The following is a 72,089-nucleotide window of genomic DNA, read 5'->3' on the forward strand; positions in this document are numbered from 1 at the left end:
ACAGAGAATGAGGTGGCTGGATGGAGTCACTGAAGCAGTAGGCGTGAGCTTCAATGGACTCCAGAAGATGGTAGAGGACAGAAAGGCCTGGAGGAACATTGTCCATGGGGTTACGATGGGTTGGACACGACTTCGCAATTAACAACAACAACAACAACAACAAGAAGACCTTAGTCAAATGCTTTTGATATTTTTGTGAATGAAAATAAAGTTTATTGGGAAGTGATTAACTAGCTCCCAAGCATGCAATTGTTGGTGTGTGGCAGTGAAGAAATAATGAATGAAAACAACCAATAGGAATAATTTATATTATTGTATATCAATCCTTCATTTAATGTAATTAAATCAGTTTAAATGCAACATATATTTCATATAATCCCATGCTGTTATTAACTCATGCACATCAAATCAGTTTATTACTGTGGAGAATTTTCTCTCATTCTTCCAGCAAAATATAATTGGTTTTTCTATGAGGTGGAAACCCTTTGATAAGCCAGCAATTATTCTAAATTCCAAATGTTCAGCAAGTTCCCAATTCTTTCTTATTGAAAGTATCTGTTTCCAGAAAAAAAGATGTAAAATGGTTTACAAAGAAGAATGAAATAACCTTTATTCCTGATCTTATTTGCTTACAACTAAATTGATTTGGAAAATTATTTTTCATGCCTTACATTAATACAGTTGAATTGGAATATTAAAGAGTTGTAAAATATATTTGCTGACATAAATTAATGCTGTAGTTAGGATTAAAATTATCTTGTTAATCAAACACTATATATGTATTGTTGGGTTTTTTTGGAATAGTAAAACCTTACCTAAGTAATGATTTTTAGTCAGTAACTTATTTTTAATTAGAGTAGCTATCATTATAAGAACAGAAACAATTAACAGGATGAATGCAGAAGGCACAATTCAAGTCCCATCAGTGATTCAGGTAATACCGAAGCAAACACCATTAATATCAGAAAGGGAAATTTAATAAAACTATAATGCATAATGTATTTCTGCCACCTCAGTGCAGAAACAATAGATTGCTTTTAACACTAAACTGTATTTACATTATGCTGTTACCTTATTGTGTAGAATTAGTAAAATAAATCTTTGTTATTTAATTAAAGTTCCACATGATGGATTCTAAATACTCAGGTTACAACTTCATAAGCTTTGCAGTTTATTGTTCAACAAAATATTTTCTTGTTTGCCTTTTTGACTAACTTTGGTAGTGATTTATTGCACATTGGCTACAATCCAAAAATAGGTCCAGGTGTCATAAATGACTACTGGTTAGATCTACAAACTCTACTTTATCCAATGTGGTAGAACTAAGAAATTAAGAACTAAGAAACACATTTTAATTACTTTTTGTGCTTCTTCCATAACATATGAGTTGACATAGGAGAGCCTATAAAGCTATCTTCATTGGTTCCAGAGCTGTCTCATGAAAGCTATAGCAAAAGTGGTATTAGAGCAGGGCTTTTCACCTGTGGTACATTGGCACCTGGAAGGTGGTACGCAACCATCCTAGAAAAGTGGTAGCGGGGGGAGGGGAATGGCAACACTGCACAAGCCTGAGTGAGAGATGGCTGGAGGTGCAGGGCTTTTCAGGGCTTAGTGGAAGCGCCAGGATCAGCACCAGGCTCCAGCTGGAGCTTGGTGCTGATCCTGGCGCTTCTGCTGAGCCCAGAAGAAGCACCCATCAGCTGGAATGTTGCAGCATCTCCAGGATCTTGTGATTTACATTCAGATACTTGGCAACTGATTCATATTTATGATGGTCACAGTGTCCCAGGGTCATGTGAAGTGACCAAAACCTGCTGTAACCACCCAGCAGATGGGGGAAATAAAAACCAATCCCCCCACCACACCCCTGCTCCTAATCCTCAACAGAAATGCTCACAACAATGAAAACCTCGGACAGGAGGAAGAGCGCTGCTGGGTGGGCAGGCAGGTGTCTTGCTCGGCTGTGGCTTGAGGGGCACCTTTTTCAGTCCCATTGTAACTTCAAACAGTCACTAAGCGAACTGTTGTAAGCCGAGGACTACCTGTGCTTCATCTGAGCCTTGGTGGAGCAGTGGGCTAATGCCTCCTTAAGTAACACCAGCTGCCTTCAATTAGTGCAGGTTCGCATCCCACCAGGCTCAAGGTTGACTCAGCCTTCCATCCTTCCGAGGTAGGTAAAATGAGGACCCAGATTGTTGGGGGCAATAAGCTGACTTTGTAATAATGCCACTTGGGGGTGTGTGTGAAAGCCCTAACAAGCAGGCATATACATAGAATGAAGGCTACTACTAAGCTTGTAAGCCGCCCTGAGTCTTCGGAGAAGGGCGGGATATAAATGTAATAAAAATAAAAAATAAATAAAATAAATAAATAAATCTCATTTTTTCTTTCTTTCTTTTTTTTGGTCATCAAGTTTTTGACACCTTGCTAGGCGACTGGTGGTACTCGGATGTTTCTGTATCCTAAAAGTGGTACATTGGGTGAAAAGGTTGAAAAGCCCTATATTAGAGTGTACCATTTGTATATTTTTAAGGCTCTAATAGGAAAAATGCTCATCTGACCATCTCCCCATCTTTCCTCTCCTACAGCAATTTTTCTACTTTTTGTCAAGTAACTGAAGTCAGTAGTGACACGTACATGGGAAACTCTGAAATATTGAAATCATTGATTTATAGTGCTTCCTAACAGATGAGCTCAGTTTATGGGGTCTTTATAGTTACTTTATTTTAATAAATTAGGTTTCTTGTCTTGACTCAGTAATAACGCCCATTGTCCATAGAATTTCCTTTGGGGAATGGTTGGAAAAATTACCTTATTGGCTGTAAAATACTTCAAAATACTGCCTCTTTTGAGTATAAGTAAAACATATTCAAAGTATAAGTTTTTATTAAATTTTTTACAAGGAACATAAAAAACTAACAAAAGTATTAAAGAATAAAAACAGGAAATAAAGGAGAGAGTGAGAGATTTTAAAAAGATACAAAAAGAACAAAAAATAAAAAGAAGCTTCTAATTTTCTTTGCAGCAAATATAAATATAATTACAAAATTTGTTTTACTCTGTGACCATAAAAGAAAGTTCATTATTCCCTATTATCCAGTATCTTTTTCATAGTCCTCAAAGCCATAATTTATAAGTGTATTTTTCCTGTTTTATGCAAAAAGTGTATAAGGGATTTCCAGTTAGGAATAAATGTAGATATTATTTTTTCTTTAATCAAGGAGCTTAATAGAGCCATATCCACAGGATCCATGGTCAGTTCATTTGATCTAGCATTCTTTTACTTATTATTATTATCTTTTTTTCCTGATATGAGTCTCTTATAAGCAAAGAAATTGTATTTATTTATCAAATTTCTACACTACCCATCTCTCCAAAGTGACAATAAAATCATTTAAAAACATAGTTAAAACAATATTAAAACACAGTTAAAAGTGTTTAGTAAAGTAAAGAACTGTAAAAGGTAATATATTTTAATTTTTGAAACTATATTTTTCATCCCTTCTGGCTATTTGCATTATAACCAACCTAAAAGATCCTGCAATATTTCAATTAAATACAAGCCTTGAAGGTTAGCTGAGACCATGAAGAGTATTTTATGAAAAGACTTTAATTAGAATTTTAAGTGTAGACTGTTCTTTAAGGCAAAAAAGCAATAAATGGCTTTAGTATATTTGAGAAAGTCCTCCTTAGTAGTTAATATTTGTAAAGCTCTTAGATTTCCCTTTTTCATTAATAAATGATATGGTTAAATTTCTGATATTTTGCTCAGTGTTAAGTCAGACTTTGGACAATGAAAACATTGGATAATATGTTTGTGTTTTAGCTTTACCATTGGAAATATCCCTTATTTAGTTGGCTACAATAAATTGGGCCTCTTAAATGCAGATGAAGAATGCACCACTGCATAATGACAAATTGGTTGTGTGTCATTATTGCGTTTGACACAAAGTTCCAATGTTATTCCACCTTACCTAAACCTTTCACTATCTGGACTTCTAAAAATATTATAAGGTCTTCGGTGTATAGTTATTCTTTGCTTATGCTTATTTCTGATACATTTTCAACTGAGATAATTAGATTCCAGACTATACAAACAAATCCTGCAGGTCAAGATAGTAAAATATTTCCACAGAATCTTTCCCTATCTGTATTGTGTTTCTTACTCTTGTTTCTTACACATGGTAGCAACAGTCCTATTACAAACTGAGACTTCTAGGTCTTGCAGAAAAATCAACAGCTTATCCTTATTTAGGAACCTGATACACATTCTGATCAATTGAAATATCTCTACAGTTAAGTATGGGATGGGAAAAAATTGGTTTGTAAACATAGGTCAAATTTATCACTGTACTGCAACCACATTGTAACATTCCAAAAATATGTTACATAGATATCAATATGGGTTTGAACAGCGGTGGGATTCAAATATGTGAACAACCAGTTCTCTGTGTGGAAGCCGCTTCTGGAAGTCCATTCTGGGTCTGGGCAACAAAAAATTAGCTACCAGTTCTGCCAAAGTGGTGCGAACTGGCGGAATCTCACCACTGGGTTATAAACATAATTTAGGAGAGGAGGGGGTCCCTCTGTTTCATTCTCATTTTTCTTTTTCTTCTCAAAAACTTGATTTGTCTTGACAGTATTCTTGATTATTTATTTATGTCATTGCCACCAGATATTGTCCTGAAACAAACATACAACAAAATATGCTATTAACTATTAACATATTAGAATAAATTTATTGAAATCCTCTACTTGTAATATTGAATTGAGAAGAAAATCATATCTGATGTATATACTGTCAGGTTTTGATACAGCATTTTGACTTTGGAAGAAAATTAACAGATTTGTAAAATTAATTCTTTTACTTTGACAATGACAACTCTTTTTTGCTGTCAGGTCTGAGTACTGACACCATAAACAAATCACAAAGTTAAGGTTGCTGTCTCTAATCAATTAATTCACAGTCAAGTCACTAGTCCAACTTTACTAAAATTATGTAAGATAATATAGTGCTGATGATGCCAATAAGGGCCATATATTATTATTTCATTTACTTATTTTCTAGATTGCTGATTTTCAAGGAGGAAATGGTGATAAATTATTGCCTACAGAAAGGGCAAGTCTGCCTACAGCAGTAACAACATTTTTCCATTAAAATTTTCCAGTCAAAATTTATTTATTTACTGTTGTGAAACTTACATAATACACTATAATTATTCCAACATAGTGGAATTTATTCAATATTCTTTAAAAATTATTAACACTGTAATATTTAAAAAGTTTAAGCCATTGAAGATATAATAAAAGTAAGAAATACTATCAATTAATTATGATTTAAAGCAAACTGCCGGCTTGCGGGCCAGACACATCACAAGGAAACCACACCCACTCCATTGCCAGTAATGGGGAAAAAGTTTTGATATGTTGTGTGATGTCACATGACATTGCTAGTTTGACATGTCTGGTTTAAAGTGTCAGTGTTAATGGCCCATCCTCTCAAGATGGCTGCTGTATGGTAAGAGTTTCTTTATTCTCTTACCAAAGATCTGACACCCTGGTCGGCACTTCTTTACTTTCCTACCATCGGATAGGAGACATAGAAGTATAGCCAGCTGCACTAACAGGCTGAAGAACACTTTCTATCCATGGGCTGTCAGACTCCTGAATGGGAAATAATTCCATGTATGATAGACTTGCAGGGCTGGCACGTTGTGCAATAAGTTCACATGGTGTAATAAGATGGTGGGTTTGTTGTCACTGTGAGTTGTGGTGGGTGGGTGTGCACAAAGGGAAGCTCAGCCAATCTCATTGTACATATGTTGTACTTTGACAATAAAGGTTGAAATGATCTGCTGATGTCATGGCTAAAACTGGTTCTTTCGTAGTGCTGCTTCCCACGAAATGAATGGGAGCAAGACAACTTTTGGATGATTGTGGACCCACAATCAAGAAGGGGGGACTTGAAGATTCCAATTCCTTTTGGAAGTGATCAAAAAGTCACTCGGCATATACAACTTCCTGTATTAATTTTTATTTTTCAAATGTATTGTTTTATTTTGCTTTAAGAGTTGATTAGTAGTTGAAAGTTGATTTATTTCAACCCCTTGCTGGACCTTACTTGCTTCTTCTTTTCCTTTTGATAACTTCTGTCCCTTCCATATGGAAAGCATGGCAGCATTCAGAGGTGGTGAAGAGTTATCAGACTCTCACCACTGGATTCTGTATTTTTTGAATTTGCAAAGTTCCCTGACTAAGTTTCACAGATTAAAATGGCTGAAGAGTGTCTGAAACCTAAGAAAGGAAGGTGGGGAAATATGCAGCTTCTAGGTAGATTTCTCCTTCAAAAACTTGATCAAACCCTGATGAATGTTCAAAAAATGTTAGGATCTGAAACTTTATCTTTGGATAAAGATACACAAAAGGAGTTTGATCCAGTTCCAGAGTAAAGAGATAGTCTCATGGATGGAAAACTAGTAAAGTGGATTTCATCTATTGTACAGTTTAAGTCTGTAAATTTCTTTAACACCACAGCTTTGACTGGAAGATACTGGATGGATTTATTACAGTTAATTAACAACTGTTTCCACTTGCACTTTAATTGGAAGATAGACTTATTCTGAATTTACTACATTTAATCAAACAACAATTGACAAGAGATGACATTAAAAAAAAACCATGGATATTTTACCTAGGATGATCTACTTATAACTTTTGGGATGATTTGGGATAGATAAGATGCTGTGGTAAATTTTCTATGAGTGGATTATAATAACAGCTTGTTAACTGAAAGTTTTGAAACTTTAATTTTGTTCTATTTCACTATTATTGTTCTTCATGTTACCTACTTTGTCATTAATATAACATACAGAAGACAGGTTAACAAGTTGCAAATAGATTTAGTAATTTAAAATTTTTGTGTGGGCTTGTTTCGTAAAGGGTGGGAATTAATGTTGTAGTAATATATTAATCAGTAGTCAATTAGAGGGGATAATATGTGTACAGTGGTTTTTTTTGTTTTGATGCACCTTTTTAATATTTTGATTTGTGTTTTGTATTTTTTTTCTTTTTGTCTTCTTGGAATTTTTTGAGTTTTGTATTTTGTGTTTTAACATTGTTTTGAATAAAATAAAAGCATGATAAAAGTGTCAGTGTTAATAAGTGTAAAAATATTTCATTTTTAAATCTGAAATTGAATAGAGCAATAAAGAACCACTGTGGATTGCATCAAGATATTTATTGTACATAAATGATTGCTCTTAAGCTGATTACTTAGCATTATGGTCTCTTTTGTATTGTTACTTAATGTTGTTGGTATGTATTAAAGAAGCAAAGAGAAAATAAAGAAAACAAATCTGGCAATGATTAAAATATAAGAAAGGAGAGGAAGGGAGAGGATAGGATGTTGATGTTTCTTACTGATTCCCCCCCCTCTGAGATTATACCTTTAAGAAGAAATTGGGGTTCCATTGAAATTCCAATATTTTCTGCATTATATGCATATGCATATTTATATGTTCATTTTTCCATTACTTTTGAATATTTTTGCATTTTCCCTTATATGTAAAATGTTCATTCTGTTTCTGGCTTCTCCAGCAATTATTATGTGATTTATCTTGACAATTACTGATGGAGTTATATGTCATCTATAACACCAGTTTTTACACCAGTTTTCTCTTAAGTCAGACATGTCAAACACAAGGCCCGGGGGCCGGATCTGGCCCGCGAAGTGGTTTCATGCGGCCCGTGAAGCCATCCTGGAAACAGTGAGGGAACGGCCCCCACTGCCTTGGCCCTGGCCCAGAGACCCTCCTCCTGCCAGAGACCCTCAGATCTGTCCCACTCCTGCCCAGGACCCCATAGGCACCCTTGATGCGGACGATGTAGAGCTGGCCACGCCCACCCAGTAGGCCATACGCACTCTAGCCACGCCCACCCAGTAGGCCACGCCCACCCAGTAGGCCATGCCCACCCAGTAGGCCATGCCCACCCGGCCCCCTGAGGGCAACTGCAATGCTGATGCGGCCCTCAATGAAATTGAGTTTGACACCCCTGTCTTAAGTTATAGCTTGGTATGAATTTTAATGATTTAGTCCATAATTCTTCCTATTGTAATGCTGTGATTGTTTTTCATCCATTTTGTCATAAAGTGTTGTATATGAGTAAGTATATATACCCTAACAAATTGTTTTGGTTTTATGAGTGCTTCAAATGCTGTCTTTTTTCTTAATATCCTTTCTTTACTTTTAAGTTGAGATGTGATCCTTCCAGCAGTTTGTAAGTACATCAACAATGGTATATTTCAGCCTTGACTGAGTAATTCTTGCTGTGTCTTTAATTTATTTGTGGAGACTGAATGAATCTTGTATGTATATGCAATTATATTTTTGTATTGTAAGTGTCTCCAACATGGAAAGCATTTTAAAAGAGGAACTAGGGGTGAAATTGTTGGGTTTATTATTCTCTTTGCAAAATTCCATAGCTTTATCAAACTTTATCAAATAAAATGTTCTTTTACATTTTTAAAAATTCCTTTGTGTTCCTGTAGCATAAATACATTTGAATTTCGTTGGCTAAGCTGACTTCTTCAAGTATTGACATTTTGCTCTTCAGGATTTTCATCCACTTTGCTATCCATGACAAACAATTTGCTTTGTTATACATTTTTAACTTTAGGAGAGCTATACCATGACTAGATTTATTTATTCCATTTTTGTGATATGACTTTCCTTTTCATTTATTTCATTGTATTTTTTTATTTGTTCTGTTTCCACTTATATAGGTGCCCTAGTAGATGGTCTTGATTTAGTATCAGCATTTCAAATGGTCATGTGTCCCTCATTTTTGAGTTACTGTGTTTTTATTCTTTAGCAATTTGTAACTATACCAATCATGATATGTTCCAGTTTTTAGCAAATTGTTCTTAATGTGACTTTGGTTTACTCATGGTACAATTACATCATATGTGATATGTAATTGTAATTTTGTAATTGTAATATGTAATTGTAATTTACAAAGTCACTGCATATGTAGTTATAGTTATCTTACTATAATTATCTCCTGCATGGCAGCATTTGAATAATAGGCTAGCAATGAGATTCTTGAAATTGTTTTTCTCAGAATAGTCTATAATTTTGTCAAGCTTTGTCTTATAATATCTTCTTTTAATTTTCCCCCACTTTTGTTTCGCTGTACCATAAGTATCTACAAAGTCCACTAGTTACACTGCCTCCTTCTAATGTTGATGTTCTACTGTTTGAATAGAATATCAACATTATTTTATCCATTCTTCTAATCATGATGAACAGCTTACTCTGGAATGTAGTTTGATATTTAGAAAGTGAGATAACCTCTGTAAGAACACTATAATTTTTATGTCAGGTGTTTCATTATATTTTGATCTGCTTTATCTTCCTAAATGCTATTTTATTCACATTTAAAGCACAGAATTAATTTAATTTCTCCCCTTTTCCATTTAACAAGACATTTTCATTGGAGAAAATTCATTCATTCATTCTTGATGCTGTCTACACTGTTAGTATCATAATGCAAATTCTGGAAACATAATGATTTTTACTAATATATTGGTAACTGGTTCTGAGAATCTGTAAAGCTCTATCATCTATCTATCTATCTATCTATCTATCTGTCTATCTATCTATCTATCTATCTATCTAATCATCTATGCAAAGAAAGAAAGAAAGAAAGAAAGAAAGAAAGAAAGAAAGAAAGAAAGAAAGAAAGGAAGGAAGGAAGGAAGGAAGGAAGGAAGGAAGGAAGGAAGGAAGGAAGGAAGGAAGGAAGGAAGGAAGGTTATAGCCTAATCATAAGAAATGAATCTTCATAGCACAGGCAAATATTATCATTTAGACTTTAGAATATTTTTTTAAAGTTAACTGAAGACTAACATTTTAGTTATTGCCAGGAAGAAGCATATTTCTAGTTAGAATTAGAAATGAAGGGGGAAAAGTGAAGAACATTAAACTAGAAAGCAACTTGATTCTTAATAAAATGTAGAACCTGCAGAGATAGAACTGTTTTGGCTTCATAAAGGCAGTTCTTTATCTGTGTTATTGCCATCATAAATCAACAAGAGTAATATTCTGGGAACTAAAAATGCAAAAGAAGCCCCTGTGAAGAACTGAAGAGTGAACTGAGATATAAAGAAATGAGCAGAATTAAAAAAGGATTCAGTTGAACCAGAATTCAAGGTTGATCTCCACTTAACAGCCTTTGACATGCCTTAGCTCAGGGGTCCCCAACCCCCAGTCTGTGGACCAGTACCAGGCCGCGGCATGCCAGCAACCGGTCTGCACAAACAAGGAAAACCCTATCTGCAAGTTGCAGGTAGTACACCAAACCATACACCCACCGGTCCATGGAAAAACCTCTCTCCACAGAACCAGTCCCTGGTGCCCAAAAGGTTGGGGACCTCTGCCTTAGATGATTCCTAAATACTAGAAGCATAGATTAAGTACAACTGGCTTGATTAGGCTTGTGTTTTCCCCCCTGTAGGTTATTTCCAAGTATTAGGCAAGATAATAAACTATTCTGCAAGTGTTAACTAGATGTTCAAGCCTGGCCTACATATCATTACATTCATACTTACATAATCTTAACCATGCAACCATAAAATAGCACTGGATATATTAACTTCTGATCTCTCTAGATAAGTCCCTGCAGTTTTCTTGACAAGGTTTTTGGAAGTAATTTGCCACTGCCTTCTTTCTAGGGCTGAGAAAAAGTGACTGGCCCTAATCATGCAGGACTAAAAATGATCTTCTGATTTTTACTCTTGTGCCTTAACTACTGCACCAAACTCTCTCAGTCTGTATCTGTCTGTCTCTTGTCTCTTGTCACATTATACCCAGCATTATCCATTGGATGAAAACTGAAGCTAATAATGGTTAATTCTGAAATTTTGAAAATATAAAAAACTGCTGTTAAGCCTACAAAACAACCATTTTTCCTAGTCAATGAAAATCAATGAAATATAAACTAGATTTTGTATTATAATAACAAAGATGGTTTAAAATTTGAATCACTATCTACAAAGTATTATTCTTTTGCAAAGGGAGAAAACTATTCCTCTCTAATAATAGTTTTATTCTCTTAATTAATTGTATTAATTAATTAATTGTATTAATTCTCTTAATACAATGCATTAATTTTTATAAAATTACACCCAAAAAGAAAAAAAAAGAAAAAAAAATATTTTTACAATGTAGAATCTCATAATTGAAAACTTTGGTTATCACTTTGGTCTTCACTAAAAGTGATGAGGCAAAATTAGTAATATAGGCTTTAAGAGAAACAAATAAAATCCATATTAAAATAATATATTTAGTCAAGTTGAGAAAACCTTTGAAGAACCATTATCCAGGAAAACATACACAGTTACAACATTTCCAGAAGGACTGGTTTCTTTTGACCACTGCATACTATTTCTTTCTAATAAAAGCTTAGTTAAAATAATGAAGTAAACATCACTCAAAGATTAAAGGAATATGAAGAGGAGAAGGAGGAAAAGGAGACCACGTGGCTTTGCATCTCACACTTTCACTGCCTTATTACTAAATATTACCTAAGGTGTGATCACCTACAGTTTCTATAGTATATACCATAATCTTCAGTAGTCTACTTGGGTTTTTAACATTTTGAATGATTTGATGTAATACATAACCTTAAGCAAGCACTGTATTTTTCATAATTGCATATATTTATGGATGACTTGAATAACATACTTCCTTGGAGAATTACATTACTTTCTCATTCTATTTTAAAACGTTATCTATTCTAATCACTTAAAAAGTTTTCTTAATCTGTTTACATGCATCATTAATTAGACTGAACAAGATTTCCATATTCTCTGCTGATATCTTTAAAAAGTTTTGGATAGAAAAAAAATAATCAGCAAAGCATGGATAACTTTAGAGAACAACTGTCTTCACTTGGCATTTAAAACAGTCTAATTATAAGTCACTACTCCAACAAAACAAGAAAAGCAAAGAGAAATGTATCATAAAGGAGTATAGGAAGTATAGTTCATGATGTGAAAAATGATTTATTGGCACATAATAATAGCTTCTTGGTTTTGTATAACTAAAATTGCCTCCAGCAAAAACAGAGCAGAGATTGCAGAGAAAAGAGAATCTCTTAACAGCAGCCTACAATGTCCAGTAATCCAGCCATACCTATTTTTTTGTTGAGTTTTACTCTTTGATCACAAAATATGGAATGAATAGAAATGTTTCCCAGCCAAGAACATTGGTTCATTGTTCAATTAATCCTGAAACATGAGTTCATATAAAAGCATTTTAATAAAGAACAAAATATATTTAATTAACAGAAAGAGAACAGATTTACTGTGGCATACTTCTTTATCTGTATTCGAATTGGCAGATTCAGATTCAGTCTCTGTCTTTTGCACACTGATACGCAAATACACAGATATCTTTCTCCACCATTTCAAGTTCTTTCATTATGTCTTTCCAAGGCATCTGGCTTTAGTAGCCATTGGTAAAGTACCTTAAGAGCAGCCACCTATACACTGTCTCCTTTGGCAACAGGTTAAGCTAGCACCAAAGACTGGATAGTTATTGGCTATTTTATTTTTTTATGTATTATTTTGAAATTGATCTACACCGGACATTTCAGGACACTCTAGAAACATAAATGTTGATGAATGGTTTCTGAGCTGCTGACAATTAATCCATAGCTAAAGGATAAATAAGTGGCAGGACTAAATTGCAATCTACAATATTGCTTGTCTAATAAACATACAGGCTAATATATTTAAAAATTATATGTAAGATTAAGAATGAATTGATGCAATGTAGCTACTGAGATACACAAGATACCTGATAAAACAAAAAATGCTAGTAAATTGAAAATTCAAATAATCTCGTTTTGCTCCTTGAATTCTACAATCTCTATACAGTATACTGAAACAAGCATTAAGTTAAATTTAAATAGTTTAACCAAATGTTTAATACTTTACAAATTCTGTGCAAAAGCTGAAATGGAAAAGAAGTCTCTATGTCTATGCTAAGGAATCAAGTAACATAATGGGATGTGCTGAATCCAGATGCTGCGGTTTATAATTTTTACTCTTATGGCATTTAACATTTAACACCACAGATTTGCATTTTAATGGTGATAAAGGAGTATAGATATAGTCTATAAATAAATCAGTGATAGAATGAATTTAGGATTTTAATCTGACAAAAGCATGGTTCATTTATTCCTTTCGTGAGAAAAGAGGGCATTTGAAGTAACATCTTTCACTCAGCTCTCAGGCAAAGGAGAATTGCTGTACCATTTTGGTCAGGTTATACCCTTATGGTAGTTGATAGTCACTGATCTGGATATATAACACTTAATTTGAAGGAGGATTGATTAATATTAACTCCAAAATATACTTCCTTCAGGTGGTCATTTTATTGATATGCTTCATTACCTCCATCTGGCAATAAAAATAGGTGTTCTAAGAAATAGCTGGCATATGAGCACTTAGAGTGACAGATTCTTAACTGAGGGAAGTAGCAAGGAGGAAATTACAAAACCAAATGGGAAACATCTCAGTCAGTAATTCTGACATGAAATGACCATAGAGTTTTGCTCTATAAATTCAAGAAATATAAATAGTAATGGTGTCATTAAACTTTCTAACCCAATAACAAAGTCAGGAGATTGGAGGGTGAGCCAAATGTAGCAAATGTCATGGCAAGACCAATGGTCCACAAAAGATAATTTGGGTTGATGAATATTAGAATTTTTAGAGGGTTCTAAGAGATTCTACTAAGGATTCATTCATGCCCCAGAACCTGAAACTGATTTTCTTTCAGCAATAAGTCTTTTCATGTATATGGGTAGATTCCTTCTAATGCTTTTTGTTACTATCTTACAGTATTATTCATTTGTCGGTATCTGGATTGTGTGTGATTAAACTGCAGAGTTTTGATAGCAGCATAGACAAAGTTATCAGAAAGTTATTAGTATTGTGGGAGAAACCAATGATTGATAGAACAACAAAAATTGCATTTGAATACAATAAAACCTAAAATACCAAGAACTTAATCTTGTTTTTACAGCATTTATTTTGTAAAATATTGCAATAGAAACCAATTAGTGGAGGCTGAGTAGAGTGGGTACAGTGTTGAGATTATGCGATTAGTACCAACTTTCAGCCTTAATTAGCACTTTCTATAACTTTCTACTGGGGGTGTTAGAATTTTCTACAAGCCCTAGAAAAATTATTCATGCTTTCAGAGTCCTTTTACCTTTCAATAACTACTAGATAATCACCTAGAAGTGGCCTTGTACAATAGGCAAAGCAAAATAATATGGCCACTTTACTTTGTCCCCTTTCCCCTTTTAATTCACAACATTGCATCTTTCAGTAAATGGGTAGCTGAATTCTATTCTAAAATATATCCTGAAAACTATGACAATGGTTGAGTATTTAGTGTTATCAAATGGACTGAGTCCAATCCCTCCTGAATTCCATTAATCCTTATCTTGCATCAGAATATGCTACCCATTAGTTGAGTAAGTCCTGGTTTTTGCATTTGTCATTGGAGACTTGCTATAATTCTGCTGAATATCAATGAAAAATGTTATTGCCTCTAATACAACTCCAAATATTGGACTGATAAAGGCATACAAAATGTTTCATCTCTTCAAATTATTTCATATATGGGTTGTTCCTTACTTTCTCAAAGCATGAATGGCAATCATCCATATTTCAAAAATGCCCATAGCAGTCCTTTAGACTTTGGACATTTGGAGGAAGAACTGTGTTCTTACAATACAACAGAAACATCATTATTGTCACATTTCTGCAATAAATAAAGAGCTGTGTTTGCCCAGTGGTTAGAATGCAGTATTGCAATCTAACTCTGCCTACAGCCAGGAGTTCCAACCTGACCAGCTCAAGGCTGACTCAGCCTTCCATCCTTCCAAGATCAGTAAAATGATAACCCAGATTGTTGGAGGCAATAGGCTGACTCTGTAAATCACTGAGAGACTCCTGTAATGGAGTCATTATATAAACAGATATAATTCTATTGCTAGTGCTATTTCATTTTTTCATTTCCTTATAGCATATACTGTACTATCCATATCCATATCCATATCCATATCCATATCCATATCCATATCCATATCCATATCCATATCCATATCCATATCCATATCCATATCCATATCCAGTATATTCTTACTTCAGAATAAGCATAACTTAAATCAATGGATATTTCTTTCTAAATAGAGGCAGATAAAATTATATGGTTTAGGCATAAAATTAGTAACTTTATATGTTCCATGTACAAATATGGAGATATGCTCAAAGAAAGTTAAAGAATTTTTTGATTTTCTGAAAGGCTCTGAAGACCAGGTTATGTCAGCAGAACTGGACTTCCATGGAACTGTAGACTTCATGGCTCCACTGTTGTAGGGAGCATTGTTTGTTTATTTTTTTTACCTATGGTTTGTATTATTAGTTTTTATGATACTTTTAAATATAGCTTTTATATTTGTACTTCCTGTTTTTGTATTTATTTGTATTTTTGTATTTATTTTGTATTTTTTTTCTATTGTTGTGTACCCCAGCAAGTCCTCAATTGTGAGATGTATAGCTATACAAATTTTATCAGTAAATAAATTAACAACTCAATATTATAAGGACAAATAAAGTTAATCACTTTAAAATGTCAATATTCCCAGTTTCTGGAGATAACTTGACTTGTACTCTGTACTCTAGTCTTATTGTCTTCATTAGTTAAAGCAGTCCAAGTTAACAATTTTAATCCACTGTAAACAGCTCAGTAGTAACAGCAATAACAGTACAGATTTCATATTGGCAGATATAGTCATTTGAAATAATATTTTCAGATGAGCTAATAAAATTAAGGAGAGGCATATTTAATTATTAACAAGTTTATAAAAATGATATGAGGTTTCCTTCTTGTTGCTAGCGACACCAAATATGTATAAGATTTTTGTTACATTAAAATAGTTGCTAGAGGCTATACAGAACTTGCTATTTCATAGGCTGAAAAAAGAATTTTATGCCCTTGGATTATTTTCTACTGGATAGAATTTCAACTTCATAGTAGGGATGAGAGAAGAATTAATTTAGTTCAATATGACTATCAAGTTATCTATTTTTACTTTTAAGCCAATACATATATTGAAATTTTAGTCCTCAGACTATGGAGCCCTAATTCAATATCCCTACTATTGATCTATCCACCTATGTGAAAATCAATATTTTCATAAAAACAAGGTGGAAATATATCAAGACCAGAATACTTTAGCGAATTGCAATCCAGAATTTATATATTTAGTGAAAAATGTTTTGCCAAAATAATGTGTATTTCAACATACTTTTAAAATAATAGATTGTACCAACCTTGCAAAAATGAAAAACTCACTTTAACCCAATTTACCCACTATGAATATATTTTCTCCTTTGACTGTCATTTTGTCTTGCTATTTAAGTTGAATATTTTGGCCTGTCATAAGCTCGTAGCATTGTTGTCTTCTACCTCACAAAGTTGCAAGCAATCACCTAGGCCATCAAATCCATCTTAGAGCAGGAAACCAAATGAAAACAATATTGATAGAGCCTCTCTCTCTTAAAAGGAGTTACTTAGTTCCACTCTCCAAGTGCTTTTATTAATGATTTTTTTTCTTGTTCAGAATCTGCATTTCTGTAATTTTAGGCTTATATTTTACTGGAACTTTAATAAACAGAGATATTGTGGTCCTTCTTTATTGCAAAATCAGTTCAAGTATCTGAAGTTTCATATTATTTTTACTCATGGCTAAAACTTTGCCTGTAGTATCATAAGGCGGGGATATCCAGTACCCGGTTTGCAGACCACTACTTGTTCTCAGTCCTTTGGAAACTGGGTCACGCAAAGTGGCAGGCAAGTGTGCAAAGCTCCATTTGCGCATGCACAGGATTAAGTTGCATACATGAAACCATCCCTCTCCTGCTGTCAATGTCCGCCATGGACCCAGAAAGATTGGGGACCACTGCCAAAAGGGATCCCTTAGTATAGATTATCTACCAACTCAGGGACAGCTGTTATATTTGAATATTGAGCAAGATAGGTAGGAGTTCTGACATTGGGGGGTTTACCCGGACAACCCTCAATTAAATTTGCTGGTGATAAAACTTCCTGGTGACTTTTTAGGAAAAAAAATGCAAAGATTAAGATGGTGTTTTACTTTGTTTTGTTTATATTGATAAACAAAACAAAGTAAAACACCATGTGGTGGTTCAGTGGGTTAGGACACTGAGTTTTGTCGATCAGAAGGTCGGCAGTTTGGCGGGTCAAATCCCGAGTGCCGCGTAACAGAGTGAGCACCTGTTACTCGTCCCAGCTTCTGCCAACCTAGCAGTTCGAAAGCATGTAAAAATGCAAGTAGAAAAATAGGGACCACTACAGTGGGAAGGTAACAGTGTTCCGTGCGCCTTTGGCGTCTAGTCATGCCGGCCACATGACAACGGAGGCATCCTCGGACAAATGCTGGCTCTTCAGCTTTGAAATGGAGATGAGCACCAGCCTCTTGAGTCAGAAACGACTAGCACGCATGTGTGGGGGAACCTTTTTCTTTACCTTTACCTTAATCTTTGCATTACCATTTACCAGGTTTACCATTACAATTTAAACAACTTCACATTAAAATCACATTAACACTAATCTTTGAAAAACCTAAATGAGGGGAAATTCTTTGTTCATCAATGTGAGTATCTCCAGAATAATGTTATTTTTCTGAATGTCTTTCAAAATGACTCTGAATGTCTAGGTTTCCATGACACACAAAATCACAAATTACTCAACTCCATTTTAGACCTGTCTAAGTATTACGGAGACCCAGACATGGAAACATAAACACTAAGAATTTACCTCAAAATATTATTTTCCTAACTTACCTTATTAACACATATGTATTTTATTTTCATGTGATACAGTAATATCAGCATGAGACAGCATACACTTTTCATCAAATTAGAAATGTTTCATGACTTACTGAATAATAATAATAATAATAATAATAATAATAATAATAATAATAATAATAATAATAATAATAATAATAATAATAGCAACTTCAGGAGTATTTTAAAAAAAGAAAAACAAACAAACAAACAGAAATGAATTAAATATTCAAGAGACCAGACACAATAATGTTGTTTTTATAGGTTTTTCAAAAAATTGCATCTACTGAGAATAAACAGAAGAATAAAATAGCCTATTTGATTTCTCAGAACATAATCACAAAAAATTCATTTTGTTTTATAGTATGAAAGCGAAGATGTGTATTAGTTTAAGAAGCCATCAAAGCTACAAATTCAATTTCACAAATTAAATATTTTATACTTCCCTAAGTATCCTGTCTTCGGTTTTAGTGTTATCATTTGCAGTATTTAATAAGCATGAGTTCTGTTTTGGTTTTATGTGATGATCGATGCTCAGATTTTCTCATTCTTTGAGTTTAATAAAGTTTCTATAGTTCTTTAGTTTACTCTGATTTGAATACACTGAATAATTGAGTCTGTTATTTGTTTAGCTAAATCACATTATATAGTTTTGAAGAAATAACTCTGAAACCACCCTCAATGTGAAATTTTATATTCTAGCAAAAATAGCAGCATGTATTTTTGATTTTTACCCTATATATTAAGCTCTGATTGAAATGGTAATGGTAATGGATTTAAATGATACATTTATGACTTTAGGAAAAGTTTTCATTGGCAATCTATGATTTAGTTACAGTATTTATATCCAACTGATGCAATATTTATATTAAAACTACTTTTCAATAATGCTAATTGTATGGTGGAAAATTACTGTGGGTAATTTCGAGTTTAGTTTTCACTCAGTACAACCCAATCAATTTGTATACCTACATGACAGCAAGCAAACAAACAGGCCACTCAATATAGATAGCATATATTTATATTTATGTGTGTCTCTCTAGAGAGAGGGAGAAGGAGAGAGAGACAGTGAAGTTTGTTGGTTAAAAGCACAAGGTAGAAACAGTTTGTGAGTTCCAATGCTTCGTTGGGCATGAAGCCAGCTGGTTGATCTTAAGCTAGTAATTCTCAGTCTTATGAAGGAAGCAATGGCAAACTAGTTCAAAAAATCTTGCCAAGAAAACTGCAAGGACTTATCCAGGCAATCATCAGGAGTAAAAAAAAAAAGATTGACACAATAGTGTGCACATGTGCAGCATGTGAATACACCCACTCACATACATCTATGTAATTTGACTTGTATTTATTAAATATAATCAAAGATTTTTTTAAAAAAAGAACACTTAAGTGACAAAAGAGCAACATTCAGGAAGAAAGACTTGAAACATTGGTAGAAGTCATAATATCTATTTCTAGTTATATAAAGACATATAGTTTATTCCTTTAATTCTTTGATATACATAGCAGCAGCACAGAAATTACTGCATTACAGAAACCTGGTGGGATGAAGCCCATGGCTGGAATGTACAGATGGATAGATATAAATTGTTCATAAGAAATAGATCCATAAAAAGAGGAGGAGGAGTTGCACTATATGTAAGAGAACACAACATATCCACAGAAATTCACGTGATCAAAGATAAAATCCCTCCAGAATGAATATGGCTCAATATAAAAGGAAAAATAGTGACATCAATGTATATTAAAGGTAAAGGTAAAGCTTCCCCCGCACATGCGTGCTAGTCATTTCCGACTCTAGGAGCCGGTGCTCATCTCCGTTTCAAAGCCAAAGAGCCAGCGCTTGTCCGAGGATGTCTCTGTGGTCATGTGGTCGGCATGACTAGATGCCAAAGGCTTACGGAACGCTGTTACCTTCCCACTGTAGTGGTCCCTATTTTTCTATTTGCATTTTTATGTGCTTTCAAACTGCTAGGTTGGCAGAAGCTGGGATGAGTAACAGGCGCTCACTCTGTTATGTGGCACTCTGTATTCGACCCGCCAAACTGCCGACCTTCTGATTGACAAGCTCAGTGTCCTAACCCACTGAGCCACCGCGTCCCTGTATATTACAGGGCACCTAACTAATCTAAAGAAAAGAAGAAACAGGAGTGACATTTATTTATTTATTTATTTATTTATTTATTTATTTATTTATTTATTTATTTATTTATTTATTTTGATCCCATTTATATCCTGGCCTTCTCCGAAGACTCTGGGCAGCTTACAATCTAAAGCACAAATCAATGTGCTTAGCAATAGCCTTCATTCTATGTATATGCCTGCTTATTAGGGCTTTCGCCCCCCTCCAAGTGGCATTATTACAAAGTCAGCTTATTGCCCCCAACAATCTGGGTCCTTATTTTACCTACCTCAGAAGGATGGAAGGCTGAGTCAACCTTGAGCCTGGTGGGACTCGAATCTGCACTAATTGCAGGCAGTTGGTGTTACTTAAGGAGGCATTAGCCCACTGCTGCACCAAGGCTCTTGATAGCAGTATGACATGATAGCAATATTCCAGTATTTAAGGGGCTGCCCCAAAGAAGAGTCAAACTATTCTCCAAAGCACCAGAGGGCAGGACAAGAAACAATGGTTGGAAACTGACAAAAGAGAAAAGCAACCTGGAATTAAGGAGAAACTTCCTAACATGAGGTGAATCAACCAGTGGAACAGCTTGCCTTCAGAAGTCGTGGGTGTTCCATCACTGGGGATTTTTAAGAAGAGAGTCGACAGTCACTTGTCTGAAATGATATAGGTTCTCCTGCTTGAGCAGCAGGCTGGATTAGAAGACTTCCAGCTCTATTCTATTCTGTTCTGTTTTGCTCTGTTCTGTTCTAAATAAATCTAGGAGATAGTTGATTCTCCTCTGCCTTCCACCACTAAAGAAAGAAAAATGGTGGATTGGAATGACACCTTTAACACTGTGCAAGGTAATTCAGAATAGTTTTTATTTATTTTTCAGTTGACATCCACTCCACAGACTTAAATATTGTTTTTGTCACCTTTCTGTTATTTATTTCATATAAATGGATGGTCCATTTATGAGTGTTGTGACAGTGCTATTTTGGCATGCTTTCACTTATTTACTTATTTGTTTGTTTGTTTATTTACCACTTTACCATGGTCTAGTGATTTTTAGTCTTGAAGATACTCATTGTAAACCAAAAAGTCTAGCTATTTGGAATCTAATAATTAAAAATAGAATTTGGAAGATAAAAATAATTTACAAACTTTGAAATCTTTGGATTTTTTGTGTCTTGCCATCTAGATTTATGAGTTCTAATTATCTAAACTTCTGTGCTTCTTTCTGTACAATTTTTTGAAATGTGATAAAATTAATATTATCTAATACAGTGGTGGCGAACCTATGGCATGCGTGCCAGAGGCGGCACTTAGAGCCCTCTCTGTGGGCACACTTGCCATGCCCCGGAGATGGCAACCGTCCCTCTTCAAGCAACCACCTGGTAACTCGCCGAGGCCCCACATGGCCGGATGCATCCCAGCATGGCTGGTTTCCCTCCCCCGCATCCCGTCCCTCCTGGCCTCACATGCTCTCCTTTTCCTGGGCATGAACTGCTGGCAGTGGGCTGCAGAGCCCCAGAGTGCACCAGTCAAGAGGCCAGCAGGCTGTAGCTGCTGAGAGACACCGTTGGTCCCCATGTGCTCACTGTTCTGAACCAGCCCTCTTCTCGCACCCCTAATCAAAAGAAGAGTCTGGAAAGCGTCCAAGGCTAAAAGGCTTCTGCCAAGATTTAATTACGCAGTTAACAAAAACACAAGAGCTTGTCTTCTCAAGCGGGAAAGTTGCTTTCAGCAACCAACCCCTCCCCAAACACTTCTTTTATAGAGAGCTCAGGGCGTGGTCTCCCTGTGCCTCCTCCCGAGGAGTCCCATAGCCTTTCTTTGTTTGTCCCTGCTCGTCTGCCTCCTGCGTCGGGCGTCCTTGAACAGGGCCAGCTGTGGGTCATCATCCTCCGCACTCTCGGGCTCACACAGCTGAGAAGAGGTCCCCGGCTGAGGACTCTGCAAAGCCTCCAAATCATCATCAGCCGGTTCGTTTCCCTCCTCCCCCACATCTGAGTCCTCCGATACATCGGACCCGGCTGTCGGACCCACAGGCTGGCCCTGAGTCACAACACTCACTGGCCTCTGTGTACGGGGACCGATGGTGTCAGGCAGCAGCTGCCCTGGCCCTTGCCTTGCCCCATGGCAATGGCACCCCCATCCTGCCTCGCCTCACCACGCAGGACGAGCCTCCTGCCTACTGCCCCAATTGCCAGAGACCCCCTGGACCTCCTCCATCCCTGCCCACCCTCCACTGGCGTCCATCACCATGAGCAACATTGAGGTGACCATGCCCACCTTGGCCACACCCACCCAAACTGCCATGACCACCACAGCCATGCCCACCCAGTGGGCCATGCCCACCCGGCACCCAGCGATAAATAAGTGGGTTTTGTGTTGCAGTTTGGGCACTCGGTCTCTAAAAGATTCGCCATCACTGATCTAATAGATGCTTAACAATGCATGAATCATACAATCAAGATCTGTTATTACAACCCATCTTTAAATACCAGTGGAACAGGCTATGTGTAATTGTAACTTTTGCAATCTAATTAAAATCAATATTAATATGACAAAATATGCTTAGTAAAATATATGTATTTGCAAAACATCATACTTTGGGAAATAATGATTAAATTGTTGTATTAGAAATCCTTACTTGGTTTCTATTATTGCAAGCCTTCATAAGTACTAATGGATAAACAATTCCACATTATATTACTTTTAGTCACTAATACCATTTCAGGCTAAAAGTAATATAATGTGGAATGGAACTTAGGGCTGCTCAGTATCAGATTACACCACTGATGTTATAAAATATTGACTAAAAGGTTATGAACTTCTGCATCTGCCATATTGACTAGTATATTTTGAATCTTTAAGCAACTACGGATGTATAAGTAGGGTTGTATCTTTGGTTGTCTGCAGCTACACAATACAAATACAAATCTCACTTGAAAAGTGGATACTAAAAAATGGGCTATATTATGATGCACCAAAATTTCAGATCACTCCTCTTTACAGTTAATTCAAATGAAATTTCCTGGGTTTTCAATTGTTCTCACTGTGGAGAAGAACAACGATCTTTAAATCATTGATAATATTTAACAACTGCTTTGCAATGTAGAAAATAACCATGCAAAATGATTAGTATATAGTTTTTTGTAAATATGTGACAAAATCTACAGTAAGATTGAGGTCTTTGATAAATTAAGGATGTGTATAAATACAAACAGTGGGCTTGCAGCAGCCTGTATACACAACAATATGAAATCACAGTTACCAGTTTTTTAGCTTGTATTGGCCTCCATACTCATCAGGTTTTTCCCAAGAACCTTGGATGTCATTATGTATCAGCATATCATATGCCTGGATCCAAGATATGTGGGTTTTTTTGTATTTCACAGATGGAAATTTTATCAATCTGTAGATTTTCTAAGTGCTGTTCAAGATTTGGTATGACATCCAGTGTTCTGACTACTGGTATCATTATGGCCTGTTTATGCCAAAATCATTCACCTTCAGTTTTCAGATCTTGATATTTTTTAATCTTCGCTAAAATGCTATCGCCTGATATTGTCACATCTATTACCCACACTTTCTTCAACCACAGTTATATCTGCTGTCTTATCAGTCAAAACTTTATCAGTCTGTATTCAAAAATCCCACAATTAACTCTTTTTCAATTCTACTGTATGTTCCCACCAGTTTTTCATTGCCAGATGCTCCCGTGAATTATTATAACTAATGTGTTCTGTCACTGTTTACAATCAGTTCTTATGTGATCTTCTTACATGAGCTGACTATATGATACAGTTTCTTCTGCTTCTTTGCACAATTTGCACTTTGAATCATTTGATGATTTTTTAAAAAAATATAGTATTGTATTGATTGTATTAGTTCAGATATCTTCCTCATGTGCAATTAATAATAATAAATGATAATACTTTAATAATAACACAAAATATAAAGACTTGTAAATAGAAGGACTGTGGCAAAAGAGAGCAAAAATAATACCAATAGCAATAGGTGCAATCTTGGGTGCAATCTCAAAACATCTGGAGCACCACTTGAACACCGTTTGCACTGACAAAATCAGTTACAAAGGTTACCTTATTTGGAACAATCTTGAGAAGCCAGCCTTGTTCCTATTCTCCCCGTTTCTAATCTATTGCCTTAATCATTACACCAAACCGGCTATCTATTCCCTATTTAATAAAGTATTTACCTATTTAATGGAAACTTTTGAAAGAAAAAAAGATATTCAGGATGGTACAGTAGATAAAAAAGATAGAAGAAATGATAAAAAAAGCTGACAGACTTTTTCTGTATCCAAAGATAATATCAGCACTCCAAAAAACTTATATTTGTATTTCAATTGCAACATATACAGAGGAAAATGAAAATGATTGGAACTTATGACTAAACAATTTTATTCATGTTTTCTACTGATATGTACTTTTTCAGTTTAAGTTTAGCTTAATGTTAAAAAGCTTACTTTTGAAATCTCTTGCTTACTTAGCAGCTGAACAATTCAGAAGTAATATTAAATAAATAACTTTATTCCAGTAAAATTCCCATAGGTGGATGAAATGCATATCATCAGATGGACTTCTTAGCTAAAATCTGGACAAAGTTTTATTATAATCCTCTTTTTAATCATCTTGTCTCCCTGTGCATAAGGAAACTTTTATATTTATAAGGAAACTTTTCCCATTGGTCAATTTTAATATGTGGAAAAAAATAGCTCTTCACAGGAAATAAAAAGTTGATGCTTAGTAAAATGTACACATGTGAGTGCAACATGCATGCCTCTACACATTCTATAAACACCAACAAGAGAAAACAAAGCACCTCAGGTAACATACATCATGTATGCTCATGAATAAAAATAAAGTAGGTAGTACACATGCAATTTTCTTCACTGTGAAATCATAATACTCAAAATCATACCAAGCAGAAGCAGTCTGCTATTTTTATGAATTTCTCTACTGTGTCCCTGACACCCACTCCCTACAGTACTGCTTGAGCAAGCTTTAAAAGAAAATATTCAGCTTTACTCTTTTCCACTGCTGTCTTCTAAGAATGCCAGTTGAATCCACATGCTTATTATAATACTTTGAAGAAGGAGATTAAAAGTAATGGCAATTCAGATATCCCATATTATGTGAACGGTCATGCTTCTTAGTGATGAAAAGGATCGTACAAGAATCTATTTGCTATTTTTCAGGGTAATATCACAAATAGGCTCATGTTCATTATTTTCAGGATTTAAAATAGTTTTATGCCATTTAACTGCTACTAATTAATAATAATATTTTATTTTGTATCATTAATAAAATGACAGTAATTATAAAAATGTCTCCTAAAATATTTCATAGTTCTTCATTATTTGACCTTACGAGCCTTCAAGTTAATTTTTAATAGAGTACACATATCATTATCTATACTTATATGTGAGATGATAATGTAGAATATATTGTAATTGTTCCTGTAATATATGTTGTTAAGGGATTTAATAGTTATAAACATAAGTTCGCAAGTTTGACATTTCTTTGACAGCTGACAGCTGCACACACAGCTACCACTGACAGCTACCAATAGCAGCTGCGACCTGACAGCTCCACATGCGGTCATCAGGGATTGGTCGAGCGGAAGCAGCGGGAGAATCCCCGAACAGGGATTGGCCAGGAGTCCACTGTAGTGTCTTGAGGGACGACAGCGAGACAGCAGGCAGGTTCAAAACAACAGCGTTTATTTGGGCAGAGGTCCCGGGCGAAACAATGCCGGGAATCTCTCGTATTTATAGTAAACTGGGATAGCAACAATAACACTCAAAACCAATAAACAGGCAAGAATCTCCCGCCAGATTTAGGACACCCAATAAGCAGGAGACCGGCTGCGGCTGAGGCGGCTTGTTGCCGGGCCAGCTGGCAGTTTTGACAGCTCCGGCCGAGCTGCGCATGCGCGGCTCTGTGGAGTTTGACAGCTATCAGTGTACTGCGCATGCGCAGCAGTTTGACAGCTGTCAGAGTCGGCCGGTTTGACAGCTGTCATTGCACTGCGCATGCGCGGCAGTTTGACAGCTGTCAGAATCGGCCGCTCACCACGTGTGTGTGGGGGGGAATGCCGCGGCAGCCATTTGACGGCTGTCAAACGGCTGCCGGGGATCCCTTATGAGTGTGAGGGGTTGTTTTGTGTCTGAATATATAACATCCACCAGCGGGACTATATAAGGGCGTTTGAAATGCGCTAAGTTGTTCCTGAGGAGACAAATAAACAGCTGATCTCACTCAAGCCTGCTGTCCTTTTTCTAACTGGGAACCCGCTGAACAATACAGTTCCAAAGAAGACAGACACTGCAATTTTGTGATTTTTCAGAATTTATTCAAGGTTCAAGAAAAAAAGTTAAGCCACCAGGAATGATTGAATAAATGAATTAATGTATAAAGGAATAAAGGAACCCATCCACTCAAAGCTTTTCAGCTTAATAAAAGTTGAGCTGAATGCATGTTTTGTGAGTCAACTTTTGTACAAAGACTACTGTTTCACTTGTATTTTGTATGTTGTTCAAGTGTAACAAAAGTAGCTAGAATCACTTTCTACAAGCCACTTACCACCTGTGATTTTGATTGCTCATTCCAAAAATGGGTCAGTACAGGTTTACCCTGCAATATCTTTTTTTAGTAAGCATGAAAATTAATGTTACATCTCTCCCATTTGTGTTACATAAAGGGCATGGCCCCAATTCAAGTAGATGAAAATGAACTCAGATGTCTTTAGTAGACATTTCCCCATTTCTGAAATCATTCCCTTTGCTGCTAAGAAGCTGCCCTTTAGGTTTAAAGAAATTAGCAGCTATAATGTAGTGTCTCCCATGCTAGTGAATGTTTGTCTAGGTGTGTCCTTAGTTTAATGTGAGAGTATAATTGAAATATCTGGTTATACTTCAAAAACTAACATAATTCTAAAATAAATTAAAGATTGTATGTGCCATATTACAGAAACTATTAATGCTCAGCTTCAAGTGCTAACAAAACAATGTACCTGCTACCAAAGGTTGTACTTCAGATTTGCCATACATAAGGGAGGAATAAGCCCAGGTAGATATATGTTGCTTCTGCAATCACTTGCTAGCAATGATCTGCTAACATTGTGCCTCAGTAAGACCTAGTGCTTAAAAAATTCTATATGAAAAATTCCATGTCTGTAATATATAATCCTTTTATATAAATAATAAGAATTTATGTAGATATACTTGAAGCAGAAACCCATCCAGGGAAGCTATTAGATAATAACGAAATGAAAGGGATCCTCAATAAGGTGAGGATTACAGAGAAACTAAATGAATGTTTTGCATCTGTATTTTCAAAAGAGATATAGAATCAGTTTGTATTAAATTTATGAGAAAGGAAAAGCAAATTGAGGTAGCAACAGAAAGAATTCTTGAGAGATTAAACCACAGCAGATCTTTATGTCCTGATGTCATTCACCCATGAGTTCCTAAAGAACACAAATGTGAAATTGCTGATTTCTTTACAAAATATGTAAAATTAGACTCAGTCAGACATGACTGGAAAATAGCCAAAGTAACATCTTTTTAAAAAGAGAACTGGGAAATTACAAATTGCATAGCTTAGCATCTGTAGTGAATCCATTGGTAAAAACAATAATAAATAATTTCTTGAAAAATGATTTTACAAAATAAAAAGCTTGCTGAAAGAAAATCATGGGAGTGTTTGCAAATACTGCTCCACCAACCTTTTGAGATATATCTTGAGAGTGTCAAAAAAGTAGTAAAAGGTATCTCCGTTGGCAATGCCTATTTGGATTTGGATTTCAAAAAAGGCTTCAGTTCAAAAAGCTTAAAGTTAGGGGCCTTGAGAAAAAAAACATGTATGCTTTTTGTACCTTTGGTTTACATACACTAATGAGATTGAAAGTGGATTACAGGGACTAAAGAAATAAGCTTGGTGCACTTCTCACATTGTTTTAGAGCAGGGGACTTCAAACTTGGCCCTTTTATGACTTGTGGACTTCAACTCCCAGAATTCCTCAGCCAAGATGCCTGGTTCAGGAATTCTGGTAGTTGAAGTCCACAAGTTATAAGAGGGCCAAGTTTGAAGACCCTGTTTTAGAGGCAGGCCACAAAGGACTGAACTTAATAAGGAATGCTTGTAGAGACTTTACAAGGAGAGTCAACCCATAAGTACACACTACTGTTTTGATTGAGCAAGTATCTACTTAAAAACGATAATAATTCAGCAAGGAAGAAGCATTGTTTATAATTACAACAGAGATATGAAACCTAATGCCTGGTATATATTTTGGACAATAATCCTTATATCTAGTCATGTTGTATGAGTTGATAGAAACTGAGGTCAAAACTTCTACATGGCTCCCAAATACTTTCTCCACATTTGACTACTGCTTAATTGAGTTTGTAAGTTGCTCAATAGCATTAGACTATTTTTAAATGTCTCTTCATAACTGTTTTGTTTAAATCAAAACCCAGAGCTGCTCAGCAAATGAGAATAGCATTTCTCCTATGGGAACTTTGTAAGGATTACAACTCCTGCACTCAGTTATCACTCATCAAAAATGACAGATTCATTTGGAGTAAGTTATAAAGTTGCTTAGTATGACCATGAAGATTCTGCCCTAGCACCCTTTATGATAGCAGGATAATTGAAAATATTTCATCACAACATTTAAAAATATTTGGACAGGGCAGACATTCTATCAAAAATAAAAATATGCTGCCTGTGCATTTTGGACAGACTGGCTAAAGAAGAGAACTTATCTGAACAACTCTGGCAAAAAGTGTTCACTTGAGGAAAATATCTAAACGTTTTCAGAAACAGCAAATAGCTACGTACTGTATGTGAATTTAACAAGAATTGCAAAATAGGGAAGACAGATAGCACTTGCTAAATCTACTTTTACTAGTCTTCTCAGCTATAAGCTCTCATTAATGGACATTTGAGGGATATAAATTAAAATGGACAACTGAGCAGTGCCAACCCCTAAGCAGGCATGTTTTGAATGTGAATTTTGCAGTTTTTAAACTCTGATTAAGACCATAGACTCAGGATAAAGTTCATTGCTAGCTATGTAAGCGATATCTGATGTAGCCTCTGTCCAACTATTCTTTCTACTTTAAAAATGTATGCCCCAAATGAAGATAAAACAGCATTTTATAAAAGACTTTTGGATAAATTTTGGGATTTTCTATATGAAAATTGGTATGTCCTGGAAGACTGGTATAGGGTGGTTTTCCCACAAAAAGATAGACCCTCTGAATTTTTTTTAATGCACAAAGCAAAGCACCAAATATTTTGATTTAATGGAAGATTTGGAGTGTGTTGATGTACAGAGATATAAAAATTATAACTTTGACTACTAATGTTCATGAAGATGAATGAACCTTTATTATCAAAGTACAACATGTATACATTGAGATTGGCTAAGCCTCCCTTCGTGCCTGCCCCCCCCACAACTCACAGTGACAACAAACCCACCATCTTGTTACTCCATGTGAGCTAATTGTATAGCAAACTGGCCTTGCAAGTCAATCAAACATAAAGTTATTTCCTGTTCAAGAGCCTGACAGCCCATGGATAGAAGCTGTTCTTCAGCCTGTTGGTATGGCTTCTATACTTCTGTATCTCCTACCCAATGGTAGGAGAGTAAAGAGGTACTGATCAGGGTGTGAGTCGTCCCTGAGAATTTTCCTCACTCTTCCAAGGCAGCGGACCCTGGCGATGTCATCCAGTGGTGTCAGGGGACAGCCCACGATGTTTTGTGCTGTGTTCACCACCCTCTGTAATATCTTCCTATCCGTGGCTGTCAGGCCAGCATACCAAACCACAATACAGTGCGAGAAGACGCTCTCTATAGTAGACTGGTAAAATAAGGTCATTAGCCATTGTTCTACCCTGTTCTTCTGCAAGACCCTGAAGAAGCAGAGTCTCTGTTGGGCCTTTCTGGCCACCTGGGTTGTATTGACTTTCCAAGTAAGATTTTCACAGAGGTAGACTCCCAGGAATTTAAAAGAGGAAACTCTTTCCACACAGCCCCCCCGCAATGTAAAGTGGGGAAGGTTCATCTCTTTTCCTCTGGAAGTCTAGCACCATCTCCTTTGTTTTGCTGATGTTAAGGTGCAAGTTGTTCTCTAAACACTATAAGGATAGTTTTTGTACCTCCCCCCTTTTTGCTGTTTCATCTCCACCTGTAATAAGACCCACTACGGTGGTATCATCTGCGAATGTAATGATCGCAGCGGATGGGTTGGACGATGCACAATGTTATGTGCACAGTGAGTACAGGTAGGGGCTAAGCACGCAGCCCTGTGGCAAGCCCATGCAAAGTTTCAGGGAGGTGGATGAAACAGACCCAACCCTCACTGTTTGTAGCTGGTCCCTTAGAAAGTCTTTAATCCAATCACAGATGGAGGGGGAAAAATTCAAGTCAGTCAGCTTTTCAATAAGGCTACTCAGCAGAATAGTGTTGAAATCCAAGCTATAGTCAATGAAAAGCATCCTGACATAACTTCCAGGTTTCTCCAGATGGCTTGCTACAGAATGTAAAGCAGTAGCTATGGCATCGTCTGTTGACCTATTCCCCCTGTAGGCAAACTGATGTTTGTCAAAGTCCTAAGATATTGGAGAACCAGACTTTCGAAGCATTTCATCACTACAGATGTTAATGCAACAGGTCTGTAGTCATTTAGGCACTCAACTGCTGTTTTCTTTGGGACTGGGACAATGTTAGCTGCTTTCAAGCATGATGGTACACAGACCGTTTGCAAGGAGATGTTAAAGATCCTTGTCAGGACCCCTGCTAATTGATCAGCACAGTTCTTAACCACTATCCCCAGCACCCCATCTGGGCCTGCAGCTTTGCTGGGATTCACAGCCTTCAATACAGCTTTCACTTGATATTCATAAAGGATGAGTGGCTTAGAATCAGAAGGCCGTCCAGCAGAGGCTACAGGGTCTGGTCTTTTCACCTTGTAGTGAGCGAAAAAGATATTCAGCTCCTCTGTCAACGAGGCATTGGTTTTAACCAGAGATATTACCAAAGACTTTCTCAACCCAGTGAATTTAAATTTTAGAAGCTCTTTCAGATAAAAATTGAATGAAATTGAGATGTAAAATGAAATAGTTATGAAGAACTACAAAAAGTTAAAAGAATTTTTGAATTTAAGCTTTATAAAGGAATAAAAGTAAGAATGGTTTGGGATGTGTACATAAGAACATGCAACATAACAGTGAATTTAGCAATAGCAAGAGCAAGAGCACTTAGACTTATATACCACCCCATAGTGCTTTACAACACTTTCTGAGTAATTTATAATGTCAGCATATTGCCTCCAACAATTTGGATTCTCATTTTTCAGAAAGATGGAAGGCTGAGTCAACCTTGAGCCCCATCAAGATCGAACTTCAGGTTGTGGGCAGAGTTAGCCTGCAATACTGCATTCTAACCACTACATCACCTTTAATCAAACACAAGATAAAATAAAAGTGATTTTAGATGAGATTTAAAAAGGGAAAAGGAGATTTAAAAGTCCCCAGAGAGGGCAACTATTACTCAATAAATACTACAATAAACATTAAAGTATTTGCATAAGTGGAATTTACTGAAGATTAAAAAGAATTATTTTGAATGGACATATAGCAATAGGTTGAGCAATGATTTTATCCGAAAGGATAAAAAAAAATAATTTTACAGGATTTTGCTGAAGATTAATGTGTACAATAATGAGATAATATTAAAAATGTATTAGATATTCTGGAGCATTGGAACAAAATGAGAAACAGGCTACATGTAGAGAAGTTCTTTGATAATATGAATTGGATTTTCTTGCTTAGATCTCTGTAAGATATAAACTTTGGATAGAATTTTATTAAAATGAGTAAGGTTGATTTATATCTCAGAGAAAGCACATATCATTATTAGCAGAAAATTAACAATAGTTGTGAGATGCAAACTGGGACAAAATAATGATGCCTGCTGTCTCCATGCTTGCTCATTTTAGTTCTTAGGGTACTGAACAAAGACATAAGACAAGGTAAGAGAATCATTGGGAATAAAGATTAAAAAGAAACTTTTACAGTTAATGACCTTGCGTAGTTTTGGAAAATCTGTTAGAGGGAGTTAAAACATTAATGGGAAAATTAAAGGGCTGTCAAATCCCCAAATCTTACTATCCTATACATGCTTCTATAATCATTTTTGGGTGCCTGCCATTCTGTTGGGAGGGGGGATGCTTTGCTTTGTCACACTGCCCTTCCCCCAGGGGAAGGAATGCAGCCAAATAACATCACCCTTACCTGGAAGACGGTTTGCACTTGGAGCCAGAGGGAAACGAAACCGAGAGAGACCTTGAGGAGTGCACCAAAGGAGCCAGTTACCAAAACAATATACCACCTGTGTATTGGCCGAGATTCAAATGGACAGTGGGACCCTGGGGGGGGAGGAGTAACAAATGTTGCTTTAGATATACTGTTTGCGCGGGTTATTTCCCAGACCTCACTTTGCTTCCTAGGTGTCACTAACTCCCAATAAAAGTTCCTTTTGAGGCGATGCCTGTTTCAAGAGTTCTGCTTTCTTAGGAGAATTAGTTGAGGCAGGTCCTAATAAGGGCTTTGGTGTGGTAGCAGGTTTTAACATTAATAATCCAAAGATGAAGATGTTAACACAAATATGAAAATAGAAAATAAGAATAGAACCTATGGAGAAAACGTGGATGTTATTATGACAAATATGTTCCTTCCTTTCTTTCTTTGCTTGTTCACATTTAATTTTGCTTTGAATGTATTTCTTATTATATATGTGAAAACTTTTAACAGAAATTATTTTAAAGAAGAGTAACAACAGCTTTATAATATGTACCTAATCCACGGGTGTCAAACTCGCCACATCACGTGACGTGTCGCGACATATCGTGACTCTTTTTGAATTGCCAGGAATGGGGTATGGTACAATGGTGGCTTTGGTATGATGAAACCGGCCTGTGGGCTGGCAGTTTGACACCCCTCATCTTATCAGTCAATTGTATCTTTAAAGAAAAATGCAGGTTAATTTAATGCAACCCTGTTAAACCAATCTGCTCCTACTGGAAAAATGTTGAAGTGTTTGCATGTGGAAATTCATGATTTTTAATTTGGATGAATCATTATAGCATTTATTCTCTTTTAATCCCGATGTAGTTCATCAATCATTGTACAGTTGCTTAAATGTTTTTTTGAAGGTCAAGTATTACAGTGAAACAAAAAGATGTAAAAAAAAAGTAATTTGCCTTGGGGAGTAGAGTTAGAATCATAAGTATGCAAACAATGTAAATCTATTACTTTGTGATAAAATTGTTATTACCAACCATTTCTGGAATGAACCAATTTATAGTTAAGGAACTGTTCTCATTTTCATGTATAAATACCTAGAAACCTGCCTCTTTAAATGCATAGCTATTAGCAAATTTAAGTTGTAATATTCTGAATCACCATATATCAACATTCACTTTGAGAATTATGCTTTGTTGTGCTTGCAAATTCTAATCTTGCAGTGTATTTTCTTATTTGATTTTTACAAAGTCATTAAAGTAAAAGAGCAATGTAGATTTTAGTAGACGTCTGCATTCAAATACTATGTGACCAATCTAACTATCCATGAACCAGATAGGCTAGTGAAAAGTTGATGTAGTCTGAAGAGCAGCCAGTGAAAAATCATTAAATAACTTTGCTTCACTACATAGAAGATGAAAAGAAATGCAGGTGAAAGGAAAGGTTCAACTCCTAAATACTCACACTTGGTAATGAGTTTCATTAAACTCAATGGAGCATATTTCTAAGCAAATGTTCCTGAGGAACCACTTCAAGAATTCCCTCAACCACTCTCCTCCATTTATGTTAATACAGACAAATATGAACTATGCCACCTCCAAGACTGGTAAATCTCTACCCTCTTTCTGAGTATTGGTCATGTCATTGGTTCAGCACTAATTTAAAAGCTCTTGTGGGAAAGAATTCCCGCAAGCCTTGGTAGCTTCCAGTTGCCCTCCGGGTGAGATTCAAGGTGCTGGTGATGACCTATAAAGCCCTAAATGGCATGGGCCCAGATTATCTGAGGGAGCACCTGCTGCCAGCGTCAATTTCCCATCGTCCTCTGCACTCCCACAAGGAGGGCCTCCTCAGGGTACCACCGGTCAAGGATTGCCGACAGGCGATCCCCAGGGGGAGGGCGTTCTCTGTGGGCATGCCTGCCCTATGGAATCAACTGCCAATGGAACTCCGGACTGCCCCTGACCTTCGTTCATTTCTCCGGGACCTAAAAACCTGGCTCTTTGAGCTATCTGGTCTGGACTGAGGGGTTTAATGTTTTTAAATTGTGATTTTAATTTTTTGTGGCTAGACTTAATTTAATTTTATTTTAATTTTATATTGTATTGTTTTTAAATTTTGCCTTGTAAACCACCCTGAGTCCTTCGGGAGTAGGGCGGTATATAAATTAATAATAATAATAACTGCCAGTGGTAAAGCTTGATTATCTACAGACACATCCATGCAATTTTATTTGCAACAATATTGAAGTGTTTGCTGTTGGCATCTTCTAAAATGTTTTTAGATGTTTCAGTCTAGCTGCAGCCATAGTCTTTAACAGTGATTCCCTATTCAGGTACTAGTGAAAGCCATCCTGCTCAGCCTCTGAGCCAGAAAAGTTCAGGCAGATGCTCTCTCATGTATATGTATGTCTCTTTGCCTGTCTTCATGTTCAGTACAAACAAATATTTTCACATATATTTTAATATTCTTAGCAGTTTTTGTCAGCTATTTTATACTGTGATTGGCCATTCAGACACCAGCTTCTGCCTTCAGGTGACCTATCACTACCTAAAACAAGTGCTGTCATAGTGCTCTATGCCAGGGTCTACTCTGATTAATTCTTGTCACAGTATCTAGTATGCTTTCTCTAGAGCAGGGGTGTCAAACTGCTGGCCCACGGGCCGGACACATTGCGATGAAACCATGCCCACCCCATTGCCAGCAATGGGGAAAAAGCTCCGATTACATCGCGCGACGTCACTTGACGTCGCGAGTTTGACATGTCTGCTCGAGAGAATGCACTCTGTAGTGGAATCCAGTTCCTAAAAATACTCTTACTCTTGAAAACATTATTTGAAAGTTTCTACTGCATAACCAGTGGCTTGAACACACATATCCAAAATGTAATTGTTAAGCTAGCTATTTACCAGTAGTTTTATCTGAATAAGAAAAAAAAATGAAGTAGATTTTGCTATGTTAGCACTAGCACAAAATATAGTGACCTGCAAACAGAAATATAACAACTGTGGCAAAAGAAATCAAAGACAGTTCAAATAATAATAGGTGTGGGCAAAACTAACCAGAAGTATTTGTGAATAGTCCAAAACATAAGCTTTATTGCTAGTCACCTATGTTACAAGAATCTCAACTGACTGAGGGAATTCTTTTGGAAATGTTCTGATAAGGCTTCAAGAATTCTGGGGGAGGTCAGTCTTGTGCCACAATCTTTGCAGTGCAAAGATTCTAAACACCTCCCTCCAGTCTAGTTGGAAATTCCACCACACCTTGTGTGCAATTCCAAAACATGTGGAACACAACTTGAACACAATCAGCATTGACAAAATCAACATTCTTCTGAACTGTCTGCCTTACCTTACTGTACTTAATTTTATTTGTGGAACTTCATGGATTTTTACATGTGAAGCAAAACATGTCTTCTAAATAGGCTTTTGAAAATTAAGGATGATTGCTCGTCTCACTTGATGTGTATTTGCATAAATATTTTAAATGGTTTTTTTTTAATCATCTAACATTTTATGTGCTTTTCAACAGTCAGCTCGATCCAATTAGGAATATCCACTCAGGCCCTGTGGTGGGGATCAGAGTGTACAACACTGAGAAACTGCATCCAGAATTAAGTGAATGGTTCCCAAAGCTGAACTAATTACACATCCAGTCCTGGTAAGAAATTGGGGGTTCAAAGAACAATGTAGTCATGGGGAAGAACAGCTTGTTGGTTTTTGTTGCTCAAGAATGAAACAAAACATGAATGATATGAATAAAGTGGTTTTGACGGGGCTGAAAGTAATCTCCATGCAGATGTCTGTACTTGTTAATTCTAACAACTTCTGAATATAAGATGCTATGTGAACAGGCATTAGAATGACCTTCTCAAATAGGAAGAATCGATCTGCATATTTATTTACTGGAGGCTTTTCGCTCTTAGATATACAAAATAGCAGAAGCAAATAATATATAGTAGGTGTTTTCATACCTGGTTGGTGCCACGCATGAATTTAATTCTAGTCCAAGGACTGAACCTGATGGGTGCCATCTGGAAAGCAACAAAGCTATCAGTGCCCTGAGTTAGACCTTGTTGACATTTCTCTGATGAATCCAAATTTTTCTCTTTTATTCCTTGTTTTATCTTGACGTTTACAGGAATAACCTATATTTGCTTACATTGTTATGGGAAATGAGGGAAAAGCATGTTTGAAAGATCCATCAAAATCCATCATTATAGCTACAGTTGCCATAATATTTGTACCAAATTTGCTCTTGTATGAGACATAAGCAGTTCTAATGTACCAACTCATCTGACTTATTACTTGCCACATTTTTTTTAAATACACAGAACATTTCTGTTTTTTTTTTTTGGCCAGCCATTTTATCTCTATCTTCACTTTTCCTATTCTTAGCCTTTGCCAGGAGGTCTTGTTGTCTACTTTGCCTGCTGTACTGGCCATTTAATACTTTGTCTTGCCCTGACTCTTTTCTATACTCTACTTGGTCTTTCTTGTAGGCTAGTTGGGCCTCTCTAGTACTCAGTAAGCCTTCATGGTATATTAGCTTCAGTGCAACTTATATAATCATTAAAATATTAAAACAATTAATATTTCAACACTCATAGATTTTGGGTCTTTTCATTTTATTTTTCAGCTCTTAATTCAGCAATAGGTTGATTCAGCTCTTGTTTCTATTATCAGTTTGAGCTACCTGTCCTTTTTTGTTTCTCACAACTATCTAGTTTTGTCCTTACTGACTTCGTCTGGAAACACAATTATAATCTCATAAGTTGTGTTTCTTTTTCAAGACTGAGAATTTGTTGTGGCAATTATGATCTTGCTTATTATTATATATTACTTTGGATGATTCAGTATTGTGCGTGAATTGAATACAGATTGTTCCTGTAATCCCCAGTGGAATGTTACTCAGATTAAACTTATATTTATCCTTAGTATGAAATCAATCTTCTCCTCCTCTCCTCTCCTCTCCTCTCCTCCCCCCTTCCCCTCCCCTCCCGTCCCCTTCCCTCATTGCCATATGATGAACCATTTCACCCAGTTAAAAGTTTTGTGAACAAGAGTTTTAATACTAATTTGGAAGATACATTGCTGCAATAATTCTCTTCTGTCTCTCTCTTTCCCTTTTGGAATTATATTGTGGTTTATTTCCATGAGCTTAAGGCAGTTTACATGGGATCTCCACATTAACCCTAAAGAATCATGTGATTAAATTAGGCTGGAAACGTCCTAGCCCAAATTCACTAATCTGTGCAGCTTTAGTCTAATACCTTAACCATTGAGATGTACTGAGCTATAATATTTACTATACTGCATTTCTTATGTATTGCTTTGAGGCAATTGCCATGAAACACCTGCATCCATGAAATACTGAAGATGCATTATATATTATGGGACATGTCTCTATGGGGATGGTGGATTTAGAATACTAGTTGAACTATTTTCAAGAATACATAAGTAGTTTGGTAACATTCTAAAGCAGAAAATTCCATGTGGCATAACTTTATTGGAGAGTTCACCAGGCATAAACGTAATAATTACTCTAACCCCCAAATTGGCCTGAGTTTGAGAAACTGCCTCCCTCACCCAGACTCAGGTATAGATTCCTCCCAACCCATTTGCAATTTATTTCGAGCAATTCACGATAATTTTCCATTCAGCAGAGGTTCTCAGTAGTGTTGCCCTACCTCCTTGGGCAAGGTGGTCTAATAAGAAAACAACAACAACATATAATTGTTAGTTTTCAACTGACAAGGATAAATTTACTGCTTGCTACACAAAAGCCACTATACTGATAAGCAGCAGTATTGTACAGTAAAAACATCTGTAAATAATTCTGTGCAGATGAAAAAGACTTCTTAAAGCAGTGTAAACAAACTAATTTTTGTCCCAACACACATAAATAGTTCACATCAATACAGACAAAACATATCATTCAGTTGCTCTTACTTCAAATTCTAAATGTTGTGATAAAGGCAAAAGGACACATAGGAAAAGTCAGCAAACGTATCTGAGAAAGCCATCTCTTTCCAATCGTCGCCTGATTTCAGCTCTGTCTTGTCCACATGACTTTTATTCAATATTTTGGAGGACATATTGTAGTTCCTTCTGTCAGATTTTTCCTTCTCTTCCGGCTTCTCTGTTCCTTCTCCGTTCTTTTTGCCAGCTTCTGAGGCTGGTTCAAAGATGTCCATTATTGTAAACCTCTCAATATAACTGATTCATGTTGGGTTACTTGGTTTACTTTCATGAGTTAGTAAATTTTATAACGAGTTATAAAATTTAGAATAATTATTTATTTAGAATTATCATTATTCTAACTTATCATTTAGAATAATTTGCAGATTTTTGTAGATTTTACGCTAATTATTTTTTTTTCACACTTTATTGTACAGATGCTTTATTGTATTTGTTATCTGGTGTCATAATATATACAAGTCTTTGTCCAAAATAAAACCCCATTTCTATCTCTGGCATCATTGCTTTTCTCTCTCACCCCCCCTTTTTTTTCTTTTGCCCTGTAGAATGGATCTCTCTGCTAAGCTGATCTGTTCCCCTTGTTCTGCTCAGTCTTTCTGCTTTAGCTTTCTGGTAGCAAGGACAGAGAGGTCAGTGTTCTTCACTCTACTTGTCCCAATCCCTTTCTTTTCCTCTACTGCCCTGCTTAGCTAATTCCAAACATTTTTAGAACCTTTTAGGCTACTCTGTTTATCCCAACTTAAAGTTTTTCTCTCCATTCTTCACTTCTCTGTTCTATCCTTCATCCCACTACCCGACCTTTAGAGATTCATTTAGAATGCTAGGATGCTAGTAGAAAGGGCAACCTAATCCTGATTCTTTATTTATTCTGATCTATGTCTTATATCCTGCAATTTACCTGGACAATAGTTTCTGTCTGACATTAGCTTCTTGAACTTGCCTACACAGGGATTACGTATTTATTGTGTCTGTTATTGTATCGATATTATAGATTTAATTATTTATATACCTCCTTTATTATTTTTATAAATAACTCAGGGTGGGGAACATAACCACCTTCTTCCTTCTATTTTCCCCACAACAACCCTATGAGATAAGTTGGGCTGGGAAAAAGTGACTGGCCCAAGGTCACATTGCTGGCTTTCATTGCTAAGCAAGACTAGAACTCACAGTCTCCTTGTTTCTGACCTAGGCCTCAACCACTAGACCAAATTGGCTGTCAGGTATGGTTCTATAGCTGGACTTCAAAAATGCCAAGAGCCTTAAAACACAGTATTATAAATGTATTTTGCCAAAAGTATATTTTAAAAGAATAATAATAATAAAAAATACTGGTAAGCCAACTTACCAGCCTGTCATATACTGCAGTATACTGCAAGACATTTTCTTTGCCATCAGCCTTATGCGAAGGCAATTCTCTCCATGCTATGGCATACAGGTAGTTCTCAACTTACAATCATTCATTTAATGACCATTCGGAGTAACAATATGGTTTAAAACCTATGATGAGTTCCTTCCCTAATAAGCATTGTAGTGTCCCAGTGGTCACATGATCAAAATTCAGCCACTTGGTAAATAAAGGCTCATATTTATAATGGTAATATGGCCACTATTGTGAACTTCCCAGCTGGCTTCTGACAAGAAAAGAAAATTAGGGAAGCTGGGTTCACTTAATGAATATGGCAAAAAAAGGTTGTAAAATCAGGCATGACTCACTTAAAGACTAGCTTGCTTAGCAATGGAAGTTCCTGTCCCAACTGTAGTCATAGATCGAGGACTAACTATATATAAAGATTATTCTTTAATTTTCTCTGCTTTTAGCACAGGCAGCATGTTTATGTGAACATCCTGAAAGTTAAATGGATAGCTATAGAAGCAAAGTTCATAGAAATTTTCTCTGAAGCAAAGAGAACATTTGTTATTCAACTATTTGAATATCAAGCTAAACTTCTTTTGATATGTTTTGTCCATTCAGTTTTACATGTATGCCTTCAATATTCAAACCATGGCCTCTATTAAAGGGAAATAAAGGAAAACATGCTGGAGTGGAATGACTAAATATTTTTTAAAAAAAATCTGTATAATTAATTTTAATATAAACAGCATTTTTCCTCCTGAAGGCCAGCCATATGAAATGGTTTTTTTTATTGAATAAATACTACATCTAAAGGTGGGTTTCACTGATAACAGAATTTTACATAAACCAATCTAGTGAAGTTGGTGTGAAAATGAAAGTTAATCACTCAACTGGACTCAGCAATTGTTTTGTACTTGTTTTTCTTGGTCAGACAAACATTTCACATTATAAAATAAAAATGTGATCGTGGTAAATTTGTGGCTTGCATTAATTAAAATAATATGAATTATAGGGTGAGTTAACCATATACAAAAAGTTTGTGTACATAATTAATCAATGTATTCCAATTAAGATACTGTCATATGGCAACTGATCCTGGGCAGTTCACAAATAATAGCATACAAAGTAATACAAAGCAAAATCAAGATAAGTTCAAGAATGGATCATAATTAACTTTTTTGAGTCCATCATAACTTTGAATGATTGTCAAGTGATCAGTCATAAATTGAGGAGTACTGTGTGGATAGAAAGTCTTCAGATCCAGGGAGCCCTAATATCTACAGTAACTCATTTAGGATTAACTTAGAGGTGGTTTCCTCCCATCCAGATTCGCAGAGAAGAAAATGGATTCTATTATTCTATGTGGTCTCCCCTTAAGCATCAATGCCGGGATTCATCTTGCTTCACTGAAGAACTTTGGGGAAAACTGGGGAAAATCAAATATCAGAAGGGACACCTGGAATGTCATTGAATGTCATATCTGGAATTAATTCATGGCAAAAAGGGCAGTGAAGCATCAATAGTGCATCTGCTGTTAGTCATCCAGTTGCCTTTTAGAGGGTGAGCCATTCTTGCTGGCAATTCACATAATAATAATCCCCTCAATCCCCAACAAAAACTGTAACTGGCCATGAAAGTAGGAAAAGCACTACCGTAGAATGGTACCCTCCATTCCCAACTGCTACAGCCATTTCAAAAAAGTAGCATGATTGACAGTATCAAAAGCTAAAGTGAGACCAAGGAACTCTAGGATCTCCAACAGACCTGGGCATTTTAGACCTGCAGGCCACATCTGGCCTGTGGGCAGTCCCAATCCATCCCATGGCATCAGCAGTGGGGATGGGACATCAGCAGTGCTGGTGGCAGAGGGTTGATAGTGGGCAGGGCAGAGTGTCAGGGCAGCAGTGGTGACAGGGTTGGGGTGGTGGCATCAGGGGAAGGACAGCAGTTGTGGGGGGCTATGATGGCAGCCCTCCATGTGGCTCCTTGGGAAAATAATTGCTTACCCCAACCTACATGCTACCTCTGTCCCAGATCTTATCAATTAGTGCAATCAAGGCTGACTCAATAATGAATCCCAATACGAAACTGGAAAGAAACACATTTAGATATTCTGATAACTTCAGAGTTCTCAGTAACTACAGGCCAAAGATTTTCTCAATAAGCTTCCCCCCAAAAGGAGGTTGAAGACTGGGTGGTATTTGTTTAAAATCATTCAGTCTAAGACCAATCTTTTGAGAGGGAACACACCATCACTTCTCCAAGATCGAATGCACCACCCCCTCTCTCAACAAGGCTGACCAACCAGGAGGAATCTAAGTCAATAAATAGGTGTCTGAATTAATGCAGTAGTGAACCCTTTTCACTTTCTCTGGCATCACTGACTCAAACTTATCCCAAAACACACAAGACTGAGCTCCAGGTACCTCAGCTGCACCAGCATACTTGAGTTCTCTTAGGAGAGAATCTGAGCCACTTTATCTGGCAAATAGATGAATATTCTTCACAGTGCCTCAGCAAGAATGGGTCACCGTCTAAAGGGCCACTGGATGACTAACAGCAGATGCAATATTGATGCTTCACTGCCCTTTTTGCTATGAATTAATTCCAGATATGATCACATATCCATGTTTGGACACAGTGGCGTAGCGTGGGGGGTGCAGGGGGGGTCGGCCGCACCGGGCGCAACATCTGGGGGGGCGCATTAGATGCATTTTACTTTAATTACATCAGTATTTTCATAACAAACAATACATGTGCTTAGGGGGTAAGGGTTTCTTTAACTAATTTAGTGGAAGAGACTCGAGTGCTAAAATCCACGGGTTAGGGGGTGCAAATTACTTGCCTTGCCCCAGGTGCTGACAACCCACGCTATGCCACTGTTTGGACAGACTCACTCAAGATCTTCTTTCAGTGACATTCCAGGTGTCTCTTCCAAAATTTGATTTCCCCCACTTTTTCCCAAAGCTCTTCAGTGAAGCAAGGCAAATCACAGCATTGTGATTAGGGGAACACCACAGAGAATAATAGAATCCATTTTCTTCTACCATCAGCCCATTCCAAGCAATGTCTAAGGCAGACATGTCAAACACAAGGCCCGGAGGCCGGATCCGGCCCATGAAGTGGTTTCATGAGGCCCATGAAGCGATCCTGGAAACAGTGAGGGAACGGCTCCCACTGCCTTGGCCCTGGCCCAGAGACCCTCTTTCTGCCAGAGACCCTCAGATCTGTCCCACTCCTGCCCAGGCCCCCATTGGCACCCTTGATGCGAACGATGTAGAGCTGGCCACACCCACCCAGTAGGCCATACACACTCTAGCCATGCCCACCCAGTAGGCCATGCCCACCCAGGCCACACCCACCTGGCCCCCTGAGGGCAACCGCAATGCTGATGTGGCCCTCAATGAAATTGAGTTTGACACCCCTGGTCTAAAGCCTTAGCCAAGTTGCCCATCAGATCTTCAAGGAAAAACCCATGTTTCCTCTGGAATACCACTAGGTTCATCAATTGCCTCAGACAGGAGATCAAATGGTTTTATTTTCCTCCCAGAATATGAACCTATATACAAACAAAGTTATCTATGCATGACAATAGACTGAACACAATGTCTTCCACTGCCAGATCACATCTCAACAATTCTAAGACAAAAACAAAACAAAACAAAACAAACAAACAAACAAACAAGATCTAATTTGCAACCACCAGTATGTATCAAGCTATCAATGATTTGGGACAGATGCATGGTTCCCATTTAGGCCGCAAACTCTTGAACCATATTGAATGCCACTATGCCCATCAGATTGAAATCCCTAGCATTAATAGCCTTGAGAACTCTAATGTCAGCCCAGCAACAAAATGCATCAGTTCAGGCTGGAATGTTATTGGACAACAGGGAAGGAGATATACCAGTATCAGTTCCAACTGTTTCTCAACTCCAAGCCCCATTGCTTAATTAACTCAACCGTGGTGAGTTAATTGTGGGCCTCCCATTTGCAAGAAAACCACAAAACCAAATCAAGACAAAAACAAAAATGAAAAACTTATCAATCAATCAACAAACAAAACAGAACAGTCCTTTTAAATTCCCATTAAGAAAAGGTTATTTTTCTGGTCACCCTCTTGATTTAGAAGAATTTGTATCTGCAAGCAAAATTATGCTAATTGATTATCAGTAGTCTAGATTTTACAGGAGTACATACACACAAACATTCACATGCACATGTGCACGCACACACGCGCGCACACACACACACACACAAACACCCCAAGGCAGTTATAGAATGGATCCTTCTTGATAAAAATGCCTCCACAAAAATGACCTAAAGCAACATGGATCGACAACATCAGCAAGTATTGTGGGTCCAATTGGCAAAAGAAAGCTCAGGATTGTATTGGTTGGAAATACACAGAAGAGGCTTTCATCCCGCAGTGGATAGACAATGGCTAAAATGATGACGATTTATATATAGGGAGAGGGGGCAGGAGGGAGATTTTTTGAAAAAAAATGTTTTGCCATTCAGAATCACAGCATCCAATAAACTGAGGACATGGAAAGTGCAAATTCCAAGAAGTTGAAAAAAATATATATATCCTGGAAGAAGCGAATAAGAAATCACTGAGAAAAAATAAATAAAAAATAATAAGTAATGTTGACAAGAAAACATATTGATATGTCCATGTCCTCATCTGGCATCAAGTTCAAGGGTTTTTATTTTATTTTTATTTTTTTGGTAAGGTTTGTAAAGTCATGCCTCTCTGAGTTTATTACTTGAGTGACATGCAACAATAAAAATCAGAACAGAAAATCAAAATTGAAAAAAAATAGTATACAAAAACAAAATAAAAAGGTAGAAACAACATATCATCAAGGCAAAATCAAAGCCGGCAGTAATATTCTGTCAACATAGAATAGATTTATTTATTATTCTGTGGGAGAGAAAAAAAAAATAGATCCTTATGGCTGTATGTCCAATAAGTTCATGCCATCTGATACTCAGAGACAGCTCATTACAAAGGACAGTTGCAGCTCCTTAAGCAGGAACTGTTAGTCCAGGAGAGCTCTTAAGTTATATATCAGCTTTAAATGAGAAAGTGCGATCCCATCCAAGTCAGTGTTGAACCCCTAACAGAACAGATCCCCGACCAAAAATCTGCAGCCATTCAGTACTTTTCTCTCTGCTGACTCCCATAGATTCCACACACTGGGATAATATTGAGAGGGTTTTCCTGGATGGTCTAAGTTCACATAAAGCAACCCAATCACTTTGAAAATAAAACATAAATTTATTAAGCATGTAAATAACTGCAGTGTACATTGTGCTCCCAGAAAATTATTGGCAGCTTGCTGAGCAATCCTGAACAAAAGCAGAAACATGGCTTCTATAGGTAAAGGTAAAGGTTCCCCCGCACATGCGTGCTAGTCGTTTCCAACTCTAGGGGCCAGTGCTCATCTCTGTTTCAAAGCCGAAGAGTCTCCGTGGTCATGTGGCCAACATGACTAGATGCCAAAGGCACACAGAATGCTGCTACCTTCCCACCGTAGTGGTCCCTATTTTTCTACTTGCATTTTTTTACGTGCTTTCGAACTGCTAGGTTGACAGAAGCTGGGACGAGTAACAGGCGCTCACTCTGCTACGCTTGTATACCTCTAAGTTAAACAATTCAAAGACAAGACAAGGCAGACACAGTGTACGTTACAGTATGACATTGCATGTTTTTGACACACTCATCTGGATGACCTTCTAATTATGTATCCATTTTTACTAGATCACCATGCTGGCTATACTGTCTGTGAGATATGAGCAGCAAATATATATAATGTAGTTTCTTGGGCCATTGGCTCCTGTCTGATTTCTCCCCCTGTGGCCACCCAGGGTAACTTTTTGGGTGTCTTCAGCTTTCTGTGAATGTTTTATTACAAGGGGGCTTCAAGCAGTTCAAATATATGGGGTGGGGATGGGGCATTTATAGGATTGTAGTAAATACAGCTCACATATATTGGAACCACCACACTGATCATCTGCAGCAGAGCTGTATAACTGGGTGTTATCAGTACACTGAGGATAGTTGACCTGATATTGAAGGATGACCTCATCCAATGGCTTCATCTGAATGTTAAACAATCCACAGTTACATTTTCTGAAATTTGCTGATCACAGTAACCTTTCACATTCCTTTTTCAGTTTTACGGAACCTCTTAATTAAGTAATTATTATGAATCAGAGAGAAGCAATTGTGAAGAATTAAGCACAAGTGGAGAAGATCAGGGAGGGATAAAATATATCATGAACCTAATGAAAAGGTATCTAACCTGCCAAGGATGCTGAAGAGGAGTGAGACAGAGACATAAGGTTAGAAACATATCAGTTGTGAGGGGAAAAGCAGTTATTTAAACCACTGGAGGAGAAAGACAGAACAGTTAGGAGGAGGCCACAGCAGTGCTTGCTCTTCACTTATACAAATTTCCCGTGAAGTCTCAAGCTGTGAATTGGAAACCAGTCATACATTCATGTTTTGCTCTCTGAATAAAGAGAGAGTTCATGATACTCCAAGAAAGGAAATAATGTAGAAAACTCCATCAAAGTCTTACACAGTTTAAATTGTCTCATTTATATAAAACTACTGCTGAAACATTTCACAAAGAATGCCAAAGCTAAAGAGTAACCAAACTAAGCAAGAAGGATAAAACTTCCAAGTCTTCCAAAGCTTCAGGCATATGTAGCACTTCTTTTTGAAGACTCATACAGCTGTTCAAGAACTTCTGTTCCAAAATCCCCATGTAATATGCATTAACAACCACTTCTTTTTTTCTGGCAGTCCCATTGCTGTAATTTTTAGGGAGTAAGATGGATCTTTTAAATTGTGAAAGAACTGAATCAGAATAGAAATCTATCAAAGCTCTAGTCACAGCATTTTTCTGCTTTTTTTTAAAAAAAGGGAATTATGCTATATCATTTTAAAGTGTGATTTCTAATGGGAAACCTGGTAAATAGGAATGAAATTGCAAATGTGTATGGCTTTCAGCCCTCATTCCTGGAACTGGTAACTTTGCAAGCATAGGATGTGCATGCTGGCATATTACACTTTGCAACTAGAAATGAATCTTATTCAAAGGACTGAATCATGCTGAATTAATCATCATGAGAATTATACCTTTCATTCAAACTAGAAATACCTTGATCTTGATCTTGGAACTTATGGGGAATACTTTTTTCCAGTTGAAAAAAATAACCCAAAATCTGAAATAATTTCCAATGCCTTCCAATGAGCAACTTATAAGTAAAAGAGCAGATTCTGGGTGACTCTTGCAACACTGGGTAGCGATGGATACTTGGGCTTCCTGGTTGTGGAGACACTTCAGCTTTAGTCTTAGTTGGAGTAGTTCTTCCCACTCAAACTGGTGTACAGTATAGAGGGGTGTTTTGGACTCATAATTCTTGCATAAAGAGCAGGTGGCATTTGTGGCAAGATGTCTTTTGCACAGATCTATCTAGTGCACAGTTGTACCGAGGACCATCCTTAAGCACCATTCAGAAACTATGTCTTTGTTCATGCCAATTACTGATGGTAGCATAAGCATGTCTTTAAAAAAAACCCACTGTTCTGCAAGTTGCACAGGTTGCCACTTACTGTATCTTCCAGGTGCAATTTAAGATGCTGGTTATCATATGTAAAACACCTCATTGATATGAGTCTTACTTAGTTGAAGAACTTCCATCTCTGATAGTTTCTGTGCATCCTATAATACTGGGGAATCTGGCAGTGCTCAGGTCTTTTAAACAATTAAATAATGTCACACATTGACAATGTCACATATTGCATCAGAGAGGATACTACATATTCTGACTGTTGCAGCAACTATTGCCTGGAATAATATTTACTTAGAGTTCCATTTCTCTCTCACTCTGCTGATGTTCTAATAGTCATTGAAAAATTAACTATTCTCTCAGGTCCTTGGATATTTCCTGATTTTAAAACTGTAAGCCACTCAGAGTTTTATGGAGCTGGATAGTCTTGTGTAGATAAATAAACACCTCTGGAGATTATGTAAATAGGTAAAGCAATGTGGGGGGGAAAAGAAATCTGGATTTTATCATTTGCTGATGGTAGTGGTCCCTCTGGATTTTTAACTGCATCACAGATAGTATTTTTGAATTTCTTCGGGACTCTGGTGGTTCTGATCAGTCTGATGTCTTCCGGGTAAGATTCAAGGTTCTGGTAATGGTTTTCAAGGCCCTACATGGCATGGGTCCGGAGTACCTTAGGGATCACCTGCTGCCGGCGTCAACTTCCCTCCGCCCTGTGCGTTCCCACAGAGAGGGCCTCCTCAGGGTGCCACCGGTCAGAGAATGCCGCCTGGTGACCCCCAGGGGGAGGTCCTTCACTGTGGGCACGCCGGAATTGTGGAACCATTTGCCGGTTGAGCTCTGGATGGCGCCCGACCTTCGCTCCTTCCGGCGCAATCTGAAGACTTTTTTGTTCGAACAAGCCGGCCTGGCCTGATGGGGGATGGGTTTGGATTTTATTGTTGTTTTAAATGTATTTTAATCTATTGTTAATTTGGGCATTTTTAATCTATTGTTAATTTGGGCATTTTGTTTAATTCCTTTTTAATTTTTGTATTTTGTATTTTTATATGTTTGCCCTGTTCACCGCCCTGAGTCCTTCGGGAGAAGGGCAGTATACAAATAAAATTATTTATTTATTTATTTATTTATTTATTTATGTCTAGGTTACATAATTCATCATTCAACATCAAGTCTTTAGACCATCTATAGATCTCTTTCTAATGCTTGGTCCTTACTCCATCCTGATGCTCCTTTTGCTCTTAATCCAAGGGGTCTCAATACCTATTTTTATCAGTCTGGTTCATCTCTACACTATCTACTAGTTTCAGGTATTGAAATTGCTTTATAATTTCTAAATTACTAAAGCCTGAACCGGTATTCAAATCCTACATGTTAGAGCAAAGCAACAGTATGTACATCATACTTAATAATAGTCTTAAGTCTAGTATTGCACAATGGTCTGAATCAAGGGATCTCAGTTATGAAAAGGCTTCCAGGTGCATTGAAATTTGATAATGCGTTAGAAATTCTCACCTGAACAGGGTTTACATTTTTTTTGACAAACTGTTACATGGGTCTCTTTGTATATTTCTTGAATAGTTAAGGACCCTCAGATGTATACGAAAAGGCTCCCATAAGCACTGGAATTTGATAGTGCATAGGAATTTCTCATCTGAACAGGGTTTATCTCTTTTTAACAAGCTGCTATATGGATCACTTTTTGTATTTCTGAATAGCTAAGTGGTTTGAGCAAATGTGCATCCTTTCCATAATATTCCAGTAATATTTACAGAAAACTATACTCAAGACACACATGAATGCCATACTGCCATAGTTATGAATCATAAACATCGCATTCAGCTTTTGTTTGGAATATGGCTCTTCAAAGCAGGATCGCTGAAGAAAACGTTAGTCTGCTTGCCTTTCTAGAATATTTCAATTTATGTTCAAAGGAATGCAAAACTATATAACTTACCATGACAAACATTTTCTATTTTACTGAGTTTCTCATTTATTTCCAAATCTTAGTGCAACTGAATTTCCTTCAGTCTCTGAGGGCAGATAAATTTCTTGAAACCCTGTGCTTATCAGCAACATGGCTGGCTTATATGAGTCTTACAGTAGATTATTAAAAAGAAAAAGAGACAACATCTGTGATCACTGTTACTTAAGAGAGGCAGTGGCAGCAATGAATTGTCATAAAACAGGTCATGTGCCCTGATATTAAGGGAAACAGAGGCTTGGATCTAAGCAAATGAATTGCAATGCACATGTCATTCCCACAGCCCTGGGAAAGCAAAAGAGCATCCACATCTATTGCTTGCCATATGCCACTGCAATATCATTACATTCTCAGCAGTAAGTTAAATCTAATGAGAGAAAAGTGCTAAAGAAGTAAATGAGAAAATGGTAATGGCATGTTGAAGCATACTGATGTAATCTGTCAACTTTTCATAATGGTTATACTTTCTTAAAGTGGTAGTGGTAGATCACTTGAATTATATTATTCTGAGGGTATCAGCTATATCTTTGCTAACCATAGTTTAAGATGCTTATATATAAAAGCTCTGTCTAATCTATTGTACTGATTCTTTCCAATATTTTTCCTCTTTTATTTGGTACGGTTTCTTCTGAATATACAAGAAGGCTGACATAAATATAGAAGTATCAGGACTGAACCTCAGAATTGAAACATTAAGGAATTTTCATGATTTGTATAGCAACTTAATCAAGAGGGATTATATAAAAGGTGTAGACCAAAAGTGACTTTAAGGAAAACTGCAACTTTTGTTGAAAATAATGGAGCTGACTGCATGCCTTAGTTGTATTTAGCAAGGTACTCTTCCAATTAAGGACAAGGACACTTATTTTCTGAGCTTGCATTCACCAAGGGAAGTATAACAGTTCCACAATAAAGCCCAAAATGATTAATTAAACTAATTAAAACTGTTATAAAATGCAGCATACGGCATGAGACTGAGCAGAAATGCTTGCGACTATTGTTCCACCTTAATAGAGAGGAGTGTAATGAATTATACTACATTTCAGGGGTTACCACTAATATTCATGCTGATGCTTCCATATTTGATTTATAAAAATTTAATGTGAAAAATATGTAAAATTTAGTATTTATGCATTGCATGGAGAAACTTGAGCAAAGTTGGAAAGTGCTAAATTACTCATAAGTGTAACATCTTGTATAGAGGAAGGAAGGATGAATCCCAGATGGTTGTAAACATGACTATTTGATTGATTGATTGTTTTTGTTCCATTTGTAATGTTTGATTTCAAGAATAAGATGACTCAGAAAACTTTCATTCTTGACAGGAGAAGTATAACATGGGTCCTGTTCAATTTTTTAAAAAAAATTCTGGACATACAATATATAGTCATTTATCTAGCTGTACCTGTGATTTATTTCTATATAGGAAACTCAAAAAACATGACATTTTCCAAAATGTCTCTCTGTTGAAGATATGCATTGGAACCCTCACCTAATGCTAGTAAAAAAAAATAAATGGCAACATTAACAACCCAAGTTGCAAAGGCCTTATTTGTATATTTAAAATAAAATGTATTCTTCACATGGTTAATTATCATGATTCAGCTTCTATTTCCTTTGTTAAATATAGTCTTGGATCACAATTCATTCATTTATGCAGAATTTTTTATTCTTATTGGATATTCTTATTCCCCACAAAGGTGTTTGCTGCTCTGAATATGTTGATATATGTTTGCAACATTTCAGAGAAAGAAAGAACCCATTTATATAAAAGTAAAGGTTCCCCTGCACATGCGTGCTAGTTGTTTCCGACTCTAGGGTCCAGTGCTCATCTCTGTTTCAAAGCCGAAGAGCCAGCGCTTGTCCGAGGACATTTCTGTGGTCATGTGGCCGGCATGACTAGATGCCCAAAGTGCACGGAATGCTGTTACCTTCCCACCGTAGTGGTCCCTATTTTTCTACTTGCATTTTTACGTGCTTTCGAACTGCTAGGTTGGCAGAAGCTGGGATGAGTAACAGGCGCTCACTCTGCTATGCGGCACTCAGGATTCGACCCGCCAAACTGCCGATTTTCTAATTGACAAGCTCAGCATCCTAACCCACTGAGCCACCACGTCCCATTTATATACACTTATACAAATACAAATATATGTATATATTTCACATCTGGTTTGGAATATCTGTTTCCTCGATATTCCATAGTTGCTGTGGCTCATATATAATACGAAGCCATTAACCATGGATTAAACAATTGCTGAACCAATAACTGCAGACAATTTGGTGGGAGTGGGGGAAACCCAAATTATGACTTAGTATGATGTTAGAACCCATTCATGATTTCTAAGTAATACCATGTTTCCCTGAAAATAAGACCAGGTCTTATATTTTTTTTTGCCTCCAAAAGAGACAGTAGGTCTTATTTTCAAGGGATGTCTTTTTTTCCTGCCTCACCTGCCTCACCTCATGGGGGCAGCACCAATAGCCCCATCCAGGAGGAGGCTGCATGGCTGCCAGCCCACTTCTGCAGCTACTCGCAGCAGAAGGCTGTGTGGCCTCCCATGCTGTGCTGTCACCATGAGGTGAGGCAGGTGGGGAAGGGGGTGGAGTTACCCCAAGCACCCCATAGGCGCCCAAAGACTTTTCCCCTGAATAGAAATCTGACAGAGACAGAAGCTCTGTTGGTTTGCAAATGCGGTGCTTGGAGATGGAGCTAATCACTCCATTTCAAAGTGCTCCATTCGCAAGCAGATAAAACTTCCAGTCTCTGTCAGATCTCCATTTTGGGAAAAGTGTTTGGGCACCTATGGGGTGCTTGGGAACTGGGTGAATCACTTTGTTCTCAAGTGCCCCATAGGTGCCCAAACACTCCCCCCAACCTCTGCCTCCATGCAGGGAGTTCCGTGCCAAGGGGCCGGAGGGCTGCGGCTGCTGCCAGACACCATCTCTCCCCACATGCTCACAGCTGCTTGTGCTGGCTACGCCCACCCACCCGGGCTTATTTTTGAGGTATAGCTTATATTAGGCCCACCCCCAAAAAACCAGGGTGGGTCTTATTTTGGAGAAAACATGGTTGTCTGCACCTGTTTTCTTGTAGTGGATAGCTTTCAGATACAAAAAGAACTTAGAACATTTCAAACTATGTGATTTAATTTTTCCTTTCATTTTTCAGCCAGCCAGAAAACCAGAAAGAAAAAAAACCCTCATACTGTGTTAATTGTTCATTGCTGTCTAAAGCAATTAATAACAAAGAAATAAATTATATGTGCATGTAATACTATATCCCAATTCCCCAAATATATATATTTAAAAAGCTGGAAATAAATTATTTTACAGTCTCCCACCTCCAAGATCCAATTAATTAGCACAGCAGCAAATATATTAGGCAATTTCCTATAAGGTTGCTTTTTAATTATAAAAATATTTGAATTGACAAAATGCAGACTTGTGGTCACGTGGACTATGTAGCGATAGCAAAATATTTTTTTACATTGCTGTCTTAGTCTTGAGATCTATTATTTATTATCAAATTATTATTATTATTATTAATTTTATTTGTATACCGAAGGACTCAGGGTGGTGAACAGGGCAGTGCATGTTAAAAGACAAAATACAAAAATTAAAAGAGATTAAACAAAATGCCCACAACTCTTACAATAAGTTAAAACACATTAAAAATAAGTTAAAACACATTAATAAAACCCAACTCCATCCCATCAGGCCAGGCCAGCTTGTTCGAAGAGGTAAGTCTTTAGATCGCGCCGGAAGGAGCGGAGGTCGGGCGCCATCCGGAGCTCAACCAGAAGATGGTTCCATAAATCCGGTGCGCCCACAGAGAACACCCTCCCCCTGGGGGCCACCAGTCGGCATTCTTTGATCGGTGGCACCCTGAGGAGGCCCTCTCTGTGGGAGCGCACTGGGTGGAGGGAAGTTGATGCCGGCCGCAGGTGCTCCCTAAGGTATTCCAGACCCATGCCATGTAGGGCTTTGTAGGTCATTACCAACACCTTGAATCTCACCCGGAAGACAACTGGAAGCCAATGCAGCTCGCGGAGCAGAAGTGTAACATGGGAGTATCGGGAAACTCCCAACACAACTCTCGTGGCTGCATTCTGTACCAGTTGGAGCCTCCGAGTGGTCTTCAAGGGCAGCCCCATGTAGAGAGCGTTGCAGTAGTCCAAATGAGAGGTCATGAGCGCGTGAGTGGCCGTACGTAAGGCATCCCGGTCTAGATAGGGCTGCAACTGGCACACCAGGCGGACCTGGGCGAAGGCCCCCCTAGTCACAGCTACTATATGGTCTTCTAAAGAAAGCTGTGAATCTAGGAGGACTCCCAAGTTGCGAGCCCTATCTAATCCTGAATATCCCGAGATGCCGGTACGCACAGCCACTCAGTCTTGTCAGGGTTGAGTTGAAGCCTGTTCCTCCCCATCCAGACCCGAACCACCTCCAGGCAGCGGGACATCATGTCGAGGGCATCACTGGGGTGGTTTGGGGTCGAAATGAAAAGCTGGGTATCATCAGCATACTGATGATACCCAACTCCAAAACCATGAATTATCTCACCCAGCGGTTTCATGTAGATGTTGAACAGGAGAGGCAAGAGGACTGACCCCTTATGATTGATCTTATATAATCTGAATTTACTTCATATTGGTACTAGCAGTTCAGTAAAATTACAATAGTTAGTGTAAAGTTACAATAGTCAATTGACTTTGAGAAACTTATTTTCTTGATTTTCCTCTGTTTTAATTCTCCACCCCATCTTGCTCTCATACATCCTTTTATTCGCTTTCTTGCTTTCAATATCTGGCTCAAGCATCTAAAAATACAAATAAAATGGCCTTATTTTGTAAAAGACAATGGCTTTTTGTTGTAACAACAAATAATATTAAAAAAATAATGACACATACACATATGCTTCCACACACATGATATGTATACAGTTTTATTTAAATAGTTTCCTGCAGAACAAAATTATAAATATATAAATAGGTGCATTGGGGAAAGAGCACAAACCAAGCAAGTATTTTCTCCATTTTTCCACATTAGTTCTTCATTGTACAATCATGTTGACTGTATGAAGGAAATACAGAAGAAGATCAGGAAATTAAGCACAGTGTGATTACAAATGTATTCCTATTACCAGGGCTTTTTTCCTCATAGAACGCTGAGAACGGAGTTCCGGCACCTTTTTTGGATGGAACCTTGTAGGGTAGGCAAGGCAGGTTGTATGACATGTGTGAGTTCCGGCACCTTTTTCTTTTACAAAAAAAAGCACTGCCTATTACCATTAAGTAATAATTTATTCTGGGCAAGATGGGGAGGTGGATGAATCTGTGACAAATACGCTATTGCCTTTCTCTAAGTGTTGAGTTGTAGAGTTGTTGAAATGCTATTTTGGGGAAGCACAAGCTGTAATAAATCATGACATCTGCAAATGACAGTTTCGAATGAACACATTTATTGGGACAGACAAGTACAGCACAAAGACTGCTATTTTCTTTAGGTGTTGACATAGTGTACAGTTGTTGAGATTAAACACAGATCCTCTGATTGTAAATTGCTTTGGCATTGTTAGGCCATTTACAGAATAAATGAACTGAATACAAACATGGCTAGCTTAACTTAACCCCAGTAATATAAATATACAGTTATTGTTTCAGCAAATTGAAATCAGATTGGCCCAAAATGCCCAAGCTTTACAAAGTTCTTTCAAATATGAACTTCCCTTCAGATTTTTAAATTAATCCTTATTCATTAAGGCTGTTTTCAGATGTGTGTGCTTTTTACAGTATATGAAGGTGTTATTAGTGTTGCTACACAGAAAATCACATTTTTAATCTCAGTTAATCCATTTGATCACTTGCTTTCAAAAATATTGCAATAGAAAATATAAGAGTGGAAAATATCTTTCATTAGTTTAGTTAGAAGTTTAGTGTCAGTTATTTAGTTAACCGATGGTTCAGGAGTGTATGTGAATATTGTGCCTTTGATTGGGCAATTCTGTCTGCAGCGCTCTGCATTCTCTCAGGCCATTTTGAGAAATTGCTAGACAGTTCAGTACAGTATGTGACAGAATTCTCTCATTTTTTCATAACTTGAGTGAGAAATTTACCCAGATAAATGGAAGATGCATTTATCACTTTTTCAGATAACACTAAATTCAGGAAATTAATCAATATCCTTGAGTACAGAATCAAAACTTTAAATTATACTGATAGCCTTGTATATTGAACCAAATCTAACAGAATGAAGTACAGCTTTGATAAGGAAAACATCCTAATCTGGGTGAGATAAACCAAATGCACAAATATAGGGCTGGGAGGAATTGGTTTAGAGCAAAGGCTCTAAAAATATTACTGGACCGTTGGCTGAACATTATATTCACCATCATATCAGTCAGTTTATATGCTAGCCATTCCCAGATTTATTTGCTAAGTAAAAATTCTTATCTTTAGTGAAATTAATCTTTGTTTCCATGTCTTTCATCATTAGCATATAGATGTGGCTATGTAAAAGCTTAATTTGCTATGAGATTTTTTTTTCTTTCCAGTGATCTGTTTAATTCATTCTCTTTTATTTGATTTCCATTAGAATCTCTTACATCTTTTCTTCTGTCCTTTCAATTTGTATAAGTGGTCTATGTAAATTGTCTTCTCATAAAGACTTTACTTGCATCCCATCCTGCCCTTATGTCTGTATCTTTATTTAAATTAATCTTGAAACATTCTATCCTGTTAGGTGTTTTTTGGGGTGGAACTGTGTTTAGAGGCAATATAAACTCCATTTTGAGTATGGAAAATAGATCACAAAAGACTTCTTAAAAAATAAATTATAGTGCTTGGTGAACATAATACATTCAGGATTGCATTCATTCAATACATTCATTCAAAGTTACAGTGACTGCATATTTTATTTTATTTTATTTTATTTTATTTTATTATTTTATTTTATTTTATTTTATTTTATTTTATTTTATTTTATTTTATTTTATTTTATTTTATTTTATTTTATTTTATTTTATTTTATTTTATTTTATTTTATTTATTATTTTATGTTATTTCCCAATTTATCTTGGACTTTCAGTTATAATTTTAGTTATAGTTGCTATAACTAAATATAGTTTATATTTCTTTTTTTTTATTGAAAAGTTTTAAAAATACAGTTTTCCTTTAAAAAACCCCCTTCCCCCTCCCTCCTCCCCTCCCTACCTCCCCCTTCCCCCCCTCCCCCCCTCCCTCCTCCCCCCCACCTCCCCCCAACCCCCCTCCCCCCCCGGACTTCCCAGAGCTAAATACAAGGTATATATATATAAAAAAGCAATCATAAACAACCATATACTAACAACTATAAATTCTAAAATCCATCACTCTCTAACTTATATAGGATCAAACAAAACTTAGCATTATTAAATATATATAGAAGACAAAATAGAAAAAGAAAAAAGAAAACGAAAGAAGACTTATTCAAATGCTAGATAAAACTTCTTAACCCTATACTTATTCTGGATAAACTCAATCCATTTTCTCCATTCCATAATATAATGTTCTTGCGAGTAATCTTTCAAATAGGCCGAAATCTTCGCCATCTCTGCCAAGTCGGAAACCTTTAAAATCCACTCTTGTATAGTCGGCAGTTCCTCTTTCTTCCAATATTGACCTATCAAAAGTCTTGCTGCCGTAACTAAATTCAACATCAACTTAGAGTCCACAACTGTAGCGTCAACAATTATTCCCAACAAAAAAAATTGCGGACAAAACTTTATCCTCCGTTTAAAAATCTTCTGCATATTCCACCAGACTTTTATCCAAAAAGCCTTGACCTTTTTACATGTCCACCATATGTGAAAATATGTTGCCTCTTCATCACCACACCTCCAGCATTTAGGCTGATAATTCGGATACATACTTGCAAGCTTTTTAGGATCTAGATGCCATCTATAAAACATTTTGTAAAAGTTCTCTCTTAAACTTTGAGCTTGAGTGAATTTTACATTCCTCACCCAGATCTTTTCCCACGTGTCCATTGTAATAACTTCCTGAATGTTTTGGGCCCATTTTATCATACAATCCTTAACAAGCTCTGTTTCTGAATCGATCTCTATCAATGCAAGATATATCCGTTTAATAATATAGTTTATATTTCTTGTGTTTTAGTTAAAGTTTTAATTAATTTTAGCTGTCTTGTCTTATCCTATCCCGCACCAACACCCACACCCCCATTTCTCTATTCTCTCTCAATTAGTATCTAACTAGGAGCTTTATTTATTTTTTAACTTTTCTTTTTCTTCACATGAAAAAGACCTTTAGAGCTGTGACTTGTTTTTTATACTTTATACATGTCTGCTTTCTTCTCCCTCGCATGTTGTCCAGTTAACTTGTTTGCAGAGAGAAAGGAGCAAAGGGAGGGACCCATTCATTTAAAGAGTGGTAGCCCCCACAGACGTAAACAGAGAGACATAGTATAATACTGAAATTGCCAACCTGATTGAACGCTATAAAACATGATAATCAATTTATAAAACAGCAAACCATGAAATAATTAACCCAACAATCAAGGCTTTAGAATGTTGTAATTTAAATAATTACTACAGTAAATCTATATAAATTTTGTCTGACAGATTCACAAATTGCACAAAAATAATTAAAAGTGCACTGAGAATATTTTAAACAGAAAAATCAATTTAGATTACACACACAAAAACGCACATTGTACACATCATACATTTTTCCCTGTTTCTCTAACATTTATTCCTGAATATGGATTTTTTTCTTATCCATAGTATCTCAGTTAAAAAACAACAACATTGTTTTTCATCCTTCCAATTCATTTACATAACTGCTCATAGTTTAGTGGCACTCTTTTGCATAATTCTTCTCATTCTGTTTCAAGCAATTCTTAATCTTTTCTTTACATTCATATGCTCAGTAACTTTTTCAACAATGTGGACAGGTTTTCCACTAATAAATTATGTGTGGTGTCAATAAATATATAACTTTTTTCCCCAGAATATGTTGGTCTTGCAGAGATTTTATTTAAGCAGGGCACTTTAGAATCATGTTTCAAATGGGATTAGCCAGAAAAAAAGTTTAGTTTGTCCTCCCAGACATGACCATGACCACGAAGTACCAAGGTTCTATTGAAAGATCCCTCCCAGACATGACCATGACCACGAAGTACCAAGGTTCTATTGAAAGATCCCTCGTCAGACAATAACCAAGTATTCACAAATCAAAGGCTTACAGAAATTCCTGTGGCAGTGACATCTTCTGCTGGTTCAAGGAAGCAATAGTCTAACTTGCAGATTGACACTCTTTCTGTATCATAGTACCTGCCCTCGGGAATACTAATCCTCAATTTGCCATCCTTTAACAAGGTCATAAAGATTTGGAAGTTCTTAGAAATATGTAGTTTTAGATAACTTTGCATTTTGTTCTTGTTATGTTAGTCTCTGGTTTGTGGCCTTTTTTGTTTTTACAGTGTTTTGACTTGCCTGAGTTTGCTGGCTAATAAATGGTAGGAAGATAAGTAGTTATGTATAGATAGATAGATAGATAGATAGATAGATAGATAGATAGATAGATAGATAGACAGACAGACAGACAGACAGACAGACAGACAGACAGACAGACTCTCTTTGTCCAGTGATTTTGTTGTACCTGCCTAACTAAATCCCTAGAACCTGCTTAGTTATCATGGCCTTTTACAGGTTCTTGACTATGAGGCTTTATCTGATTTCTGACTTCTGAATTGTCTCTTGTTCTTATCTCTCATTTTAGTCTAGGACAGGGGTGTCAAACTCGCAACGTTACATGATGTGTTGTGATATATCGGAACTTTTTTCCATTGCTGGCAATGGGGTGGGCACGGTTTTGGCATGATGCATCCAGCCTGTGGGCTGGCAGTTTGACACACCTGGTCTAGGACCTACTATGGTAATCAGACTTGTAACAGCTATTTATTCTTGAATCTGTACTTGACAGAATCTGTATCTGATAATGTATTGTCTAGTACATTGATAATAATTGCCTAGTACATTATCAACAAGAAGCAATACTTATCTGAGAAATTCTCACTATCTTCAACCACACCATTAGCCATTTATTATAAGTGATGGAAAATGCATGTTCAAAGACAAAATAAATGCATGTTAAAAGACAAGAAATCAGCTAAGGATCATCTGTTTCATTGTGCTAATTATAGGTTAGACATATAGCTAAAGAATCTTTTTTATAATCTTCCCTATTATCATTCCATATACTGTACATCAGTACAATACAATACACTTTACTGAAGCAGTATCAGACCACATAATCAGAAGTTACTCCATAAATAAGAGTAAAATTTCAGGGATCACACATAGAAATGAATCCAAGCTGATATGTTAACTGAAAATAAAGTTCTACTTATGTTTTATTTAGTGCTCCATAGCCTAGCAACAATCCATAATACAACTTGAATCGCTGGTAGACTTCTTTTTTAAACCATATTAAATGTACCTATGTATAGTGTTTTTCCTGATCGTATTATACAAATCCATGCATGTACACCCTCATTTAAAATAAGAAGTGCCTTTCAGCTTTAGTAGTTACGTGTCTCAAATTTCAGGAGATAAAATTAGTATAATTAATGCTATGTTTTTTGAAATTTAGATTTCATTAGTGTCAGTTTACTGTACCGTGGCTTTATCGAATACTGTCACATTTCTTCCTTGCTAAATATACCAACAAAAATGCTGATAGGAGTGGGGGTGGGGATGTAATTAATGAATTTTATGTATTTCTCCCCTACTCAGATAGTTTCCTCTCTTGTTTTTTTTGTGCATTGATCAAATTTCAAATGACTTCTACAGTGACACCAAATAATAGCCAATAATTCATATGACCGTGACCAGAATGAAATTCTGCTTTCTGTTACATTTCATATAACACATTTATTCATACTTAAGATAAGATAACCTTTATTGTTATTTTTTACTCTAAGCACACTGACCCATATTAAAAATGAAATTCTGTTTCCTGCTCTCAAAAGAAAGTATATATTTACCCATACACATGCTACACACACACACACACACACACACATGTACATATACATATGAATATTAATCATTGTACATTTTGAATACATAGTGGGAAGAGAAAACTAAATCTGGATGTTCTGCTTCGGATACCATGAAGCCTCCTCCCAGAAGGTAACAAGGAAACCAGATTGTGAAGAGGATGTATAGCATCATATTTCATATTCATATTTATAAAAAATAAATCACAATGCTTAGACATACATGTTTCTTGTGTCATGGTTCCGACAGATGAATCTTGTTAGGCATATTATTAAGCCTACCTGGTTGGGTTGGAAATATATAAGCCATAATGTATGATATCACTTTAAATGTGATGATTGGCCAAGGGTGTGTTTGCTTCCCAATGGCCATAAGAGGGAGCTAGGGACATAGTTTCTCTCTCTCTGCTCTCGCTGTTTTTCATCCATGGAATTAAAATTGCGGGAAGAAATATCAACAACCTAAGATATGCAGATGATACCACTCTAATGGCAGAAAGTGAAGAAGAACTAAAGAGCCTCATGTTGCAGGTGAAGAAGGAGAGTGCAAAACTTGGGTTGAAACTTAACATTAAGAAAACTAAGATCATGGCATCCGGTCCTCTCAATTCCTGACAAATAGATGGGGAAGAAATGGAGGTAGTGACAGATTTTATTTTCCTGGGCTCCAAGATCACTGCAGATGGGGACTGTAGCCAAGAAATTAAAAGACGCTTGTTCCTCGGGAGGAAAGCCATGGCAAATCTAGACAGCACACTAAAAAGCAGAGACATCACCCTGTCAATAAAAGTGTGTATAGTCAAGGCTATGGTCTTCCCAGTTGCAATGTATGGCACTGAAAGCTGGACCATAAGAAAGGCTGATCGCCAAAGAATTGAAGCCTTTGAACTATGGTGCTGGAGAAGACTCCTGCGAGTCCCTTGGACTGCAAGGCGATCAAACCAGTCAGTCCTAGAGGAAATCAACCCTGACTGCTCTTTAAAAGGCCAGATCCTGAAGTTGAAACTCAAATACTTTGGCCACCTAATGAGAAGGAAGGACTCACTGGAGAAGAGCCTAATGCTGGGAAAGGTTGAGGGCAAGAGAAGAAGGGGACAACAGAGAATGAGGTGGCTGGATGGAGTCACTGAAAGCAGTAGGCGTGAGCTTAAATGGCCTCCAGAAGATGGTAGAGGACAGGAAGGCATGGAGGAAAGTTGTCCATAGGGTTGCGATGAGTCGGACACGACTTCGCAGCTAACAAGGGATGTAGTTTTTCTCTCTCTGCTCTCACTGTTTTTGCACTGTTAGTTACTCTGTTACTGCTATTGTTGGTTTGCTACTGTGTTAAACCTGAACAACTGTGTTTTTGACCTTTGGACCGGTAAGAAGACTTTGTATTTGGAATACTCCTTAGACTGTTACTATTGTTTATCTGTTCTTTACACGTGTATGACCTGGACTGTTTATTTTTGACTGTGCTTTGTATTACACCACAAAGTAAAGTATTTTGTTTTTCACACCTCAGTATATCTGTTTGGTTACTGTGTGAACTTTGCTGCTCTCAGTACCTTTTTTGTCTGTGCAACTTCTTGTTAGCTCAAGGAGATCTCTGCACAATTCCTGACAAATCTCTTCAAAAGAAATTCGAGGTGTTGTTTTCCTTAAAGAATCTTTTATTCGAGAAACAATATCAGCACTACATAGTTGCACTATATGTAAGAGAACACAACATATCCACAGAAATGCACGTGATCAAAGATAAAATCCCTCCAGAATGAATATGGCTCAATATAAAAGGAAAAATAGTGACATCGGTGTATATTAAAGGTAAAGGTAAAGGTTCCCCCGCACATGCGTGCTAGTCGTTTCTGACTCTAGGGGCCGGTGCTCATCTCCGTTTCAAAGCCGAAGAGCCAGCGCTTGTCCGAGGATGTCTCTGTGGCCATGTGGCCGGCATGACTAGATGCCAAAGGTGCACAGAAGGCTTACGGAACGCTGTTACCTTCCCACCGTAGTGGTCCCTATTTTTCTACTTGCATTTTTATGTGCTTTCGAACTGCTAGGTTGGCAGAAGCTGGGACGAGTAACAGGCGCTCACTCTGTTATGTGGCACTCTGTATTCGACCTGCCAAACTGCCGACCTTCTGATCGACAAGCTCAGTGTCCTAACCCACTGAGCCACTGTGTCCCTGTATATTACATGGCACCTAACTAATCTAAAGAAAAGAAGAAACAGGAGTGACATTTATTTATTTATTTATTTATTTATTTATTTATTTATTTATTTATTTATTTATTTATTTATTTATTTATTTTGATCCCATTTATATCCTGCCCTTCTCCGAAGACTCTGGGCGGCTTACAATCTAAAGCACAAATCAATGTGCTTAGCAATAGCCTTCATTCTATGTATATGCCTGCTTATTAGGGCTTTCGCCCCCCTCCAAGTGGCATTATTACAAAGTCAGCTTATTGCCCCCAACAATCTGGGTCCTCATTTTACCTACCTCGGAAGGATGGAAGGCTGAGTCAACCTTGAGCCTGGTGGGATGCGAACCTGCACTAATTGCAGGCAGCTGGTGTTACTTAAGGAGGCATTAGACCACTGCTCCACCAAGGCTCTTATACCATTACAGGCGGTATACATATTTCTTTCATGCCTAGGAGTCAAAAACTTCTCAGAATTCTTTCAAAATGAAGAGATACTTGATGTTATCAATCTTTTGCTTATGCCAGATATAAGAGCTATCAGCAAAGCTTGTCGTCTACCACTGTACATACTGTCTTTCAGCAAACCCTCATTTATCATTCTCCTTAGTGGGTAGATTGGACTATACCTGCACAGCAGGTAAGATATTCTGTAGGACTATTTTGTTCTCCCTCTGTACTGTTATTTCTCCCTTCTGTCTACTAACTAATGATCTCCAGTTATTTTTCAAGGAGTTTCTCTCCTTCAGCATTCATTATGCTGCCCAAATTTTTCTCTCAGCAATCTTCACATTTGTGATTAAATAAAATATATTTTAAAAAGTAATACCGAGTCACTATGATAGAAATTCATGTTAGATAAGAACACAACAGAACATTAAGAGGAAAAGAAAATGTTAGAGTAAAAATAAAAACACATTTTTGGGTTGATGGTTAGATTTAGAGTTCACTGGCACATGGAGGAGCATTTTGCAAATGAATGGGCTTAAGCCAAAACAGGTAGCACAGTAAATCAAAAGTTAATTAGAGAAATATAAATGTATTTCTATATTGTAGCCTGCAGAAAACTTTTCAAATTAGTTTCCACGGAATCCTAGGATCCATGAAAATTGAAAGGTTTCACAAGGAACTATGGTGGTGGTGGTGGAATCCTCAAATGCACTAGTCTTGAATGCAATACTTCTTCTGTTTGGAAACTAAGACAACTTCTTCTTTGCATTCATTATGGTCACTGTACATATTAAACTTTCTTCTTGTGTTATTTTATATCATTTATTGCATAGGTATCTGGCTGTACTTCTATACTGACCCCAAAGAAAATGAAGTGCTCAGCTTACAACAAACAGAAATTCAGCATTATTTATTTATTTATTTTAATCCCATTTATATCCCGCCCTTCTCCGAAGACTCAGGGCGGCTTACAATCTAAGCACAAATTAAATGTGCTTAGCAATAGCCTTCATTCTATGTATATGCCTGCTTATTAGGGCTTTCGCCCCCCCCCCAAGCGGCATTATTACAAAGTCAGCTTATTGCCCCCAACAATCTGGCAACTTTAAGGAATGAATAGTAAGCTTGTCAGCCCTAGCACGGACTGCGATAACATTCACATATCTGCTGTGCGATTTTTCCATTGATAAAAGCAAGTACTTTAAACAAACATTTTGTTAAAAATGTTTAGTCAGTATTTCAAAATTTAAACTTCTGTAATTCTTTTTATTGGTTGATACACAGTGCAATCTTCATTCCGTACATATTTTCACGTTATATTGCCACAAAAATACTCCTGTGACAGAAACTGTTGCATGCAGCCATTTGTATGACCAGGGCAGACTATTTTCTTTCCCAACAAAGATCTCTGTGTTGAGGCCATTAGTCATGACTGCACCCCTGGGATTTTCTTTGTCTATCTACCACGCAAATAAACCAAGACTTATGTGTTGCTCCATTCGTCACCAAAACGTAGCATTTCATGATCTAAGAGTTTTGGTGTAAATGGCTCCCTCACAGTCTTTTGAATCCTCTCAAACCAACTCACAATAAAAAGTAATCTAAGTACATTTTGTTGCATTCACCACATCCTTTGGCATGCTCACCATAATATGCAGTAAGAACATCTATACTACTTGCCGGCTATGGCCAAATCAAACAACAAAAGCCAACAGAACATGTTACTTCTTCCTGTTTCATAGTTTGAATATCAAACAGGAAGGAGTAAAATAAGAATAGCAACAACCTCCCAAACAAGAAGAGTATCTATATACATTTTACAAAGTGCTGGCTAAAACCCAAACAATTAGCTAGGAGAGAAGAAAACTTGTCCCAAAAGAAGTTGATTGGACTGCTTTTAAGGGCACTCATCCTCCCCCCTTCAACTTGCTTGGCTGTCCATCTCACTTTTTTTTAAAAAAAGTGAGAAAGAAAAGAACCTCTGCCAAAAAAAAATACTGCATATAATAGCATGGTTGTAAATAATAGCAGGACTGCCATAGGAACCATACATATTTACATTTGTATGCAAACTATGGTTTGGCAACTATGTTGGAAATATTCCCATGACAAAATTTTATTTGAATTGATGCATTGAAAAGGGGTAGGAGGATGAAATTTTCTCTATGTCAAGGAATGCATTTTTAATTTCCATCTCTGTCCTTACAAATTTCAAAGTATAAAACTGAACAGATTGAAAAATCAGATTTACTTGGAAAGGGGCCAAAACTAGAATTATACAAATAATACTGCATTGTTTGAAAGAAAGGGTTGTTGGTTTTTTTTTAAAAAAGTGATTATATTGACATGCCACAAAATGAAACTTTGTAGATGATTGAAAAATTAAGATGTAACTAAATGGGTACAGAAGAAGGAAAATATACATCATATGATGAAATAAAAATGACTGTTCTTCTCATTCATTATGATAAAGCTGCAGATCAGGAAATAAAGTTGTTTCTGTTTCTAGAAAATATACCTTGAAATGGGCACCAGTGAGGAAAGTATTATTTTTTCTCTCTCTTCATGTTCAAGTGGTAATTCATTCAGTATATGTGCTTTGCACCAATAATTTAACCGTCTTTCTAAATTAAAAATTAAAGTTGCATAAAACTCAAGCAAAGGCAACATATAATTTGAAGCATAAAGAGCAATAATGTAAAGTACCATACTAAATGGCATGGTATGATAAACACAAATCAAAGAAATAGATTGAATTTAGAGAGAAGGATGTCATGGCAGTTGAAGTAGCCGAAGGACCACTCGGGACGACAGGCTACTTAATTAACTGTTTATTCAGAGCAAGACAAAACAGAATAACTCGCCCGGCTTTTATAGCCGGCAGCTGTCAGTGAGGCCCAATCAGGATCGTTCGTTTTGGCGCCGCGTCTATCCGGACCAATCCGCGTCGTCTGTTCTTGACAGCTCAGGCTTCCGCATGGTACGGTGTTTTGACAGCCGCGAGCTGTCAGTGGCTGCGCCTGCGCCCTGCGAGGAACTTTGACAGCTGTCAAAGTTCCCGCGTGTTCTCCTGTCAGATTTGTTTTCCCTCATCGTATAACTTGTTAACTTATATATTACAGATATAATACAGCAGTTGATTCTGGTTTTTTTTAAAAAAGACCATTAAACTGGGGTCTCAACCTCTGTCCATGAACCAATACCGGACTGTAGCAGGCCAGAAATTGGACCATGCAAACAAGCAAAGCCCCATTTGGGGGAGGCAGGCAACATGTTAAGCCATGCCCCCTCCAGTCCACGGAAAGCCCCCTATCCATGGAACTGGTCCCTGATACCCAAAAGGTTGGGAGCTGCTGCTTTAGAGCTAAACTAGCACAAGACAGTTTCTATCACATAAATTTTAGAACAAAATAAAAGTAACTCCATTATGGAATAAGGAGCATCTCAAGGAAAGCAATATTAAATATCAAGAAAGCAACATACAACACCAGTGATCAATCCAGAAAATTATAATTAAAAGTCAACATCAACACCAATCAATTAATAGTAATGAAATAACATATCAGATTATAAAATCAGAACAAAATATCTCTTTGAGAATTTGCAGTCGTATAACTTGCTGCAAAATGCAGAATAAGTATATATTCTTTCATTGAGCATTGAGATTATTTAAAAGTATTGCATGTAAAAGCTCTCACATACATTCTCCTATCATGATCCTCTCCTATCATATTCCTCCCAAAATAGTAGTAAATGTAACTACTGTTATTTAGCAGTAATATTCTGGTATTATTTTTCAAACACCAAATAAGTTGCTACTGCATTCATATTCATTGTTGCATTGGCTGTATGGGTAAAAAATTAAATAGGGTGACAAAATCCAATGTAAAGAAAAGTTGCCAAGAATTTAAAAATGCCAATAAAATGTAAGCAAATGCATAGTGATATATTTGAAGATCACCCAGATTTCACATACACATTAATGGACTACTATAAACAATAATGGCCTAAAAATAATACTGCCAATATAGTAATGTCTTTACAGAAATCTTTATGGTAAGACCTTATCTGGCCTGGTTTTAACCCCTGCTTATCCGGGTGTTGGCTGCTGAGATGTGTTCTGGCCTTTTTTCTTTCTTTCATAGGTTTTTGTCCAGTCTTTTGAACGATGTGCATATATCATTCATTCTTATATTCCTATAGATGGCTGAGTGGCCCAAATGTCAAGCTTCCAGGAATTCTCTAGCAGTTTTGGATTGGATTTGATCTAGGATGCTCACAATTTCCCAGTTGAAATTGTGGTTGAGTGGACAAAACCCAGATAAGCAGTGATTAACATCAGACAAACAGACAAGCAGAAAACAATGCCCCAATCAAGCAACTTCCAAAAGTAAAACCACACCCTTTCCAACATTGGCAGGATATGCTACCATATATAAACAGGGAGTGTTTATATATACTCACTAGCAATGATGATGTGACCCTGACAGTTGAGGAATATGTCCCAAGCAACAAACAAGCTCAGCAAGAAGGGCAATACAAACCTGAATTATTTGAAAGCCATTTTCATGTTTCTCATTGATTGGCTTAAATATCAGCTGCTCTGCATGTAGTCTGAAACAACAACAACAAACCTCTAAATTGATGTAGGCCTCCAAATTCAGCCTGTATAAGACAAAATAAAGGATGATTTCTTCATGTAATGGAAACATTCAAATTATTTTATATATTGATAAAAGAATGCAGGGAACCTACATGCCACATCAGCTCTCACAGTTTGTTTCTTAGAAAATCTCCCCTCAAAAACATTCTAAAGCATACCATGAATGGTAATAACTGAAGCAATGGCTGACTATAAAGCCTTTTCCTTCGTTTCCATTCCTCACCTGAGAGTCAGCACAATTTGGGAAATGTAGCTCTCATATTAGTGAGTAAAAACCACATTTGTTCCTACACAATAGCAAGATTTCAAAATTAATCTGTTACAGCATTCTTGAATAGATAGGTTTGATCAAGCCACCTGGTGGCAGTGTTGATTTAATTTGAGAAGAAAAAATAAATTTCACTCAGAAGTAAGATGAGCTTAGCTCCTCAGAATTAAATTGGTCCCATGGCTGCCTGTGAATCCTGTTGCTGCTCTTTCTTGAGGGATAATGAGCAAGTCTAAGTGAAAAAAAAAGATGCTGAAGGTTACTTTAGAAGTATGCATTTAACATGGAAAACTGACATAGGAAACAAAAGCACAATGTGGCAATTTAAAAATACGAATGCAGTGGAAAAGAATAGCAAATATTGACAGAATCGAGACTTTTTCTAGAACAAAAGAGGCAGCTGAGAAGATAAGATGCCAAAATGTCAGGTCTGGGATTTTTTCTCTCTCTTCATCCTCCAGAGATTAGCACAAAAGATTGAATTACCAAATGAGACCTGAGTTGCTGTTTTAGTACATCTGACAGGTCATACACCCCCAAGGGGAAAACATTCACGTTTGTACTTTGGCTCCATATAATGAACATCAGGAACATTTCCACTATCATGTCCAAGATGCATATCTCCTTAGAAGAAACTATAGGATGCCTCTGAATTTGTTGTAGTCTCCACAAAGAAATTTCAGTTGCAAGGAAGGGGAAAACATAAACATTTACATTTCTAAGTACATATTTTAAAATATAAATACTAGAAACAGCACTGGGGAAAAATGCAAATAATGATGTCTACCTACATGTCAAGGGATATGTATCATTTTCTGCTCATTGAAGATCTCTTTGTAGCGCAAGCAAGATTCAGAGGAAACCATTGTCCTTCTGTATGTATCATCTAGATGGTGGCCTTGTGAAACAAAAGGTAGAATTTGTATAAAACAGTTGTAGTGGAGTTCAGAATCTCCACTTTATCAGTACAGTTTGACTAGGTTGTTTATCCCAAGGGAAAATATTCTTGATGAAGATTTTCAAAAATCAAAATTATCCTAGCATGAATTGTCAAACTACAATATTCTAATAAAATGACAATTCATTTTTCAGCTTCAGAAATTTGTCAACAATGGACAGGTAAATCTATCCAATTGGTTCTGCTTAGTTTCTATTTTCCTCAAATTCATTTTGAGGAGAGATTTCTGAGAGGTTTTGATAAAGTAGCTTTAAAGGTAGAGTTATAAAGGTTGTAGTTCCTGAGGTGTGAGGCATTTTTAAAAGTTGTTTCTCTTTCAGAAAAGCATCACACATGTAAACATTATAAACCTCACAATATCACATAAAAGAAATAAATATCAGATATGACAGAATAGAAGTATCACCCAATATGTCTTCACATTCATGCCTCCTAAATATGTTTTACACTAGTATGGTTTATTCTATTATGTTTCTTTATGTGCATATGAAACTGCAAGAAAATATAAACACAAAGAAATATAGCATATCGATACATAACAAGACATGCTATTAAGTAATATTACATTTCTGCTGATTTAAGAAAGGATGTATGGATTCATGTAGTAGATGTGAAATAAGAGCTCATTTTGACTCTTGGGTGTTCCAACCTGAATAGGAAGAAAAGGCTATACTTTGAAGTACCATTTAAAGGGAACGGCTCATGATTAAAGACAGGTTTGTTCAAAGATGATTCTAGGTTTAATGTTTAGCATCTTGAAGTAAACTTAGAGAAAACTCTTGCCTCAGAATTTGGATAATTGTTACAAGCATTCACAATAGAATGCTGAACTAGATGCCCTATTAAATTGACATGATAGAATGGAAATCACCTCAAGGCAATATGTGAGTTCTATATTAAATTATATCAATGCATAGAATGTGAATGAAGAAATAGACAAATAATTAAATAACTGCCAATAAATTCAGTGAGTTTAGAATTTCTATTTGGCTAACTAAAGATAGGTAATGGTAAAGGTTCCCCCGCACATGCGTGCTAGTCGTTTCCGACTCTAGGGGCCGGTGCTCATCTCCGTTTCAAAGCCGAAGAGCCAGCGCTTGTCCGAGGACGTCTCCGTGGTCATGTGGCCGGCATGACTAGACGCCAAAGGCGCACGGAACGCTGTTACCTTCCCACCGTAGTGGTCCCTATTTTTCTACTTGCATTTTTACGTGCTTTAGAACTGCTAGGTTGGCAGAAGCTGGGACGAGTAACAGGCGCTCACTCTGTTATGCGGCACTCGGGATTCGACCCACCAAACTGCCGACCTTCTGATCGACAAGCTCAGCGTCCTAACCCACTGAGCCACCGCGTCCCTTAACTAAAGATACAGGAAACTAAATTGGGAAACATGAACATGCATGAAATATCCATGTCTGATTGAAGTTCACATTGTGGGAAGTCAGCCCCCCAGAGAAGGAAATATTAAAAGGGCAGAAAAATATATTTCCTCAAAGGATCTTAAAGAGGCAGAACAACTAAAACTTTATATCACCATGGATTTCTTTTTTTGCACTGAAAGATTACTTATTACACTATAAGTCAGTTCCAAATGAAAATGGGGATCTAAAACTGATACCTTAGTATTTGACTGGCATACTGTCCTTAACCTTGAATCCAAACCTGTTCCCAGTTTGTAGACACAGAAAGCTCTCTTTTATTTCTAAATCAGCAAGACTTGACCTTTGTTTTACCTTTCTCTGTTTTTTTTACTGACAGGTTTGACAGTAAGCGGCTTTGCATAGCCTGCTCTTTTTTATTTTGCATGCTACAGAATGACATAACAGCCAGCAGGTTTGGAAATCTTAAATTTTTTCTGTCTTACTTTAGCAGAGTTAAAATTATGCTAAAAGTCTTTTTGGCAATATAATTGCTGCAGATCTCTATGAATCCAGGTTACATTGCTAGTTTTATAGTTGCTTAAGCAGCTTGCAAACGCTAGTAAAAATTCTTTTTATTGAAATGGGCACTTTATTACAAAGATAATTTCTTTTTCCCAAAATAAAATGTATACATTTAAGGCCCAGGCTCAATGCACACTGAAGATCTCTTGCAAGACACTCCTGAGATTTTCAATTCTCAATTATGGCAGAGGGCATAGAAGACATTCAGTGTACTGGGAGATCAAGGCCTTTGTTGCTCCCTAAATGCTTCCATTAGGCTTGTGAGACATAAACTGCACAAAATTGCTGCCTAGTCCTAGTGCTGTAAAATTGCTGTGGTACAGCTAGAGAAATTCCAGAAAAGAACACAGTGACCTGTTCAAAATATAGAGCTCTTCTCTTCTCTTCTCTTCTCTTCTCTTCTCTTCTCTTCTCTTCTCTTCTCTTCTCTTCTCTTCTCTTCTCTTCTCTTCTCTTCTCTTCTCTTCTCTTCTCTTCTCTTCCCCTATCCCTTCCCCTCCCCCTCCCCCTCCCCCAAGCATTTATGAACTACTTTTCTAAGATTTCAGTTATGCATAACTTAACAGTTTTTCTACCTTACCCTTTTAAAACTTTTTTTCCCTTCTAAATGCTATCAAAATATTTTTGAAAAAAAATATATATTTATTCCTTTTCCAAGCTGGTACACTTTTTTTAAGCTCAACCCAGTACACATGAGTTTTATTTCTATATTACCACTCAAAAGCCCTCCTTTCTTCATTTTGTGATTCACACAACTACTGTTATGTTTCATCTGGAAAGGTGGCTAACAGGAAACTGGAGCTGAAATAGGAAACATCTCTACTAAAACCGTTGAATCCTTTGCATCAGCTGGAAGGTCACTTTTCTGTGAGCTACATTCTTGCAGAACTCATTCTTCTCTTCATATAAAGCAGAAGAAAGGCCATAGAAGCTTGATCTGTTAACTCTTGCAGTATGTTGGTCTCATGTCCTAGTGCTTTCGGACAGCATGGGGGAAAAATAATTAGAAATTTATCCAGTCAGAATATGTTTATTTCCAATTCCCTGAATATACAAGAGAGTCTTAAATGAATGGTAATACAAATATATTGCATTACTAAACAATGTAAATGTGCAAAGACAGGAAAAGAATGCTGTTAAGAACTTTCATATTTAAAATATAAGTAAAAGGCTGTAGATCATAGAAGGATGCATGCAAAATTCATATATACATACCAGTATTTACATGCACATTTACATATGCATA

The sequence above is a fragment of the Vipera ursinii genome, assembly GCF_947247035.1.
Source record: "Vipera ursinii genome assembly, chromosome: 4".
NCBI classification, from domain to species: domain Eukaryota; kingdom Metazoa; phylum Chordata; class Lepidosauria; order Squamata; family Viperidae; genus Vipera; species Vipera ursinii.